The 72089-nt window shown below is 41.6% G+C and overlaps 1 protein-coding gene across 1 annotated transcript; it reads left to right on the top strand.

Annotated features, from left to right (window-relative positions):
- Positions 1 to 21255: 21255 nt before the first annotated feature.
- YES1 (YES proto-oncogene 1, Src family tyrosine kinase) lies at positions 21256 to 71326 on the top strand. Its single transcript, XM_077352655.1, has 12 exons — positions 21256 to 21882; positions 42523 to 42795; positions 49861 to 49960; positions 51596 to 51694; positions 54910 to 55013; positions 55102 to 55251; positions 57150 to 57305; positions 57794 to 57973; positions 59492 to 59568; positions 60463 to 60616; positions 64409 to 64540; positions 67947 to 71326. Exons 2-12 carry the CDS (start codon positions 42531 to 42533, stop codon positions 68153 to 68155), a joined length of 1626 nt encoding a protein of 541 aa, XP_077208770.1. The 5' UTR covers positions 21256 to 21882; positions 42523 to 42530; the 3' UTR covers positions 68156 to 71326.
- The last annotated feature ends 763 nt before the right edge of the window (positions 71327 to 72089 follow it).

Genomic DNA, 72089 nt, shown 5'->3' with positions numbered 1-72089 from the left:
TTAAAGGTGCTACTGGACTCTGATTTTATTATAATCTCCTTAAGTAATAATAAACTTGAGTGCCATTATCCATGCTAGCCAAGACTCTGGCAGCAACTGCTTGCCTTCTAGTCCAGACAGAATTAGCATAAGACTTCCACACTTATGGGACTCAAGGGAATTGGGGGTCAAAGATAACATCTGCATGCAACCCACAGTTCAATAGTAGTACCTCTATGTTCCTAGCTCAGTTGCTTCACAGATTGTTTCATACGCAGGTATAGAAAATTGACAGATTTGCCGGAGTGTAAGCCATCCTGAACATATGCATTATCTCCAATATTGAAAGGGACAATCATAACCACTTGCTTCTTTTAGCTGTTTCTGTTGCTTAATAGTATTGAACAGGTAATTAGAATATCAAAAATCATTACTGTAACATGCATTAGTTAATTGAGCAGAATTCTTTGGACATATCTGCTAGTTTAAAACTCTCCCTTCCCATAAAAGATACAACAAAACACCCCACTGTTATTCCTTTTTTAATTTAAAGGTGGTTCTATGGAATAGGAAATGTGAAATCCCACATTTTGTAACCTGAAAATCTACCAATTCATTTCAAAATTTTTAATTAAAAAAAAGAAGAAAGCTGTGGAGCAGACATTATTCTCAGGGGAAGCATAATATCTGCTCAATTTATCTTTTCCACAAGCAATCTATGCAAATAATCCTCATCTACTTTTAGGTAATGACATTTGGATATAAAAGAATGGATTTCCTGTGGGAAGGCTTCAATATCAGATGCGGTATTCAGTTTTGGAAAATAGCAATTGATCTGTGGGGGTCAAACCTATAGAAATCTTATTTGACCTTACCAGAAATTAGTCACTCAGCAATCCCTTCTTAAAATGAAATGTCAATAACCAAGGGACTTTTGGGTATGTGCATAATATAATATTGCTCCCTCTTTGCAGAGCTCAGGTCTGACATTTCTCTCTCTCTCTTTCTTTGGATTTATAGGCAAGCAGTGCTGGTAATAATACTAGTGAGAATTGCATTACAACAGGAACAAAGTGTACTGAGCCTTTGCAACCAGCACATGCACAAAAGTGAAGTGTGTCCTCCTCTGACTAATTAGTAATTTCCATTTATCTGGGGTGTATTCAGAGAAGAGGGAGAGGAAAGGAACAACTGAGATCAGAGATTGTAGGATAAAATATGAGCAGCATTACAGGCTGGTTCCAGAGAGTGTGGCCATCCATACTCCAAGACCAACCCAATGGCCCAGAAGAGCCTCCATGGTCACTTTGTTCAGAGCAACAGAAGGGCAAAGCAGGACTTCAATCTTACTGTGAAATGCTGTCAATGGCACTGTAACATATTGTTTAAATATGTGGATAGTAACTAGAGGGACACCTTCTGCCACCACTACCCATCCCTGGGTGAGGCTGACAGTGCATTAAAAACCGCCCATTCGATGGGGGGCAAACCACATGTCAAGCTGCTCTACGTATTATTTATTTAAGGTATTCCTATGCTGCATATTAAACACTTGCCTGAGGCAGTTACTCCCGCAGCATGTAGCCACTGCCATACAGAAGCCATTCCAAGTGGCCTCACACTGCTCCTTAACATGTGCACAGATTCTAAGAGCAGCTCATAAATGTATTAAACATCTGATGAACTGGGGCACTGCTCCTGTACAAAATGTCTCCTCATAATATCTGTAAAATTCAGCATTTATCCTTTTAAAATACATGGGAACATGATCATTCTCACTTTCCGTTCAAGAGATGCATATGTATTTTGTAATCAAGCTAGAATGATACATGTTCAGTTATATTGTAGAATATCCCAATTGTGAGCAGTTGATATGAAAAGCTGTTTACAGCTCACTTTCAAATATTGCCAGATTTGACAGATATGCATGCAAGCAAGCATACAGATAGTTCTAGTGTTTTTTCTAATGCAAAATGCTCCAATGTGTGGGCCAGTCCATGGATATCCAGATCCATGGATCAGGCCCACAATGACAGAAAAGAGATTTTTCTCAACTTTTCTCCAACTCAGGAACACCCGGAGTTTGCAGAAAAATCTAAAAACATTTTGAAAACACACATGTAAGTCCCACCTAAAACAAAAGTGTTGTCTACTCATGTTCAGACAAAGCACCTACCTCCTCCAGCAGCAGTAGTTGTGGGAGCATCCGTGACTGGGAGAGAGAGACTGTGGTAGGCCCAACAATTAAGCTGGGAGCTGCAGCTGGCCTGAACACCAACTGATGGGGGGCAATGACAGCAGCAACTGGGAAGGGTGAAGCCACAGGCCTGGCACTGGTGGGCTGGAGCCACACCAGGCCTGATGCCAGTGAGGGAGAGGCAAGAGCCATGGCAACCCCAGTGATGAATGGAAAAGAAGAAGGCATGGCATGCCTACCAGTGGTGAGGGTGTTAGACCACCCCTCTTTTGTTTACTGGCCCACTTTGAGAACTACTACTATGGGCCTTTCATGGAGGCAGAAACACTGGGAAGACTGCAGACCACTGGTTCCTAATAATGGAACAGTTCTACTCAGTGGCAGTAAACAAAATGTTTCCTCCCACTTGCCATCTCACTTGATCTCTGCCATTGACAAGGTCGCTCCTAGGCGTCCTCTTTGCCCCCGCCTCAAACTGGCTCCCTGATATACGAGGGAGCTAAGGTAGGTAAGATGGCTAGAGCAGGTATGGAGGAAGACTCGCAACGAAGCGGCAAGAACATCCTATTGCACACGAGTTTTATGCCGCCTCTGTTGGGTCCGTGAGCTCTCAGCCAACCCATTTATTTAGGGTAGTTTGATCCTTGACAATCATCAAAGACGGGTGCCAAAATAGGAGTCAACTGACACTTGCCTGTGAGGCATTAGCAAGCTATTTTGTGGATAAAGTCCTGTCTCTCTGCCAGGACCTTCCTGTCACCTTTAATAGAGGGGATTGGCATCCAAAGGGGGATATGTTCGATAGCTTCAGATGGCTCTCGGGAACCAAAGTGGATGAGTTGCTGGGGTCAGTGAGGGTGACCGCCTGCCTGCTTGATCTCTGTCTGTCCTGGTTGCTCAAAATGATTGACCCTCCAGAGGCTCTTGTCAATCTCTCCCTGTCTACTGTGGAGAGTTCCCAGAGGTGCTGAAGGAGGCGGTGGCTCACCCGCTACTGAAAAAAAACAACACTGGAAGCAGGGGACCTGGCCAATTACTGGTCAGTTTCATATCTGCCCAAGAATGGGCAAGGTGGTTGAAAGGGCCATGGTGAGCCAGCTCCTAGCATACTTGGAGGAAGCTTCAGTGCTTGACCTATACCAGTCTGGCTTCCATCATGGCCATGGGGTGGAAACAGTGTTGGTTGCCTTGGTGGATGATCTCCAGTGCCAGCTGGATCAGGGAGGTTCAGCCATCCTCATGATGATTAATTCTGTTTTGGGAAACCCATGCTTGACGTGATCGACCATTAACTGTTGGCTCACCCCTTTGCTGGATTCAGGGGACAGCCCTTCAGTGGCTGTGCTCCTTTCTCTGGGACCAGACAAAGAGGGTGAATGTGGAGGAGGAACAATTGCACCCCTACTGACTCCCTTGTGGGGTCCCAAAGGGGGTGGTACTCTCTCACACACTATTTAACATCTTTATGCACCCTCTGGTTCAGCTGGTCCAGAGTTATGGGCTGACACCCAGCTCAATCTCCTCATGGACGGACACCCGGACTCACCCCCAAATCCATTTGCCAGATGTTTGGAAACCATTGCTGGATGGTTAGAGCAGCGTCACCTGAAACTCATCCCCTTCAAGATGGAGGTCCTATGGCTGAGCCATGAAGTATGCTTACTCACCTTTACTGAGGTGCAGATTGACATCTCACCCTCAGCAAGGAATATGGGGTTTTTCTGGATGCCCCCCCTTTCTATGGAGGTCCAGGTCACAGGTGTAGCACACAGTGTTTTTCCATCTTTGCCAGGTAAAACTATTAGCACCCGATCTGTCCACAGACCGTCTGGCCACAGTGATGGTCACCTCTACACTGAATTTCTGTAGCTCACTCTATGCTGGCCTGCCCTTGTACTTGACCTGAAAACTCCAGCTGGTGCAGAATGTGTCTGCTAGGGTCTTAACTTGGATACCTTGGAGGGCCCATATCCAGCCTATGCTGATGTAGCTGCATTGGTTATCAGTCTTGGCCCAGATCGTTCAAGATTTTGGTGTTAACTTTCAAGGCCATCCACTGCTTGGGCCCTACCTATTTGAGGGACTGCTTGTCTCCTTATGCTTGTGTCTGCTGGGCATATCGCTCTGTAGCTAACCTACTGAAGGTCCCTGGCCCCAAGGTAGTTTGCCTAGATTTGACCCAGACCAGGCCTTTGAGGTCCTGCCCCCCACCTGGTGAAACAAGCTACCAGAAAAGCTGAGGGCCCTGTCAGAGCTTTCACAGTTCCACAGGGCCTGCAAGACAGAGCTTCTGCCAGGTCTTTGGGTAAGGCCAGGGTTTGTTATTATGGAGTTTTAAGGAGGCTTTATGGTTTTATTTGTAAGCTACCATGAGTCCTTGAGAGGTGGTGGGGTAGAAATCTAATAAAAAAAATAAATAAATAAAATGATTTTATGTGTTTTGCTTTTGCTGTGACAGTGCAGCATCTATGTTCTTTGTACAGCAGTCTATTCTTATTGAAATATTTCCTAGGGAAATCAGTTTCCAGACAACCTATGAGACAATCAAAGTCTCAGCACCTTTTTACAGTTTAATTCCCTGACTCATAATGAATCATCTCTGGGGCCCAGGAAGCATGGAATTATTATTCTGACCACAAGATGGCTCCTGGAAACTGTGGAAGTGGCAAACAAAACCTGGCTGGGAAATATGCAAAATTGGAATTCATCACCGGTCTTTGTAGAAAGCTATTTATATTCCCAGCCACCTGAATTCCTGGTTTAGCTCAATTTATTTTGCTTTTGTCTTACCTCTATACCAGCCTTTCTCAAGTTTTTTTTCCTGTTGAGAAACCCCTGAAAAATTCTTCAGGCTTCTAGAAACCCCTGAGGTGGCATGATTGTGCAGAATATGGTTGGGAAACATAGCTGTGTACATGCCCACCCAGAGCCCCTCCCCTCCCCATCCCCTCCAGGCTCATCACTGGCCATTTTGGGAGGAGAGGGCAGGTCCACATGACCAATGGTCATATCACCTGATAAATGTTTAACAAATTTTTAAAATATATGAAAAATTAATTAACTCCCACTCTTTTGGGAAACTCTTCCAGGGTCATCAAGAAAACCCAAGGTTTCACAAGACCCTGATTGAGAAAGCCTGTTCTAGATGGTAGCAAAGATGTTAGCAAATTGTGAAATAATTCCAGATTGCTACACTGTTAGTCTGTAGCAGCAAAATGAAACCAGAATCCAGTGGTGCTTTGGAGACCAGCAATTCATATATATCAGAGCTCGTTTGGTTGGATGTATGAAACGGACATTCATTAGATTGATGTGTACACACAACAGCCCAGCAGACAGGGGAGAGATGTGGCGCAGAGAAGTTGATTAGAAGAAAATCCAATCAAAAGAGTAATCAATTCACTTCAGACCAAGTGACAGCCACTCCCGACATAAAATCTAATGCCAGTTATGATTATATAAAGGCAGTCACAGAAGCATATATTAAATAATTAACTCTTGTAAGGGGTGGGATTTGCAATATGTGAACACTTGGGCAGTAAATATTGAACCTATTAATGGAGGAATGTGATTTGACAGGTTGCACATACTGACTGGGCCGGTTCTTTGTGCCCAAGCCACCCACACAGCTTCTTGGGATGGTACAATGAGGAAAGAGTTAGCAACATGCTGGTGCTTGGAAGAAGTGCCAATGGCAAAAGGAGTGAGTGATCTTCCCTTCCTGGGCATCCTGCCTTGTGTATTTTTGGTAGTCAATTAGAGGTGCCAGGCCAAAGTTCCTGAGGCATACCCATCTAGATTTGGTTCTGTATATGTGTGGTTAACTTCCTAATAATCCTGTTTAACTCTTTCTGGTATTCTTTTGTGGGGTCTAATGCTGAGGCTTCTGCAGTACCACACTTTGCAAGCCATTATCCTTTGACCTGACAAAGGCATACCATAAGGATCTAAACACAATTTTGCATCCCTCATTACCTTTAATTCAGCCACTAATGAGACCCAAGTTGGGCTCTGAGGTTTGGAAGCATTAAAGGGGCTTGTCTTGCTTCTAGCTGTAGGTACACAAGAAGATGTGCAGGCCATAGTGTGTTCACATAGTTCACTGCCTGTGCCACTACCAGTCAGCTCCGGATTGGCATTGTACAGTGATGTCAGCACCACCAGCAGTAGAAGGAACCATATAGTATGGTTTTTGAGTCCAGTAAACAGTGAGAAGGGTGATACTAGATGAAAGGGGCTTGGAAACCACAAAAGTCTTGAAACTTGTATGGAGTTTTGTTTTTCAGAGATAATTTTCAGTTTGCCACCCAGCATGCCTCAATTCCCAAGATGGCAGGTCGTTTTGGACTACAGCTGCCTCCAGACTGTTAAAGATAGGTGTGTGGTTCACAGAAATCATTGTTTGTAAAAGATTCCAGTCCTTCCAGAGTGCTAATGCATTTTATGTTGATTGTAAAGCAATGATAAATGTCAGGTTGACAGAAGATTCTAAATTGGGCTGTCCTGCTGCACACAGAATGTGACTTAATGCATTTCGATCTCCAAGTGCCTTCAGCATTGTAATATATATTCTGAGCATATTATCCTAGCTGCAGTAGGAATAGATTAGCAACTGCTACAGTCATAGCAGTCATTACTAATATGTTTTTTATTTAAGTTTCATCTTTTAGATCACATTTTAAAAAGCACAGGTGGGCAATTTTCTGTTCTTGGCCACAGGATGAAAGCACATGAATTCAAAAGGCTGGGGGCTTTCAGACATTTTTGCAGACATTCATCATATTCTAATTATAAATGTTTAATGTCCATGTGTCTTTCCTCATGAACCACAAAGGTTCCTTTGGCTTTCACATCATGCTCTATTTAAAACATCACAGAGTATATTAAAAGAAGTTTCTTACAGTCCTCCTAAATTGACCAAAGAACAGCTAATGTAAATACAAGTTGGTCACACTAATACATAGGATTTGAAAGTGGTTGGCTTGAAAAGAAGAAGGTGCCAGCTGGCTAGCAACTGGAGGAGTGATGCCAGAGGGACTATAAGAGGAAGAAATGTAGAAACAAAAAGAATTTTTTTAAAGCACATCAGCAAAGTTCAGTAAAATGAACTGAAATAAACCTTATTTCAGACAATAAATCCTTATCTCCGATACAATCTCATACCATTTGAAAGCCACTTCACCAGCCACACTGAGGTCAGTCCTCCCACCCTGCACCTGCTGCCATTCCCCCTTCATTGGTGTACAAGCACTTCCTTTCTGCCACAGACTTGTGTTCACTGGTGAGGGTGAAAACAATCTGCATGTGTTCACTCTTTTTCATTCCTTAGCTGTGTCGTTATGATTGCCATGATTTTTCTGATGAACTTATTTCAAACAGAATATTGCCTCCTTGCCTCAGCCGTCCCTTAGGGAAACATGGGAGAAAGCTACCCAGCAATTGCTGCCCACTTCCAAAGGACAATTAAGCACAACCACTTTGCATGTCTACATGGCTAACACTTTGGCCACATCTAGCTTACTGAGGCAGAAGCCCTGCAACACAAGCAGACAATGCAGCTGCAGCTCCTCCACCCACCTGATCTTGCACCAATGATTCAGCTCATGGCCTCAGTGCAATGGGCACTTGAAACTGGGTGGTTTTACCAGCAACAAAGGAGAAGTAACTACAACATGGCCTTGAACCTACCCAGGCAATTCATGCTCCCTCCTCATATGTCATGATGCTCAGCAATGGAGAAGATCGAAGATGTGCCCCTCCCAACCCAGAATGGGTCCCCTTTGCCATCAGTTCAGGAGAGAACATCGTCCCTTGGTGAAAGTTTGATGACTGTGGCAAAGTCTGAACGAGGTTTATTTCTAAGGCTGATTCTCTGCCATCAACCCCCTTCTTTGTCACATAACCGGCATTTTCTTTCCCCTTGTTGTTTTGCATTTCATTTTTTTTTATAAACAGCATAAGTCTAACAATGATCTGGGACTATTGTTAATCTTGGTTTGCTGCAGGGAAAAAACAGCTGCTCTGGCTGCTCTTTGAGAAGCCTCTTCACAAACTCTGAAAAGGGGAGAGGGGAGGGAAAGACTGGCAGTGAAGGAGGGGGTTGGCATAAGAATAGTTTTCCATTTTCTCTAGTGGCCAATAACACAACAGAATATCAACTAGAGCTTGGCAATATGAAAAGGGATTTTTGTGGCTGCTCATGTCAGTTACAAAAATAATTTTGTTAGTTTCCAGTTAAAAAAAAAAACTCAGCCTGCATTCCTTTGGGTTTCCTTTCATTCAAGGAACTAAACCATGGGGGTTTAAATGAATGATATTTACTTGATGCTACTGCTCAGCTGCAATAGTGTAATTGTGTAAATTTTAAAAACCTTTGGACACCCCCCAACAAATGTCACAAGTGACATTTCTACCACAATTAAGAACAACTGTTGTTGTTGTTGTAGCTGCAGAATAAATACACTGCAGAATAAATACACTGGTTCATTTGGCAGGCACAGAAATCCAAAGTCAAGCTTAAAGGCTTGATTGCTCAGATTTCCTGCAATAAGCTGTGTATGCATAATAGGCCTTGGTTGTATGTTCTAAACTTTACATGTCAATGAAATTTAGAAATCCATGCTTCAATGTTTAAGCGGAAACTGAAAACAAAGCCCTTGACGAATAGCAGAAATGCTTACTTGTTGGCAGCAAATTATCTGGTGTTTGTGTGAATACAAAGTTACCTCCGTTTTATTCTCTGTTCATCTCATTCATCCTACACTTGATTCCAACTGACATTTTCTTCTCCAAGTTAAATGAAATATTTTGTTTAATTTTAATTTTCAAAAACTTCTTGTGTGCCATTTCCAAAGCAGAGTAGAAGAAGGTGATTTTGTCTCTTCCCTCAGTTCTCTGGGCTGGGACAGCACCTAACAAGTTGAGCCAGCCATATAAGAAGAAAATAGATAAAGGAGATGCTCACTAAGAAAGAAGGGAAAATCCTGTGTGAGAGGAGGGAAGAGGGCAAGATCATCATACACCCAGATAAATTTTTATCCATATGACAATATTGGCATCATCTTTCTTTTCCAGGATCTTCAAAAAGACAATGGGATTATATTTTTAATAAAATCAAGTTCTTGGACAAAAGAAGGAGGAGGAGGAGGAGGAGGGTTGGTTCTTATATGTTGCTTTTTTCTACCCAAAGGAGTCTCAAAGCGGCTTACATTCTCCTTCCTTTTCCTCTCCCCCCAACAGACACCCTGTGAGGGAGGCGAGGCCGAGAGAACCCTGATATTACTGCTCAGTCAGAACAGCTTTCTCTTTCTATTCCAAAATTGCACACATACACACTTTACCTTGCTGAACTCAGTGCATTGCTGCCAGCTGCCTGCCATCGAGTATTCATTGCCATACAAAACAGACTATAAAATTCCAACATAACCACAAGGGTTGCCAGATTTGGGCTGGAAATTACCAGGAGACTTTGGGGGTGAAGCCAGCAATTGGCAGGATTTGGGGAGTGGAAGGATATCAGTGGAGTATGCTACAGACTCCACCATGCAAGGAAGCCATTTCTTCCAGGGAAACTGTTCTGTGTCATCTGGAGAGGAGGTAGAATTCCAAGGGATATCCAGGTACTACCTGGGGACTAGCAACCCTAATAGAAGCCATTTCCAATTTTACCTATTGTTATATTTAGTAAATGGATTGTTTTAAAGATATTTAAGAAGAGAGGTGCTTCAGTACAGATTTAGTTAATTTCTAACTATTAAAATGCATATTCCTACTAACTAGCTCATATTGTCAAAAAAATGTATGGATGAAGACTATGTCATCCGCTGCCACTCTATGATCTAATTAAACATAAAACACTCACCTATTATTGTCTGGATACTTACTCTGAGTCACAAGCTTCCTTTTAAAAGTGATTAATGAGTCCTAATAGTTGCTGTAAATTAATAATGTCATAACTATGCACACATGATTGAAAAGAAAGCTAAAATGATCGGTGGATTTACTGTTCAATTATGAGGTTGCTGTCATCATGTTCTCAGAAAAACTCAGTTTCCTCATTTGGAATGTCCTAAGAAATAAGTTAGGAACACAATTTACAAAAAACATGTTGAGTCATTCTCTAACATGCAAATCTCCTGAGAAATATATATCTACTAGTATCAAGGTCCATTGCAACAATGAGCTGGAGAAGTCTGGAACAATGTTCTTCCCTGAAGAGGCCAGCAGGCAGAAGGCAAGGCAGTGGGTGGACTCGAAGAGGCAGCCAGCTGTAGTGCTGCCCCTGTGCTGCCCCGGGTTCATTGGGGGGGGGGGAGTCCATATCTAAGGATGGAAAAGCAGATGGTGGGTTCCCACACTGTTAGCAGAGCTGGGACACAGTCATGGCATGTCAGTACTCCTTCTAAGGGGCCCTGCTGCCCATGCCTGTCTCTGCTGGCTGTGGCCCAGCTGGAAGGGCACCACCGCCCAAGCTGGCCTTCTTGACGTCAATAGAAAGGCAAGCCACTTTCCACAGTAACCAGCAAGAAGTGATAAGAAAGTGGTGTATAGGCAAAAATAAATGTGTTAACTAATGTTCCTGGTGTGATGCTTTTATTTAAATTCAACCAAACAAGAATTCTTATTCCAAAATGTTAATCCCAAACCAGGGTCCGGATTAAGAATATCAGTTTTCAAGGTAAAAGACCTTTTCTTCAGTGGCTATTCCCTCTCTTCTCATGTATCAACAATATTCCTAAGTGAGAAATCACCTCTTAGTATAATCTGTCCAAATGGCTCATACATTTTCCTAGGGATCTGTATTCTGGGGGACGTTACTGAGCAGAAGTAACCCAAGCCACTGCCTATCATTGTGGAAACCATGAATGGGCAGCCTCTGAAATCTGGACCTACTCAATAAACTCAAGAGAGGATAGTTTGAGGATAATGATGGGGACCCATCAAGAAGTGATCTCTTTCAATACAGTTGCCTCACTCTATTTCCTAGTAATCTTGAGAATGCTGTGGCTTACTCTTCACGAGCCCATCATCATTTGGGGCCAATTATTTGTGTCTTTCTAATTTCCACACTGCTGGGAGCTTTGTGCCATCCAGGCATCTATGACTTGTTGCACCTGAGATCCTGATGGACCTACCAGGAATCCCTAAGAACCTGTGGACCTCTCTGACCTGCTGCAGAAGTACCAGGACTGTGCTGATGTCTTCAGTCCCAGAGAAGCAGACATGTTCCCTCTACACCAACCCTGCAATTGTGCCATCAATCCGATCCCTGGAGCTTCTATTCCAGTGGGGTGACTATATTCTCAGAGCCAAAAATGGCTGCCTTGAGAATATTCACTGACAAAGAATATAACAACCATCCCCAGTAGGATGACTAGAGACCACCTTATAACAAAAGCCTACTGATCAACAAATGTGTTGTATATGTGAGGCAGCAGAGGGCTGAGCTTGGGGTCTGGAGCAGGATCCAAGCAGCCCCGAAGGACGGCCAATGAATTGGAAAAAAATAAGTCTCTGCTGATCCAATCAAGGCTCAGCTAAGGACGTGTCCACCTCTGCCATGTGTATATATTGGGGGCAAGTCCCCAGTCAGCGTGGTTACTTTCAACCTGGAATCACTATAAGAAATAATAAAGAGCTGTAATGCACGACTGTGCCTCACTTATTCCCTATCGAACCCACTATATAACAAAACGTACCTGCCTGCCTCCAGCTACCATCCTAAACATATCAAACAATCCGTTGTATACATTCAGGCTCTATGTTACAACCACATCTGCTCCAATCCCACAGATAGAGATTCCCACCTGAAGGATCTACAACAAACCTTTTGGGAACTAAAGCATCCAGCCAGTGAGGTCAAGAAACAGATAAACAAAGCCAGAAGGATACCAAACGAAAACCTGTTGGAAGACAGGCCCAAAAGAGACAATAGCAGAACACCACTAGTGGTTACATATAGCTCTCAATTCAAGACAGTACAGCGCATCATCAGTGACTTACAACCTCTACTGGATAATGACAGTTCTCTTTCCCAAGTACTGGGGGGAGGGGGGGGTAAACCTTTCCTTGCACACAGCCAACCTCCCAATCTCAAACAATTCATCCACAACAATGCAGCATCTAATGTGAACAAGGACACTGTTAACAGCTTGTAACAAACCCAGATTCCAACTTTACTGCCACATTCACTCCAATGACACAGTCACTGGACCTAATAACATCACCTTCACCATCAAAGGCTTATTCATTTGCTCATCTTCTAACATTGTTTATGCCATTAAATGCCAACAAGGCCCCTCTGTTCTCTACATAGGACAAACAGGTAAAACCCTCCGCCAAAGAATTAATCGACACAAGTCTGACATCAAAAATCACAGGACTGAAAAACCGATAGGGGAATACTTCAACCTTCCAGGGCATTCAATAAGGGACCTCAAAGTAGCTGTTTTATTACAAAGGAACTTCCAGAACAGAATAGAAAGGGAGACTGCAGAAATGGAAGTTATTACAACACTCAAAAAAATGGCATACCCTGGACTTAATAAGGACACTATGCATGCTAACTTCATCTCGTTCAACACTTATATCCACATTCCTTACAATCTTCTCTTCTTTTTAAGTTATTTTATTTGGGACAATGTGACTGCAATGTGATGTTAGAACTATGTAATGTAATTTTATTTATTTATTTTTATTATATTTATATACCGCCCTCCCCTGAAACTCAGCGTGGTTTACATAGAACGTAGAAACAATACAAGGAATTTAACTCCCTGGTCTCAGGACAATACAGTTGCCAGCACAGCTTGTCACTTGCAGGGGTGTTTCCACACTTGGGTGGAGATGGAAGGGGCCAACAACAACTGGGAAAGTGTCAGCCATCAATTATTAACATGGACAGTTTTATTTCTCCAATGTTTTTGTGAACTGCAACTGAACTCAAAAGGACTGATTGGCTGTTTTGGCAAAGAATTATCATCTGGCATCATATGGCTTAATTGGGATATTGTGACATGGTTTACTAATTTGCCATAATTTGCTTGTGCCTTTTATCTCCACAGTTATGATGGTTGCTCATTTAGTCAGAGGAAGATTGCATGCACTTGAAAGCTCACGCCTTGAATAAATCTTTGTTGGTCTTAAAAGTGCTGCTGGACTCTGATTTTGTTATCCCCAGTAGGTGGCAGCCATTTCCCCCTGACCCCAGAACACTTTGTTTGGCTCCACAGAGCAACCTGTTTCACCGTTAGACCTCCAAGGGCCATACAAGCTGGTCTGAATCCAGCAAGGGGATGAATGGAAACAGTGCTCTGTACTGGCTGTGAGCATTTCCAGTAGATAGTATAAACAATTTTTTTTTTAGTGTGTTTGTGTTTCAAAAAATCAACTAACGGGGAACTACATTCAGTTAGGATCCTAAGCAGCTGCCTTCAGGACAAAATCTCCACTTCATTATTTCTACTTCCATTCAGTAGATGGTGCTATATCTTCACTAGTTAAAGAGCTCAACAGTTCTCTTAAATTCAATTATGTGATTTTTAACTCCAATCTTCTCTTTTAAACAATTTTTTTCAACTTTAAAAAGGGATTTTTTGTTGTTCACCTGATGTTGCAAACACTGAGTTTTAAACAATTCTGACACACTGAGTCAAACCCTTGTATATACCCATTGAATGTATATGTACTTCTGTGCAAAGATTCTTGTGCTATATGACAGAAGTCCTAACAGAATAATCATCATTAAGATATAGAAAGAGGAGTTTTATGGCATATAAGAGAAAGGAATTCTTGTGTCTTTCCTTTGATTTGTCCTTCTTGGAAAGAATCCTAACAAACTTCTCTGCTGATGGATTTTTTCCCACTAGTGTCAGAAAGGTTCTAAAATGCAAGGAGATCTTAGTAAAAGGACACCCAGGGCAGCTGCCCTGAACCCCAGATTGGGCAGGCACCCAACTTCCCACAGTTTTACCTGTCACCAAATGAAGGGGGAAAGAAGAGCCTTCAGGGCTTGGGCAGATAGGCAGCAGCCATCCACCTTGGTGATGATGCACATCCTTGACCCCTCCAGGACTTGAGCAGAAAGGCAGCTCCACACCAAGGGAGCATTTTTTGCCTAATTATATTTTCACATGATTATCAAAAACAACAGCACTTTCAGTGAATATATTGAATTTATTAATCACAACTTTGTGGAGGACTCATTTTGCCACTGATGAAAGCACTGAAAACGGAGAATAATCTAAAGACCATTTTGGCAGAGTCCAGGTGGAAATAAAGAGATAACAGAGACTTTTATACTTTGATTAAGCCACTGGACAGATTATTTTTTCCTTTGTTTTTTTTTTTTTTGGGATCGGATCATCCACTTTCTTCTTACAGTGCTTGGTGAGTTCCATAACAGCTGCCTGCAGCCTTTCCAGGCCCTGGGGGGATGGGGAGGCCATCTGAAGAGTTCTTCCACTCCACACACACACACACCCCTCAATCTAGCGCCCGTTGAATTCCTGAATGCAACAGGCTTTTCTTTACAAGGTTGTTTCTCTTCTTAATAAAACTATTTTATTCTTTTAAGCAGTCTGTGCTCTACTCTTTTGCATTTTAACTCTGCTAACCGATAATGGTGGTGGGGGGGTTATTTTATGGTTCTATGTTTTTATGCTGGTCAATGATTGTAAATAAACAAAGACACAACTGCCTAGCTCCAGATAGCTTTTGAACGCTCCAGACTTTATTGAACAGAAGCCGGTTAACAGTAATGAGGTTTAACAAACAGGGTTGCAAACTCCAGCACTGCCCCTGTGCCTTAGCAAGCTGCTCTGGGAAGCTATATGGAATAGGGCAAGCCCATTGGATCATAGCATTACTGTCACTGGGGCAGACATGCCAGATGGATGGCTGTCTGAGCATCCTGAATAATGCAGGAGGCAGGCTAGAACTGGTGAGATGGCAGACCCAGAGCAGACCGGCAGGATCCACATCAGTCATCACAGCCAGTCCACACACCATGCACCAGGAGTGTCATTATCCTCCGTCTCCTCCCCATTGAATCACCACCTGCCCAGATTTCAAACTGAGACAAAGGCAGTGATGGACAGCACAGCAGGTGAGGCTTCTATAGCCATGCCTGCGGACAGCAACAGGGTCTACAGTTCTCCCACTACCATGGAGGGAGGTTTCCTGCAACTTCCCACAATATATTTTGAAATGTTTGATCTTGGCCAGTCTCTGGTACCGGAAGACAGCCAGGTTAAGAAGAAGGGGTAGAGTTAAGTACCTCTTGCCTCTGTGCCCATTTTGTTTAAAACCAGACCACTGCACACGCATGCACGCGCACACGCACACACACCTCATTTGAAAAGGCCAGGAAACATTCACCTGCCAATTCACAGCTCCATCAACTCTATACAACTAAAACATTTAATTGCTTTTATGGGAACTTATATCCTCTGTCTTAAATTTAGCAGGAAAGATCTCTTGAGTCCTTCCCTGGGTGACAGACTTCTGAGAACGTCATCTTAATTGTGTGGAAAATAAATTACAGTTACAAAGTGTCTCCCATTGAAACCTACAGAAACAAAGGCTCTGAACAGATGTAATAAGAAAATAAATGTAAAATATTATGGAACAAATGTCTCCCAATAAAATTAGTCTTTGTGTGGAAGAGGTCACAATAACCTTCTTAGAAATCATAGTTTCTTCTCTGTGAAGAAAATTAAAACTGCTTGATTTAGATTATTTCTTGTATATAGCTCAGGAGACTAGCTGCAGTAACTAGGACTCCACAAAGTGACAGATGGTCTGAGGAGCAGCTCTCAAAGGATCTGCAGCTGACTTTGTACTCCTGATGAAGCTGAGGCTATATTATTAGAATGTTTAAAACAATAACCAGCCACTGCTTTGTCTAATCCTGCTGCTATCCAGACACTGGCTTTTGCTCAAGTTTTACAATAATTCAATCATATTTAAAATTACTCTGATTCTAAAACATATTCATTTGGAAGTTTTTCTCACTAATTTCCATAGAAGCTATTTGAAAATTAATATGTTTAGGATGACAGCTTTATGATGATGCACAAGATATCATATATGACCTCCAAATCCCTCCTGGGGTCTCACAAAGAATGGCAATATATATATATATATATTTACAAACTTCAATTTGTTTTATGTATATAGGAATCACCCAGATTTATAGAAACTCCTACCTTTTCCTGATTTCATAATCATAATGGAATTGATCTATAAGAAAGTGATTACTCATCATTTTAACAAGGAGGAAATAGAGGATAGCAGGCTGATAGCTGCCAGTTCTTGCTTGGACAATTCTTGGAGATATGAGGGTGGTGCCTGGGGAGGGTGGAGTTTAGGGAGGGGGGGAGCACAACAGGGATTCAGTCTTCCCTCCCAGCCTGCCATTCCCTCCAAGGGAACTGACCTCTCTATTCTAGAACTAGTTATAATTCCAGGCTCCACCAGAAGCCAGCTAAACCTAGGTGGGTCTATTGTATTGCAGGGACTTCTAGGGAAGGTCAGAATGCATTTTTGTGTGTATATATCACAAACACACATAGGCTCTCTGAGAGAAAACACTAAGCCATCTGCTGTATGCAGGTGAGGCCACATTCTGCCCATGTACCAGAGGGCATTTTAAGCGCTCCTTTAATTTCACCTATAGAAGTCAATGGCATTTTAGTGTCAACAGAAAGGGGTAGCGCAAGTGTTTCACGGGTCAGGTCTGAACTTCATACCAGTTAACACAGTCAAAGCTGTCTTTTGCTTTTTAAACTGTGCCTAGAACAGGATTCTCCTCTAGGCTGTTCAGAGCTGCAGTTGTATATATCTAAGAAGTTTTAAGCAAAGCACTGGTATTAGATAATGGCTGCAACAAAGCCAAAAGTTGTGTTCCATTTAAACTTCTGTGATTTACGGTGCAATCCAGTAGACTATAGTAACTGTTTAGGATTGCATTGTTCATAAAAGGCTTGTAAGTTGGTCTACTGAAAACCCTTCCATAACTAATTTGCTAGAAGATTTTAGCTCTATATAGAATTCTTTTACTTTGATATACTATGGGATAAACTCTGTTTTCAGTTTGAACTCAAAATAGCTCAATTTTCTTCCATTAACATGATACTGATTTACTGCAAATACTTGATATTAATGAGAATTCTTCAACATAGTAATGGTGTTTCTTTTTTCTTCTTCTTCTATATGCTGTGTTTCTGGGGGGAAAAAACTCCATTTACTTTACCAGGACTATAGGAATATGTACAATTTCCAGAACCAATTTCTGTAATTTAAACAGAATTTTGGAGCACGTGTTTCAAATTTAACATATGCCAGACTAACAACAGATGCATTAGTGCTCTAAGAATCAGTGTGAGGCACTCATTACGCATCCCGCTGCCCTTGAAACAAAAAGAACAAAGAAGTAGTTATTTTAAGTAACCATAAGCAATGCTCACGTGCCAACAAATGGAGACAGGATATAAAGAGATAAAGATTACAGAACAACAGCACCATTTGCTTTATATATCGTAATCCGGTTTGTCTGCTGTGCTTGTTTGTGACACAAATGCGAAAGCTAGTTGTCTAACATAAACATACAAAAAATCCCACAGCCCATTAACATACATTTCAATGGTGAACAAGGTGTCACTGCTCAAAAATATTTTCTTTTTTAATTCACTAGAAGCCAAATTTAAAATGAACATTTTGAATGGCTGTGTGCCTGATTTGCCATATGAGTGAAGGCTGAAGCAGATAAGACATTCTGGAGCAGATGCTGCCTGTGCTTAAGAAAGGACGTCTATTCTGTTTTCAGGGAAGATTATTAGAAATATATATTATGAAGTATTTTCGATAGCAGTCATTCTTCTAGCTTAATAACTCAATTTTAAATGCAAATGCAACAATGGAACAAATCCAGTAAAAGCATCTCAAAATATCAAGTGGTATCATGCAGGTGGTTGGAGGGTTGGACTAGAATTCCAAAGCCCTAGAATCAAGTCCCCACTCTGCTATGGGAGCTTGTTGGGTGACACTGGGCCAGTTCCTTACTCTCATCTAAGCCTACCTCAAAGTGTTGTTGCAAGGATGAAATGGAGGAAAGAAGAACAAAGTAAGCTGCTTTGGGTCCCCGTTGGGGACAAAGGCAGGCTTTAAATTAAACAAAAAATAGTGAATGATCATCCAAGTTCAAAAGAAAGGGAGGAGAGGTAAAAATGTTGGTGATGGTAAGAGTCCCAGTGTGCAGGTAGAAAGGTGCCATGGAGGAGGCCTTATGCAAATGTCATGACATTATAAGATGCAAAGAGTGAAACAATCATATCAGGTTGTACCAAAGGTTACTGGGGAACGCAAAATACTGACTGGTCAAAGTGCTGAACCACAATTGGGAAGAAAAAGGTTTGAATCCCCACTCTACATTGAAGCTTGCTAGGTGACCTGGGGCAGTCAAATCTCTCAGAGGAACTTACTTCATAGGGTCATAGTGACCTATAGAGGAAGGGAGATCAATCAATATTTATTTACGGTCATTCAGACCAAAATTAAAATACAAGCAATTAAAAACTAAGACAATTTAAAAAGAGAAAAAACAGTAATAATACTATAAAATTTAAAAGATCTGACAACATCAAAACTTTAAGATGTTACATTCAATATTTAAAACACAGTTTAAGTTGCCAGTGACAAATGGCTCTTTGTACTTTTGAAATCAGGTCAGAGAGGACATCAATGCATGGCCCCTCTGAGTTTCTTGGATAAGCAGCAGAATAAAAATGTATTAAATAAACCAAACCCAGCTATTATTTGGATAAAGATAATAAACATTTTTCCAGTTAAAAGCTGTAGGCTACAAGGGCTCTTCAGAAGCAGCAGGAGCTCAATGTCACCCACAGCAGGAGAAGCAGAACTAGCATTTCTGAAAGAAAATGAAGATTTCTTGCCTGTTTTAGCTGAACAAACACATAAATTCTCAAGAATTTTCAGTTCCTAATCCTTCTCTACCCAAAATAAGAGCTTTCTTGATCACCACTATTACATATTCAAAGCTTCCATCTCAAACTTAGGAGGGAAGCTCTAGAAACTGATGGGTCAGGTAGCCACTGATCCTAAACAAAGGTCATACAGAAATCAAAGTGTAGATTGGCTGTTTCTTTCTGTAGCTAATCAAATTCATATTCTCCAACTGAAATAAACTCTAAAAGGTGATTTACAAGATCACTTAACGTAAAATTGCTATTCCCAAAACATTTTAATCAAAATTATGTTCATAATCAATACAACAAATAGTCCCAAGGCATCCAAGCACGAGGGAGTGTATAGAAGTCACATGATAAAATAAATAAAGTATTTATGGCAATAAACTGAAATAGTTTATCCACATTCAACACTGAGCTTCTTTAATCTACAGTAAAATACACACACACATTTCCTCACTTACAGAAGCAACACCACTAAACAGCCTGCGTAAAGAACATGAGGTGATGAGGGACCATAAGAAAACAAGCAAGAAGTCAAGGAACTAAGAAGAGTAACTTAAACTGAAGGACGGGAAAGTGCAAAGAGGCTCTGGCAACCTGCTAATATTGGGGTTCGCTAATATTGGGGTTCTGAATAAAACACTTCAAAAGTAGTTTGAATGTGTATGTCTAGTAATGGCTGGCTTGCTCTTAAGTTGATGCTGTTTGGGAAGATTCAAGATTTTAACTCAGCAGTCCAAAATGTCCATAACTGAGTTAAACAAACCTATTTAGCTTTTTAACCGTGACTGTGACCTTTTGATTTACAACTATGTATATACTTTAAAATAATCATCTTTTACATTCTTTAAACTTAAAATAAAGTAAGCCATTACAATGTTTGTTTCAAAATGTGCTTCACTGTCATTCTTATGTCACCGTAGTTCCATGCTAACAATGTGGTAAATCACCTTGCTGAGTTCAGCATTTGTGATGCTAATACACCTTGTAAGTATAACTCCAGCCATTTAAAAAATGGTCACAAGTGGCTGCATAGCTGCATATACAATTTCAACTAATCTGTGCTTCACAGTGGTGTTGGAGGAGAGTTGTAAGGATACCATGGATCGCCCAAAAGATTAAATCAGGGCTGAACTCTCTCTAGAAGCCAAAATGACCAAACTGGAGTTATTGTATTTTGTCATATTATGAGAAGAGTCACTGGAAAAGACAATACTGCTAAGAAACACTGAAGGCAGAAGGAAAAGAGAAAGGCCCAGGAAGCCTTGGCCCTCAGTTTGCCAGACCCAACCAAGACTGTTAATGATAGGACATTTTGGTGCTCATCAATTGACAGGGTCACCATAAGTCAAAAGCTCACAGTGCTATTTCTTGCAGTAGCACCACAATGACCTCAGGCAGAATTTGGCCATGAATTAGGGATCATTTGAGGGTGTTGGGGGTTTATTTTTTTTTTTTTTTGCATTGTTGGATAAACAGTACCCAGTACAAAGGTTTCATGCAATCCTTTTTTTTTGTTGTTGTTGTCATATATTGGGTGACCTTATTTTGAACCACTGCTAGTTCTCACACCCTTTCGCAGCACACAGAAGAGATGGCTGGCATTCCAGAACCTACAGAGATCATTCCAAGATGCAGAACTGGAGTAGTTGGTGGATACTTTGAAATCTGTTCAGTTCCACTGTTCCACAAGCATTTTAATCCAGTTTGATTGAATGTGAAAACTTTTTCGTTTCCAAAACTCAAACTCCATGCTTTCAACGCCCGACCCACGCAACGACCCTGAGCCCTTTGAGTGGAAGCAAACTTTGCCGAAAGAAACAGGACTCCCTGCCGAGTTCAGCGCGATTAAGACCCGACGGGCTAGTGTGCTGTTTCCTCTCCTCCGTTTCGCATATGCGTATGAATAAGAGGGCAGGGGTTTGGCAAAATGGGAGGAAGAGAATTGGCTACATTCAGAGCCCACAGGCATTCAGTGTGCTGCCCAGGTGAACGCTGGACGAGCGGTGGCAAGAGCTGCGCGGGATCCCCGCGCGGCGCCCTCCGTGCCGTCAGTCCCCCGCCGTTTCTCGCCCAGCGCCCCTTCTCCTCCAAAGTGGAGCTCGCCTCCTCCTCTTCGCGGCGCTCCGAGCCAGGGACCTCCCTCCTCGGCGGACAGGTGACTCTCGGAGGCCGGCGCCGCTCGTGGCTTGCGGGCTGGTGCAGAAGCGGCCGAGACGGGATCCGGCGCCGCGCCGGGAGAGCCCGAGCTCCTTCTCCGCGGCAACAGCTGCTGCCCGCCCGCCCGCCTGCCTGCCGCCCCCTCCTGCGCCTGCCTCCGCCTCCGCCCGCTGCGCGGCTCCTTTCCGGGTCTCCGGCGGCCGCCATGTTAGGTCGGGACGGTGAACTCGGGCTCGGCTGAGGGGACCCAGCGCCCGTGGGAGTGCGAGCGCCCCTCTTCCCGGCTCCTCCCCCTCCGGGCCGCGGTGGGGACGGGCCTCTGGAGGCGGCGGAGGAGGAGGCGGCGGCGCTCGCTCGCTCGCTCTTGGCCCCAGGACTGCCGGCCGGGCTCATGGGGCGGGCGCGGAGGGGCTGAGCGCGCCGGGCTGCCTGCGACGTGGTCTCTCGGCGGCCCCCTTCGGAGCAGGCGGCGGGCGTGGCGGGCGGGCCGGCTGCTCGGCGCTTGAGGCGGAAGCGAGGGCGCCCTCCGCAGAAGGCGAGGGGCCCGGCCGAAAGCAGGTGAGAGTCCCGGCCGCTTCCCCCCGCGCCCTTCCCCTCCTGCCGCCCCTAGCCGGCGAGACGGCGCCCGGAGAGCGCTAGGCCCCGCTCCCCCTCCGGCTCCTGCCTGCCTGCCTGCTGCTGGGGCCCGGGGCAGCCCCGGTCGTGCGGCGTGGGGCCTCCCCCGGCAGCCCTCCGCGCCTATTTGCTCGCACTTGGAGAAACTTTTCACTGCAACTCCCCCCTCCCGTTCAGCCACTAGTTTTTGTCGGGATTTTTTCCCCCTGGAGCGAGTTTGAGTGAGAGCGCTCGCGCACAGCGTGGGAACACTTCCAGGGATTTCCTGCCGGGTTTCCTCTTTGCAAGGCATTTTCAGGGGGCGGCTGCCACCCCCACCCCACTTTCTCCGCCCCAGTGCAGAAGCCGCAGCCTGATAGGCCGTGAGTTTTCCGACGGCTCGCTCCTTGAAGCCTGATAACAACTGTTCGGGACAGAAGGGCTTCTGCCCCCTCGCTCCCGTCCTTTGATTGACGACCCCAAGTTCCATAGTTAGGCTTTGATGGTTGGGCTAGGAAGGAGGAAAGGTGATTTAAGCCTCCAGCACTCATTTTCATGTCCATCTTTTCGGCGGTCCCTATTTATAACTCCCTTGTAATTGTAATTCGTTTGTAAGGATAGTCTGTCTCTCCCTCCCCCTCCCCTTATGATTTAAGCATATGTTCCTAGTTATTTTAGACAGAAGATATGTTGGTGCTTTTTGAATGTTGACTTGGTTTTGTGTGCCTTATCATAACGTTAATTGTATATAGAACCATTTATATCTGCAAATGTATCACCATGATTAGAAGTTCAAATTCATACATAGAAGGAAATTGAAAATTTATTTTTACAATGCACTGTGGACATTGTACATATGTACATTATTTGCCAGTGTGCAGTAATAAGAGACAAGGTTCTGATAAGGCAATCCTACAAACACAGTCCTGGGGTAAACCACATTAGATAGACTAGGATTAGGTTCAGAATAGACATTCTGGGGATGGGGGTGTTGTGAATAGGATCTGCTCAGAGACCTACTTCGTCTGTAGAAATTACTTTCAGGTCAGTGTTTTCAGGACTGCACTATGGGACCATTCTTGGCAATGAGCTTAGAAGGCTTAACTCTGTTTAGGATGACACTGTGAACCATATTAACAATGATTTAGGTTAAGTATCTGTCTAATAAAAACAAAGGTTCTATAGTGATTTGATTTCAAATTAGACTTTGAAACATACTGCATGAAAAGGTATTAATAACTGTTTTGAAGCTTTCAAGGCTTTTCTTTTTAAAATGTTGCCAGACTGCTATCTAGTAAACTTCTTCTAGTAAACCATCTGATGTGACAGTTAGCAGGTCTCCAGAGTCTCAGTTCTTTGATATCACCTGCTGCTTTATCCTTTATATTAAAATAAAATTTTCCTTTGTTTCAAAGACCTAGTGAATAAAAACTGAAATTGTGTGTATCTAGAACCTGATCCAGTGCATGTTTGTTCAGAAGTAGGTACTAATGAATTTCAATGAATTTACGCCTAGGTGATCGTGTTGAGTTGCAGTCTTGGACTGTTGAACTGTTACAATAATTCAAAATAGGTTTGATAGTTAAAAAGATTTTGCAGGCTAAGATTGTGCTGAAACTAGATTGATTGGATTTCTGTACCACCCCTACCCACAAATGGGCTCGGAACAGTTTACAGCAGTGTTCCCAAACCCCTGGGCCTTGGACCAGTACTGGGCCGTGAAGTCCTCGGTACTGTGCTGTGGCGGGGGGGGGGGAGGCACATATGCCGGCGTGCCAATGGGTGCACCTCCCTCCCCTCCGCGGAGCAGTGCTCACTGCGCCGGGAACGATCAACCGCTTCAGCGGCTGATTGCTCCCGGTACAGCAAGCGCTGGGGGGGGGAGGTGTGGGCGCCAGTGCCGGCAGGCGCAAACGTGCAGGCATGGCAGCTCCAAGCCTGCACGTTTGCGTCCGCCGGTGCCTCCCTCTCCCCCCCCCCAGTCCCCATCCCGAAAAAGTTTGGGGACAACTAATTTACAGTAAAACAGTTAGAACCCAGTCCCCTCCCCACATCTTCTTCAACAACCACCACTAGTTACTCAGGCAGGAGGTGAGCTAAACAAGATGGTCTGGAGGGAGAGGAGGAAAAGGAGGGAGACCCATATAATTTAGACCGCCCTGGCCTCAAACGCCTGGAAGAAGAGTGCTTTTTTACAGGCTTTGTAGAATTCAGACAGTTCTGTCAGGGCTCAAATCTCAGCTAGGGCCAACCTCTTTGGGGGTCAGGGATTACCAACAAGTTGGTATTGACAGAGTGAAGAATTCTCTGGGGTAAGTAGTGAGAGAGGCAGTCTCTCAGATATGAAGGGTCCAGGTTACTCTGGGCTTTGAAGGTCAATACCAACACTTTGAACCTGATCGGGAACTCTGCTGGGAGGACAGGTCTGATATGGGCCATTCCATAAGGCCCCTTCCAGCTGTATTTTGCACCAGCTATAATCTTGGGATGAGGGCTAAATGCAATCCTACATAGACCAAGTTGTAGTAATCTATCCTGAAGGTGACCTTTGCACCCCAACCCATACCTCCAAACCATCTGTGCAAGAGGGCATATATAGATGTTAAATAAGATCGAAGAGAGAATTGCACCCTATGGGCAGTGGACAGTGGCACAACTGTTCTTCCCTGATGGCTGTTTTCAAAGCTTTTCATTTTAAAAGGTGACTAAGCTACTTTCAAGAGCCTCTTGTGGCGCAGAGTGGTAAGGCAGCTGCCTGAAAGCTTTGCTCATGAGGTTGGGAGTTCGATCCCAGCAGCCGGCTCAAGGTTGACTCAGCCTTCCATCCTTCCGAGGTCGGTAAAATGAGGACCCAGCTTGCTGGGGGGTAAACGGTAATGACTGGGGAAGGCACTGGCAAACCACCCCGTATTGAGTCTGCCATGAAAACGCTAGAGGGCGTCACCCCAAGGGTCAGACATGACTCGGTGCTTGCACAGGGGATACCTTTACCTTTTAAGCTACTTTCACATGCATTTCTTACTAATTCCCCAAATTTAGGAAGATTTTAGCTTTGCAAGACAAACTGCTGTGCAGTGTTAGGACCTGTGGGCTGGGCAAAACCTGGAGCACATGTGGAAGTGCTTGTATGAGTCTGATGGTTATACTGTTGAGAACATTGCAATTCCACAGAACAAGCAAAAGGATTTGGATTTTGGATTTTTTGATCACTCTGGATGGCATTCATCTGAGAATTTGTAAGGAACTCAGAAATGAACTTTAGTAAAATATGATCCTGAGCTCCTAAGACTGGCCTCCTTATAGGAGTGAAGAACAAAACATGAGTCCAAAGGTACTTTTAAGACCAACAAAGTTTTATCAATATAGGAGTGAAGTTTACCAACTCAACAAAAATTGAGTCTAATAGCACTTTTAAGACCCACAAAGATTTATTAAAGGTGTGAGCTTTCGAGTGCATGCACTCTTCCTCAGACTAAATGTTGTGCTACTTTAGACCAACTTCAGACCAACACTTGAATTTAACCAAGTTAGGTTGATTTTTTAAAAGATTAGGATATGCCAGAAAAGTGCAGACCTGGAAGCTTACATCTTCTGTTTTAGATAATGTGGAAGAAAGCATTATTAAAGGTTTGTTAAATGTATGGAAGAACAAACCTTATTGTGGAAGACTTAGTATGGCTTCTGTGAAGTTATATGTCAACAGCGTTTTCGTGTTTGGTCCTTTAAAGAGAGTTGAGTAAACTTCGCATAGGCCTTGACAAACTTTCTTTGGATCTAGGAGCCAGCCCCAAAATTTTGTGCCAGGCCTATCCATAATAATTGCAGTGCTTTCTTTGTCACCTTTATGACTTACCAGTGACTGCAATTTACAAACATTTTCATTACTTTTCAGCTACATATACTATCTGGTGGTCATACACGGCCTTACCAAAATCCACTTCCCATTTTTAAGATATTTTGAGAAATCTCAGTGGAGCCATCAAGACATGCATGAAAAGAATTATTGGCTTGGATTAATGCTATATACCAATAGATTTTCTTCCCCCCTGAAAAATAGACAGGGAGTGTCTAGTATCTGTTTGAAATTAATTTATTTATGCATGTATTAGTGTATATTTATTCTGCCCTTCTTCCAAGGAGCTCAGACAGCATATATGATAAAGCTCTATTTTTTTCAACAGGTCTGGAGCATATAAAGTTTCATTCAGAAGGCTAAAGGATACATTTTGCATGCACAAAAGTTATCCCATTTAACCCTGAAAGAATGTTTTAGTGCTCCAAATCAAATAATTAAACATCAGTAAAGCTAACTCATACCAAAATAAGTATTACATATAAGAAGATCTTCAAATCCGCAAACAAGATTAAATTAAAATTCACTTGTTGCTTTAAAATAAAATCTACCTATATTGTGCCTGTACAATTCTTAAAAAGTCATTTGGTGAAAGTTCTTTATCTATAGATGCTGTCCTCTTAAACCAATGGTTCTCAACCTTCTGAATGCCGTGACCCTTTAATACAGTTCCTCATGTTGTGGTGACCCCCAACCATAAAAATATGTAAGTGTTCTTTCACAGAAATTAAACCGAAGCTGACCAATGGCATGAAGATCCATTGTTCATGATAGTATATAAATTGTTTTTTCCCCGGGGTTTCTCAGTTCAGTTCTGCCTCTTGTCCCACCATGCCTACCTGGCTCTTTTCTGCTGCTCTAGACAGATGAACATTCTATCTCGATCTACCCCACAAGACTGTTGTGTGGATGGCACCCTCCAGCCAAGCTGCTTGCCTTGCCGTGACCCCTGTGAAAGGGTCATTCGACCCCCAAAGGGGTCCCAACCCCCAGGTTTAGAACCACTGTCTTAAAAAAGAGGTGTGGAATTTTTTTTCCAAACCAAAAGGGAATCTGTAAAAAAATAAGCTTACGTAGTCTTTGTTGCATTACAAAGAATCATTCCAGGGGGCCGTTTTGATATCTGGCATAGAAATCGTATTTTACCCTTTTCTCATTCTTTTCTCCACATTCCTCCAAGTAACATCTCTTGATGTAGCTAGCTCACACTCCTTTTGAGCTGCTTTCCTGCATTACTAGCTGCCTGTTACTTGCCATGCGCCCTATTTACATCTGGGCAAGTTGCTGACATGGGTGGGTGGAAGCATTGAAAATCTGGCGGTAGGTGCAGTATTGGTGATACAGGTGCTATGAGGGAATCTGAAGGCATCGTAGAGACCTGGTACCTCGATTTTTTGACCCCTCACTTATCAGCCATGATATAAAGACAGATCTTTGTATGGATGCAAAAACTTTGTTTAGTCCTTTTGCTTTCTGCCAATTATTGATCCATACAAAGATCTTATGACTGATAAGTGAGGAGTCAAAAAATCCAGGTACCAGGTCTCTATGGTGCGTTCAGATTTTAACAGAGGACTTTATGTATTTGTAAAGTGAATATTAACCATGACAGCTATATGAAACATTCAAGTTAGATATAATATTTTTCAATACTAGTTGCTGGGGAAGGATAGAAATGGCGGAGCTGGCATAACCGGAATTTGTTCAAACATTTAACTAAGAAACAGAGATTACAGTTTTACATCATAGTTTAAGAATTGAAATAAACATTGTTTTTGTTCCATGCATTATTTGTACAACTGAATGGTCCTTTGACTGGGTAAAACAACTCGCCAACCAATTTATCTAGCTTGCAGATTTCTATCCTATGACAAATTTGAAGTGGGTAGTAGTTTACAAAAGCTTAATGCTTTGAAAATGTTTAAAATTAGTTTTAGAGTTGATTCTTAAAAAGAGAATAAATCAATAATCAATTTTAAATAATATTCATAGATCAGAGCATTAAGAAATGAACATAATAACAGATAAGAGTATTAATTAACGAATCCACAAACAGGAGGGGAAAACAACCCAGCTATGAAAAAGACAAACATTTTAGTGGTCATATTAGATTCTTGTCTAACTTCTAGGCTTATTCATCTTAGATTAACATATGTTTTTAGAAACAGTTTTAAACAGCCTTTTCAATCTGATCCTAACCATATTTATTAAGAAATATGCCCATTCTAGTGTCTCTGCTTGGAAATATTTGAAACAGTGCAGTTAGAATAGTACACAATCGTATCGTATGCCCCAATTTCACAATATATTTATATTTAACTAGCTCATTTTAAATATATGTATAATATATAGGGCTTGTGAAATACTGGTTCTGGGGGTATTTTGTCTCAATGATGTACATTTAGTACTGAAATAAATGCTTCTAGTTGACTACAATTCTTTGCTAATGTTGTCAGGGAAACACAGCCTCTACTTATTACTCATTGTCTCTGAGAACAGTGATGATATTTATACTGCTGTTTTTGGAGGTTTACTGGCAGCTAGTTACTAAGAACATAAGAACATAAGAGAAGCTATGATGGATCAGGCTAGTGGCCCATCCAGTCCAGTGTTACACAGTGGCCAAACCCCAGGTGCCATCAGGAATTTCACCAGTAGGGCTAGATTTTTAGAATTCCATGGGAATAATAACCTAGACCATCAAATGCTGGGATATGCAAACTAAGTATTAGAACAGGGCACATTTCCATCTATGAATTGGAGAGAGCAGAAACCAAAGCAAGACAGAGTGGTAATTAATATTTTGAGCTCACCTTCACCTGAACTAGCATAGTGTGCTGGTGTAGTACTTCTTCCACCTTGGCCTAGAAAGGCAATCTCTGTCAAACAGCATGTCTTCCAGGATACAACAGAAGTGAAGATCTCCAAATGTCCATTGAGCTCATATCTCTATGATAGAATTGTGGGTCCAGGTGAGCTCCAGTTTATTCCTTCAGGTTTTTATCCCTTTCTCCAATCCTCTTAGGAGGAAGTTCAAACTCATCTACCTGGATATAGGTTTATGGCCAATCATCAACTATCCTGAGATTGACCAGTTAGGGGATAGGGCAGTCTTTAGCATGAGAGGTGGGTTATTGCCTGGATGGTTTCTTTGTTTTTACAATGGCAGCAGAGAAGTTCTTCTTACTGGCTATGTTCAGCTGCTTTGAAACCTGGCACTGTGTAATGACAATGATGGGTTGAAGAGCAGAATGATAAAGGCTGTATAATGTATGTGTGCATGAAACTGCTTGTTTCCTTTCAGATTGGGATGTCTTGAGTTCATACAAGTTCACACAAAAGAAAAGTTTAAAATAACATTTCTTTTTTTATTTTTATACCATGCCTCCTTGCATGTGGGATCAGGGCAGTTTTTCCAACAATAATAAAATCACAGTCTAAAACACAATTTAAAAACCAGTCCCCTTCCCCAATCTGCCCAAATATCCTCCACTGACTACTTGGAGATAGTATAACTTGTGGTATAAATGGGGGGACAGGAGTCAAGGAGGTGCAGACCTGTCTATTTACAGTTTACCATGGACTGAGCCATATGCCTGGTGGAAGAGTGCCGTTTTGCAAGCCTTGTGGAACTTTGACAGGTCCACCAGGGGCCGAATTTCAACTGGCAACTTGTTCCACCAGGTTGGAGCCCTGGCAAACCTCTTTAGGGCCAGGGATTACCAAAAGATTGGTGTTGGCAAAGCACAGTGCTCTCTAGAGAACATATTGGTGCAGACAGTCCCTCAGATACATAGGAATCAGATGGTGTAGGGTTCCTTCAGAACTCCACTGGCAGCCAGTGCAGCTGTTGGAGGGCAGGTTGGATATGTACCCTCCATGGAGTCCCCATAAGGACCCGCACAGCTGCATTCTGTACCAACTGAAATTTCCAGATCAGGCCAAGCCAATGGGAGCCCCTCATAGTTACAGTAATCCATCTTGCAGGTGACCATTTCTTGGATCACTGTGGTTAGGTCTCCCAGGGCTAGATAGGGTGTTAGTAGGTTCACCTGGCAAGCTGTTTTAATGACCTGCACCTTCATTGATAAGGAGGCATCAAAGTTTATCCCCAAGCTCTTGATTGTGCATGAAACTATTAGTTGCACTCTATTCATGCAGAAGAGGCACACTTCTTGTTCTGGTCCTTTCTTCCCCAGCCCCCTCTTTGTGACGGGTTGAGTTTCAGGCGGCTCTGACGGAGGTGCCCAGCCACAGCTTCGAGACAACTGGCACACAAATCTGGGGATGACAATTAAAACTTCAAACCATTATATCAGATTCCCGTTCAACATTCCATAACTAAGTAGTTTAATCAAACCATGTGGTTTTTTTTTTTTTTTTGTAATATCTGGCTTGTATCCAAAGGTGCCCTTGCATGACCAAAAGTCTTAACAGAATCTTTTGGGTAACATGGTCCTACGGCAGAAAGTGGAAGATGGAAAACTTTCATTGTATGGTTTCACTTGCTGGTTTTAGATCCAATACTTTATGATTGCAAGGGAACTTTTACAAACATGTTTGAAGCCAGTAAAATAATAATAACATCCTTTTCACAAGAATCACTTCAAGCAAATGATAGATTCAAGTGGGTAGCTGTGTTGGGCTGTAGCAGCACAACAAAAATTGAGTCCAGTAGCACTTTTATGACCAGGAAATATTTATTCAAGGCGTGAACTTTCAAGTGCATGTACTCTTCCTCAGACTAAATGGAGGATCATAAGCATACAGATATAAGGCAAAATTAAATTGTGGCAAATTAGTAAACCATTTCATAATATCCAAATTAAACCGTATTATGCCATATGATAATTCTTTGCTAAAACAGCTAATCAGTCCTTTTGAATTCAGTTGTAGTTTACAAATTGAGAAATAAAACTGTCCATTTTAGTAATTAATGGTAGACACTTTCCTAGTTGTGAAAAGAAATAATTAAAACAGACTATTAAACAAATTAAATATCTGTAAACAGAATTTTAAGCTAATTAATAAAAGTATGGTTCAAATTAGGGGTATGCAAAAAAAACCCAGTATTTTTCTGGTTCAGGTATATTTAATCCCCAAAATATGGATATTTGTAGATATTCTTGGTATTTGAATTTGTTAAATATTCCTATTTTTCTTTTTGTCCCATTATATCCTAGGGGGAAAATTGTTGTCAATAGTCCCCATTGGGTATAATGGATAATCAAACTAGGAGTATCTGGAGCTCCAGAGGGGCTGTTTTTTTGAGGTAGAGGCACCAAATTTGCAGCCTACTGCTAGTGCCTTTGCCTACCCCAAGTTTCAAAAAGACTGGTGCCCCCATCCTTTATTGATTCCAGTGGAAGAGAAAGAGGTGTTTAAAGGGAACGTGGTTCCTTTAAATGCCTTCTGCAAGTAGCTCATTCACTCCAAAGGCATTTAAAGGGCTCACAATCCCTTTAAGCCAGTGTACTATAATAGTTAATAGGCTTCTAATCTGGAGAGCCAGGTTAGATTCCCCACTCCTCCACATGCAGCCAACCTTGGCAAGTCACAGTCCTGTTAGAGCTGTTCTTGCAGTGCAGTTCTGTCAGAACTCTCTCAACCCCACCTACTTCACAGGGGAAAGTGGTCTAAAGTTGCTTTGAGACTCCTTGAGTAATGAAAAGCAGAACCAATTCTTCTAAATGCCTTGTTCTTAAAGTCTATATGGTTTTATTTGAAATTCATATCTGACTTTTGAACTTCAGCCTGACAGGATGACGTCCCCAAGATGAGATAAGAAAACGTTGGGAGTTACAGCACGTTCTCCTAACTGGGAGAGCTTGGTGTCTGGCAGGCAGTACCCAGGGCAGGCCAGTCTTGAGGTGTGAAAATGCCATGAATAGTGCATGTGAGTGGCTGACTCGTTTGCTCACACAAGTGTCTTGGCTCAGCTTTGTTCTGTTTGTGTTCCGCTGCAAGCCTTATGTAGTGGTTAAGAGCAGCAGCTTCTAACCTGACGAGTCGAGTTTAATTCCCCACTCCTCCACATGCAGCCAGCTGCTTGACCTTGAGCTAGTTACAGTCCTTTTAGAGCTGTTGTCACAGAGAAGTTCTATCAGAACTCTCTCAGCCCCACCTACCTGACAGGGTGTCTGTTGTGGGGAGAGGAAGGGAAGGTGATTGTAGGCAGCTTTGAGACTCCTTCAGGTAGTGAAAGCAGGGTATTAAAAAAACAACTTTTCTTCTGCAATTGGCCAACTAGCACTTGTCTGTTGTTAATTATTTATTAATTGTATTTCTATACCGCTGCTCTCAGCATTTGCCAGCTCGTGGCGGTTCACAACATATCATAAAAACAACAATAAAACATCCTTAGTTAAAAGTTCCCCTAAAGGACTAACAACATTTAAACAATAATAATGATTAAATGGCGGTACAAATTTATAGAAATTCCCTCCAACATTCCTAATAGTTGGCGACATTACTTCCACTGGTACCAGATGCCTTTGGAGTCCAGCCCTGGATTATTAAAGGAGGGGTACACTACATTCCCGAACCGTTGTGAAATTCTTAATTAGCTCTTTTTGACTTTTTCTTGAATTTTAAAACTCTTTTTTATTATTTTACTGTCTTGTAACATTGTTAATAGGTTTTCGTTGATTCAATGAGTATTGTATAATTTACTTTTTAATGCAAACATGCACCATCTGATTGTTTTTTGCCCAGCATTAATGATAGAAATATACACAATTTGTATACAAATCATATTGTAGAGAATTAGCTCTTAGTTGGTGTTGTAAATATAACTTGTGCAGTTTGATAAAAGGAAAAGAAAGGGATCCACTGGAAATATTTAATTGGTAATTACATTTGCAGCTAAACAAAAACTTGTTTTGTTGTTAAACTGTAGGTTATGTCAAAGGGTCATGGAACTTTCATCCTCTCCCAGAAACCTTTTTTATTTTGTGTTCTCTTCAGCTAGCTTCATCTATTGAGAGAACCACTTTGAGTTTTAAAAAAGCTTCCTGAAATTTCTTTGTGACTGAAACTCATTGTAAGTCAATCTAGTCTTCTCCATGCAAGCCAACTGCTCCTTAATGGAGCTATTCAACTTGGTGAAAAGGACTCATGCTTTAAGGAGACAGCTAGCTAGCCGATCAAGTGCCAAATTGATTTAACTTTGCTCAACTGTAAAAGAATTTGCAAAAAGACACTGTTGGCTAATGTTGGCATAAAATTCCAGCTGTCTGAAAACTGTTCTAAACTGTACAGTTATAATCATTTGCAGTATACTATTTTGTTGTGTGTTTTAAAGTGTTTTTTAAACTAATCATTCATTTTCTTTCACTAACTGTTCCTGTACTGAAGTTAACAAATTATAGAATCATAGAATAATAGAGTTTGAAGGGACATCCTAGGTCATCTAGTCTAACCCCCTGCACAATGCAGGATACTCACATCCCAGTCTTTCATCCACTGTAACCTGCCATGGCTATCCAGCCACTGATTAAAAATTTCTAAAGATGGAGAACCCACCACTTCCCAAGGAAGCCTGTTCCACTGAGAAACTGCTCTAATTGTCAGGAACGTCTTCCGTAAGTTTAGACGGAATTTCTTTTTGAATTAATTTCATCCCATTGGTTCTGGTCTGTCCCTCCGGGGCAAGAGAGAACAACTTGGCTCCATCCTCTGCATGACAGCCTTTTAAATACTTGATGGTTATCAAATCCCTTCTTAGTCGTCTCTTCTCCAGACTAAACAGACTAAGCTCCCCCAGTCTTTCTTCATATGTCTTGGTCTCCAAACCCCATACCATCTTCGTTGCCCTCCTCTGGACACGCTCCAGTTTGTCTACATCCCTCTTCAACTGTGGTGCCCAAAACTGAACACAGTACTCCAAGTGAGGCCGAACCAGAGCTGAGTACAGCGATACCATCACCTCCTGTGATCTGAACACGATACTCCGTTTATATTTTAGCCAGGACATATTCCCACTTTTACATACTGCTAAATTCTACTAGGAGTGCAGTGATGCTTGTGTTGTTGAAATCACAAGGACTCTAAACAGGTCTTAAGCATGTCTACAGTTCTTGTGCATTCTACTCACAGACACTATGTCTGCTTGGTCTGTCAGCATAAACAGTCCTTCTCTTCCCTTAAATTTTTGTATAAGCAAAAGGCCATCTCATCCCCTGCTTTCAGTTCATGGGATAGAGGTGACAGGTCATTGAGTGATGCTACCAAGTGTTCCAGAACACAAGATATCTGGCAGTGTATTTCAGTATCTACTGTATTTGCCGGCGTATAAGACGACCACCCAACATTTCCACTCAAAATATAGAGTTTGTTATATACCCAGCCCGCCCCTGCATCTCCCTGTGACTGGCACTAGTGCGCATGTGCGAGCTCTGTGTAGACAAGGGGCGGGCCAGAGTGCCACTGCTTCCCGCCGAGCAGAAGAGGCCAGTCACGCCGAAAAGGCTGGCACCCCTGTCTTGCTGCTGATGCTCACCGCAGCCACGCTGATGACCCGCCGTGGCAGTGCTGGTTACCGCACGATACTGGATGGTATGTAGAATGAAGGGGGGTGGGCATTGGGAGGCCACTATGGGCACCAGGCGGGCATTGGGACGCCATTATGGGCACCGGGCGAGCATCGGGAGGCCACTATGGGCAGCTATGTCTACCCCAACTGGTGCACTCGGTGTATAGGATGACCCCCCCACTTGGAGGCATGTTTTTCAGGGGGGGAAAGTAGTCTTATACGCCAGCAAATACAGTAGTCACTATGTTCCCCAGGTCCAGACACAGAAGATAAAAAAAAGAAAGGAGGCAAAGAGGGATGATATTGTGGTGTTCCAAGGGGCTGCTATTGGGTCAGTGAAGGATGCAGAAATGATTCATAAAGTAATGAAACAGGAGATAAGGATGATCCCGCAGCTGGTGGCGAATGTTGAGTCTCCTAGCTATATCTTCTAATGAACTATTCCTGCCAGTGTGGTTAAAGTGTAGAATTAGGATCTGGGAAACGCAAGTTCAGATTCCCACTATGCAGTGGAAGCTTGCAGGGTGATCTTGGCCATTCACACACTCTTAGCCTAACCTATCTCATACATTTGTTGCATGGATAAAATGGAGGAGAGGAGAATGATGTAAGTTGCACTGGGTCTCCATTGGGAAAAAATGGACAGACCAGGAGATTGTTTTATTTATTACTAGTAATCAAGCCTGCTGTAAGAAAAATACAGCGGGCGCTAGGTAAGGGAGCCCCCGGCAGTCGCGCTGTGTGCAATTGCTGGGGGCTCCCCTGGCCGGCGGCCTGACACGTCAGGCCGCCGGCAAGGAAGCAACTGCGAGCTGCGCTCCGCTTCGCGCCTGCCGATTGGCCCGGCCGATGGTCTGTCCGGAGGAAGGGGCCAATCGGCACCCTTCCTCATCCCGGACAGAGCCCGCCCTAACTCCTCCCACTAAGCCCTTACGGCTTTATTTAGTCCGCGGTGCCCGCGCCGCCGCAGGCTGTGTTAAGATAGGCCTTCGAAGGGCAGCGGGCCAGCTGCGGGTCGGGCCAAGCAGGGAGGGAAATCCTCTCCCAGCGGGTGTGCTCCTCGGGCAGCGTGGATTCACTGGGGAAGGGTTCATGTGGTGGCTGGGAGGTGGAGGACTACCGCCAGAGGGAGGGGGCTTGAGGGGCTCTTGGTGCATTGCAGACGTGGCATGAGCCCTTTGCGGGCCAACCTGGGCTGGGTGAGAAGCGCAGCCGCCAGGAGGGGGCTTTCCCTCCCCACTTGGGCATCGCAGACCAAGGAGGGAGGGAAAGCTCCCCCACCTGCCGCCAGCCATGGTCCTTGGGTGCTGCGGGTTGGCCCGCGAAGATCTCTCGCCGCGTCTCTGACGTGGTAAGAGCCCTTAGCAGGCCAAGTGGCAGCGGAAAGGCCCTCCCGCCAGGCACTGACCTCTGGAGGCGGCAGTTGGTCAGCGCTGGCAGTTGATGGCCGGGCTGACCGTCGGGAAAGGGGGCGAGCTGGTGAAGTGCCCTCCTGGCCGGGAAGGAACGTTCTGGCCAGGAGGCTGGGTGAGCAGCTTGCAGTCGGTTCCTGGAGGCAGGCGCTTTAGTGGCCAGGTGAATCCGGACGGGCTGGACCAGGTGTTCCGGTGTCCGGGACTGGCCGGACACCACCCGGACAGGGCTGGCCAGATGCCCGGACAGGGTTGCTCAGATGGCTCTTTCATAATTATAAAGAGCAACTTATGGTACGGATAGGTTAATGGTAACAGAAAACCAAGTGATTTGTTTTTTTATGGTATTTTATTTGGATCATGGTCATATGGGGTCCCAAGTGGAATCGTTGTCTGGGGACCCGTGGGAGATCTCAGCAGCCCTGGGGTCAGCAGTCTATCAACTGGGACATACTGCATCATTGCTTTTACATGTGCCCAGACTGAGAGGCTGGCACAAGAGGTTACCAGCTTCATGTACTTATGATCAGAAGTTATTGCCATTCCTTCTTTATAATCTGGCAGAGCTGCCTCTGTGGCCAGCACTATCTGGTCTCTTCTTGATAGGTTGACACTGAATTTGACTGGGCATTCGAACCAAGAGGGTTGCCTACCTATATGACCTCCTTTTTGAATACGATCATCATCAAATACTTTCATGTACTTAAATGAAATACTTTCATTGACAACAAAGCAGACAACAAACACAAAATCATAAAATCACAGTTACGTTTTTTGCATGTCTAGAAGACTGCTCTCTGATGAACAGGTAAAACCCTGAACAGACATGCAGGTGGCTACATACCGAAAACCCCTTATCAAATGGTAGAACTCAAAAGGACAAAGGTAGTGTAGAAGATTTATTGGGGCCAAAGTACTATAATAATTCAGTTGACAGCATTTTAAGCTGTAATTGAAAGTAAGGTTAGATCATTCTGTAAGAACTGATACTGTGTGTCTTGTTCCCAGCATTAGCTGCTTGGTCTGACACTTTTTCTTTAATAGTAGCTTTTTGCAGGCTAGAATCATAATCCTTGAGAATTGATCTTTGCTTATTAAAAATGATCTAATGAATATGCCATTGTCTTAAGGACTAGCTGAAATACTACTTGCTAACTCTGGGACTGCCAGTAAAATTCTGAAGCATGCTACACTTGGACCTTGATTTAAAATCTGTTCTCTGCTACACATTTCCTGGGTGGCCTTGAACAGGTTGCTGCATGCCATTATCTATTCATCTGTAAAATAAAAATATTAATGACCTACCTCATAGACTTCATTCTTATGTCTTGCTTGTATTTTTTCCAAAGATTGGTTGGAAGAGAAGTGCTTGCACAGAACTCAAAACTTTATAGCAATTGTAGATTGTGCAGGAGTACTGATCCTTTTTGCTCTTTCCTAGAGTTCCTCTGAAGTTCAATTAAATATAGGTTTTTTTGTGCCTCTTGTTCTGTCTGTCCCCCCCCCCCTAAAAAAATTAGTGGTAATTGAGGCATGTATTAGCATCCAAGATGATTACACTGAAAGCTTGTGTGGATGTCTTCCGTGTCCACTGTCATGTGTGAGAAATAAGTATTTCTATATGCATACAATGAGCCTCTTGTGGCGCAGAGTGGTAAGACAGCCGTCTGAAAGCTTTGCCCATGAGGCTGGGAGTTCGATCCCAGCAGCCGGCTCAAAGTTGACTCAGCCTTCCATCCTTCCGAGGTCGGTAAAATGAGTACCCAGCTTGCTGGGGGGTAAACGGTAATGACTGGGGAAGGCACTGGCAAACCACCCCGTATTGAGTCTGCCATGAAAACGCTAGAGGGCGTCACCCCAAGGGTCAGACATGACTCGGTGCTTGCACAGGGAATACCTTTACCTTTAACTTATATGCATACAGGCTTACATGTTTAGGTTTAATTTATCTGTGAAAATGATATTATTCCACTATAGTACTAAAGGCTATGTATACTTTTAATCTGTCTGAATTAGATAAGGATTTTAGTATTTTTTTTAGCCTAAAGCTTATTTTACATGAATCTGTAAATGAATGAATGAATGAATGAATGAATGAATGAATGAATGAATGAATAAATAAATAAATAAATAAATAAATAAATAAATAGGATTCCCAACAATGGCTGCTTTGATCCAACTCATGGTTGTATCCTCAAACTATAGAACTGAATATACATTCAAACTGAATATACATCCAAACAGTATTATTTTCTTATACACACCCACACCTTAAAGAGCACTCAGTCCCAGTTTATGCAAGTAGATTGCATTTTCAAGAAAATATATCATAACAATTGGATTCTATCAACCAGCTGGCATTCAGAGAATGGTCTATAAACCATTCTTTTGCAAAAATGTTTTTGTTATGTAGCGAGTTGGGGCAATTTCTTTTGAAACATCAGTCTATTAGCAAAGAATGAATATGCATTCTCTACTCGGTCTATGTCAGATTCCTGGGCAGCACAGGGATCTGTCAAAGTAATTGATGGACTGAGAAATGTCGAACAGGTTAACAAAATTTGAAGAAAATAAATACATTCACTGATTACCTAAGTATGTTACCATTAATTAATTTTCAGACAAAAGTCTGGCCAGTCTTTTTAGCAAGATGAAAAATCATTGTTAGGGTCCCCTAGTTTATTACTTTATGGTCTTAAACAATAATTTCTTTAATTATATACAAATCCCACCCAGTGTCCAATTGCTTAGGTGCATCTCTGAAATCCCTAGGAATTTGACATAGATAGGTCAGGGCTATAAAATTCACTCTTGCCAACAGTTGCTTTTTAATCTGTATCAGCCTAATCCACAGCCAATCATTGTGTTCTGGAAAATAAAACCCACAGTTTCTTGAAACATCAAGATAGATTTTGCAGAAGTCTGCTTCTCAGTTCCTTCAAGGTATGGTACAGTTTATGAAAGTCAGCCCTCTGCTGTTGGACACACCCATCTACTACGTGACATTTTAGATACCGATTTAAATGTGTTCACCAGACTGTATTATATGCTTCTTTAGCCTGGCACCTCAAATGTGTAATATTAGGGATCAGGCAGATATTCATTGGCAGCTTCATAAGAAGAAGAAAACTAGTTTTTAATACCCTGCTATTCATTCCTAAATAAATTCAAAAGGAGTTTTTATTTTTTTAATGGTAATAATTTAAAAAATGGAAAAAATCATGCATCTGCTTCTAAAATTTATATGTGATTATAGATAGATGCATGTGGGTAGCTATATTGATCTGAAGCAGCAGAACAGAGTTGGAGCCCAGTAGCACCTTTAAAACACAGTTTTATTCAAAGTATAAACTTTTGTGCGCAAGCACGTGACTTCAGATAACACATGTGATTAATTCATCCAGACATAAGTGGCTTTCATAAAAAGTTTGTCTGGGAGATTATTACAGTTAAAACATATAATGTTTTACATGTTCTAAGAACTTCATATATATGTTACCTTAGTTATAGTAATTTAAGATATCAGATTAATATTTACTATATAAAGAAGCTAGGCATCAGAAACCCTAATATTGGCAGTACTGGAATCCATCCATCCATCCATCCATCCATTACATTTCTATCCTACCACTTTCTGCAGACTTATGGTGGGTTGCATAAAACAGATAAAATCCCCAATAAAACAAACATAAGAATGTGGCATAGTCCCCATCTATTCTCCCCCATCTTCAACCAATCACCACAGAGTGGGGGCTCACATGATGCTGCAGCATTGGCCAGAGGAGGGACCCCAGTTGTTCCTGACCCCGGCCTCAGCCAGGCAGAAGAGCTCCGTTTTGCAGACTCTGCAAAATATATCACATATATCTTTTTTTTAAAATCTGTTGTGCTGAAGGCCTTACTAAAGTGGCATATTATCTGTATATTAAATCATATCTTTTAATATCAATCTTGGAATAGGTAGCAAGATCAGTGTGCACACGGTCGCACAGGAAACATTCCTGTATTAGATTCTCGTGTGTACATCATTTGTCAGTGCGGCCTGTAGAATCAGGTTCATTACATTATTGATAAGTATAAAAATTCAACAAAATCCAGATATTTGCTGAGTAACAAGGATATATGAAATTGAAATATTTGTTATTAAAATAGAATTTTCATAGAACATTACTAGTTAAAGTTGATTTGTGTCATTGCTTTATCTGTTGTATACACATAATTTGTTTCCTAGATGTACACACCTCTTTCATTTTTCACATTTGTGTTACCAGTTATACATAACCCAAACAATAACAGACTATTAGTACACCAGAGTAGTTATATAAACTTTATTATGGCTCATTGTAAAGACTGTTTATAGAGGAGAATTCTTCAATTTCATAGATTGGTCAGAGTGAAGTCAGAAAATGTGATGGCCTGCTGCTGTTTTAAATATACAAACAATAGTCAAGGCTAACCTGCCTTAGTTGGAGATAATCAGTCTCCTTTTCTGGAACTTGGGACTGCAGAGCAAGTCTCTCTATTGATAACATAACCAAATTTACTCCGAGTTTGGACCAGTGAACTCACAGCATCACACAATAAAGCAAAATAAGCTTTAATAGAATGAAAATAAAGAAAAAGATTTTAAAACAATATAGTTGCAGTCAAAATATAGTTACAGTGAATATGTATGATTCCAGTGATATGCTCAAGCACACAAAAATAATAAAGTTAACTTCCTAAATACACTTACTGAGTAGGGTTTCTGCAGTCAAGGTCTTAATTTCTTAAAGCTTCAGTCCAAAATAAGCTGCAAAATCTATAATAGATATTGAAATAAGAATAAAGCCTAGCAAGATAGATCAGGGGCAGTCAACCTGTGGTCCTCCGGATGTCCATGGACTACAAATCCCTTGAGCCCCTGCCAGCATTTGCTGGCAGGGGCTCATGGGAATTGTAGTCCATGAACATCTGGAGGACCACTGGTTGAGTACCCCTGAGATAGATGACTATATTATGTAGAAAACTTGGACTAAGGATCTCCTGACTGTTTTCAACCAATTACCATGCTGTCTCCAAGGAGTCATCTAGAACAGTGGTCCCCAACCTTTCTGAGGCTGGGGACCGGCAGGGCATCGAGCCACGCCCGTGCATCGGGCCGCGTCCGCGCATTGCACATGCGTGAATGCGCCATGCGCATGCGCAATACGCGGGCGCGGCCCGCACAGGCGCAGCCCGGCCCTGATTCCCTCTCTCCGCCCTCCCGCAGTAAGAAGCTTCCTGGGCCGCAAGCTTGCGGCCTGGGAAGTTTTTTACTGCGGGGGGGGCGGGGAGAGGTAGCCGCGGCCCGGCGCCATGGCCTTCGCGGCCCGGCACCGGGCTGCGGCCCGCAGGTTGGGGATCACTGATCTAGAAAACGAGCAAACTCCTATTTGTATCCAGATGAAATCAGTAAGCTAATTAGTGGGACTGATGGATAACCATAGTTGGTCTGGGGGGGGGGGCAGGGTTTACCAACACCTGTTGTTGGCTGTACAGGGCAGAGAGAAAAAAACTAGGGTGTTCTCTGCTCCCTAGAAGAACATTTTGGGCTACAGCAGGTTGAGAGAGGCAAGGAAGATGCATCCTCTTCCTTTTGACAGAAAATTGCACTAGGATTTAACCCAATATTTTAAAGCAGGGGTAGTCAACCTGTGGTCCTCCAGATGTTCATGGACTACAATTCCCATGAGTTTGCTGGCAGGGGCTCATGTGAATTGTAGTCCATGAAGATCTGGAGGACCACAGGTTGATTACCCCTGTTTTAAAGCACAGTACTTGATCACAGTACTCTTGTGGCGCAGAGTGGTAAGGCAGCCGCCTGAAAGCTTTGCTCATGAGGTTGGGAGTTCGATCCCAGCAGCCGGCTCAAGGTTGACTCAGCCTTCCATCCTTCCGAGTTCGGTAAAATGAGTACCCAGCTTGCTGCTGGGGGGTAAACGGTAATGACTGGGGAAGGCACTGGCAAACCACCCCGTATTGAGTCTGCCATGAAAACGCTAGAGGGCGTCACCCCAAGGGTCAGACATGACTCGGTGCTTGCACAGGGGATACCTTTACCTTTACCTTTACTTGATCAATACAAATTTGATCATTTTTAGCAGCAACAGTATGCATCAATTTGCAGCCATTTATAAGTGAAACACAATAACTAACTCCTGTAATAGATTATGTACCAATAGTGGTTTATAGTTGTTCAGCAAAGGGTTTCTAGTAATACATCCTAGCATATCGTGTTATAAACAGTAACAAAGGTTAATGTGGTCTGCAAGACTAAACTCTTGTGAATGCTACATTTTAAAATGGCACTTATGTCTGATAAATTGAAAACATAATTGTTAAGCCTTTTATAATGGACTCTATTCTGTGCTGTTTTTTTCAGCATATTGTCTTCAATTCATAAATGGACTTGATTGGAATCTATTGGGTTGTTTTCTCATTAGTATCCATGAATAATCTAAACTGCAACATTCACTACTGGATAGACATTTCTGCTTGGAAGTCTCTTGAATTAATTAGTGAATGACTATTAAGATTTTACCAATTCAATTGTAAAGATTTTTTTGTTATTCTTTAAAAGTTGTGATGCATTTGACCTGCTGAATGCACTTATTATAATTCAATAGACAGGATTTTGAAAGTCTGAAAGGAGGCTTGAAAGTAAGTTTTATCTGATTAAAATATTGTATCAGTTTATTCCAAATACATATTTAATGACTGGAGAAATTATACTGTACTTAAACACTGACCAAAACTGATACCTGCCTCTTGTTGTTTTTTTTCAGAAAAGACCATGGGGTGCATTAAAAGTAAGGAAGATAAAAGTCCTGCTATGAAATATCGAACTGAGAATACACCAGAACCCACTGCCCCCCATGTCAGCCATTATGGATCAGATTCAGTTCAAGCAAGCCAGTCACCTTCAATAAAGGGATCATCAGTTAATTTTAACAGCCATTCTGTGACACCTTTTGGCGGGCCATCTGGTATGACGCCTTTTGGAGGAGCATCTTCCTCATTTTCATCTGTGCCATGTCCATATCCTGGTGGTTTAATAGGTGAGCTTCATTTCAAATAAAAATGTTACTTAATTTGTTAATGACTTTGTACTTCAAATCTTGTAATGACAGGAAAAAATGATTGAGAGCATGTTTTGAAAATAGAATATCTAGTGTTGCTTTTCAAATAACGATGAAGAAAAAAGTGGACTGTACCCAGAAATGTGTCACAAGTCAAAAAGGGAAGTGGTAAGACATTTATTTTACAAAGTACCTACTTGTTTTGCCATGTAGGCTTTGTCAGGGGAAATCAGAACATTCACCTGGTACTGTAACTATCCACAGCAAATCACCTGGCATTTTTCTCTTTTGCTTTTCAAATAACAAAAATTATTTACAATTTATTTACAATTAGGGAAATTCATTATCAGCAAATATATAACTTTAGTACATTCTAATTGGTTTGTCTGTAAAAATGTTTTTACAAATGCACAACTTAACTATTTCATATGCAATTTCAAAATTTTAAATATTGGGGGCAGGCAGAAGAATTCATAGAATAATAGAGTTGGAAGGTACCTCCTGGGTCATCTAGTCCAACCCCCTGCACCATGCAGAACCCTATTGCACATCCACTGTAACTTGCCATCCCCTTGAACCTTCACAGAATCAGAATCAGACTCTGTCCCTTCTCCCCTGAAATTAGTCCAGGAAAGCCCAACCCCATCAGATCTCAGAAGCTAAGCAGGGCCAACCTTGGCTAGTATTTGGATGAGAGGCCTTCAGGGATTTGGATTGTAATTCCTCCAAGGAACACTAGAGATCATGATATGGCGTCCGGAAATGGTAAACCACCTCCTAATGTCTCTTGCCTGGCTGTCAGACAATACTCAGATCTCCCAGCTACACTACACTACCATGCCACATTATCAATAATAAGAGTAGTAGTTCCAGATGGAGATAGTGGTAGGGTGGATGGGAGCCACCTCAGTGTAGCATGCTGAGTTCTGTTGGAAAGGAGGGGTGGAATCTGACTGCTTTCAGCAGAACAACGCTTGGTTAGGAGCACTGTCTTCTAATCTAATGGGCCAAGTTTGATTCCCTGCTCCTCCAAATGCAGCCAGCTGGGTGACCTCAGGCTCACCACAGCACTAATAAAGCTTTTCTGACTGAGCATTAATCTCAGGGTTCTCTCAGCCCCACCTACCTCACAGGGTGTTTGTTGTGGGGAGAAGAAAGGGAAGGTAATTGTAAGCTGATTTGAGACTCCTTTGGGTAGAGAAAAGTGGCATATAAGAGCCAACACTTCTTCTTCATCATCATTATCATCATCATCATCAGTATTTTTCATCATACCCAGTACAGAAGATGCCAAAAGTGTGATTCAGAGAACCATCAGTTTCAAGGTGGAAATAGTGTTGATTTTTCCCTTTTGTCCAAGGAGACCATGGTTCTAGGACCTTCTAAAATTGTCCATGAAGAAGCTCTGGCATCTTCTGGTCTCTTCAATGGGAATATCTTACATCCTCAATGTTTGGAGGTTGAGTGGTCACAGCGCAATGTAATGAGTTCTTTATATTGATTGTTCTGTTGTATAAATGTTGATGTTGATTGGAGCTACTTTTACCGCTTCTGAACAATGGGTTCAGAGAGAGAGAAGCCCCTCCTACTAGGAATCACATAAAGATCAGCAACCTTGCCCCTCTAGAAGGAAGATTCACAATAAGTGAGACAAACCTTCCGTTTACTAGAAAAATACAGAGGGAGATTGTCTAATCCTTCTCCCTGAAAATAAAATCTCTAGTGGATTCCAGAATAACTAAGGAATGTTCAATGTTCCCAGAAGGTTTGGCACATATGTGCTCCAAGATATACTAATTAGCTGAAAATAGGACATTTTTGTATACAGCTGTCAGCATTTACACACAATGATGCCCCCATTCCAGCACAGAGAAAACAAAGCCAGTAAGGATTTGGACATTCCATTAACATACCTCCACGGAACAGTCTGCCATCAGGTATTTGCATTCTCTGTCTGTGAGATATGTATGTGTTTAAATAGTTACAGCAGTGGTTCTCAACTTTTCTCATGTTGTGGTGACCCCCAACCATAAAATTATGCAAGTGTTGTTTCACATAAATGAAGCCCAAACTGACCAATGGCGTGAAGATGCATTGTTCTTGATTGTATATAAACTGGTGGGCGCCTTCAGGAGGAGTGGCAACAGTGGTGGCGCCCCCCCCTCCCTGGCCAAGCTGCTCGCCCTGCCACGACCCCTGTGAAAGGGTCATTCGACCCCCAAAGGGGTCCTGACCCCCAGGTTGAGCACCACTGGGTTACAGCATATGCATTTTTGTGGAACTTAATACATATTTTCAGTGTTTCTCATTGAACATAAACTTTTTTCTTTTAGTGATGTCATTCATTTGAAGGTATAACTGATGTTTTATAGCATAGCTACAGGCATAAAAATGTGTTCATTTCCTAAAATTTATTTATTGGATTTGTATCCTGCCACTCTCGACCGGTTCTTGATGAGTTGCAGAACAATCCAGACAATAAAACCCCATAAAATACCCATGAAAACCCCAATAATTACATTTATAACAACCCAAGATGGCAAATCAACCCAAAACAACCCTCCTAACAGGAAGGCCCTTACAAGGGCGGCATGGGGGAAAACCAAACTTTCTGGCGCAAAGTACCAAGGGGGACCCCTAACCTTTGTTCTAACTCTGGCCCCGATCATAAACTGGTGAAAGAGCTCTGTTTTACAGGCCCTACGGAAAGCTGAAAGCTCTCCAAGGTCCTGCAGCTCCTCCGGGAGTTCATTCCCATCAAGTTGGGGCCAGGACCAAAAAGACCCTGGCCCTAGTCGAAGCCAGGTAACGCTTCCTGGGGCATGAATGACCAATAAGTTAGTACCTGCTGAGCATCGATCCCTTCATGGGACGTAGGGCAAAAGGCAGTCCATCAGATATGCAGGTCTCAGACCGCGAAGGGTCTTAAAGGTCAACACCAAGACCTCAAACCTAATCCTGGCTACAACTGGTAACCAATGCAACTGCCTCAGCACAGGCTGGATATGGACCCTCCAAGATGTTCCTGTGACGAACCTAGCATAGTGATCCCCAAACTGGGCCTTGGACCACATGTGGTCCTTCGACTAATTGGAGGTGGGCCCCGAAGGACGCCTTCTCCCCCCCCCCCCGGCCCTTTACAACACACTTCGGGTGTCATTGTCTCCCATTCAATGACTATTCCAGAAAGACGAAAACACTGCAGGAGCTCTAAGAAGCCTATTTGGATGAACAGAGAACTTCAAGAGGAACTAAGAAAGAAAAGGAAAATGTTCAGGAAATGGAGGGAAGGACAGAGCTCTAAAGAAGAGTACCTACAGGTTACTAGGCACTGTAGATCAATCATCAGAAAGGCCAAAGCTGAGAGTGAGCTAAGATTGGCCAGGGAAGCCCATTGTAACAAGAAAAGATTTTTCAGTTATGTGAGGAGCAAACGTAAAGTCAAGGAGGCAATAGGCCCAGTGTTGGGTGCAGATGGACAAACTCTAACGAAAGATGCAGAGAAAGCAGAAAGGCTTAGTGCCTATTTTACATCAGTTTTTTCCCACAGGTCAAAGTGTTTAGGCACATATAGAGATGGCTGTAGCCAAAGGATAGTGTCTGGGTGGCAGGTTAACATGGATAGAGAGGTTGTCGAGAGGCATTTAGCTGCACTGGATGAGTTCAAATCCCCTGGTCCAGATGAAATGCACCCGAGAGTACTCAAAGAACTTTCCAGAGAACTTGCACAGCCCTTGTCCATCATCTTCGGAACCTCTTTAAGGACTGGAGATGTCCCGGAGGACTGGAAAAGAGCAAACGTTATTCCGATCTTCAAAAAAGGGAGGAAGGATGACCCAGGAAACTACAGACCAGTGAGTCTGACCTCTGTTGTGGGGAAGATAATGGAGCAGATATTAAAGGGAGCAATCTGCAAACATCTGGAGGACAATTTGGTGATCCAAGGAAGTCAGCATGGATTTGTCTCCAACAGGTCCTGCCAGACCAACCTAGTTTCCTTTTTTGACCAAGTAACAGGTTTGCTGGATCGGGGAAATTCGGTTGATGTCATTTACTTGGATTTTAGTAAAGCTTTTGACAAGGTTCCCCATGATGTTCTGATGGATAAGTTGAAGGACTGCAATCTGGATTTTCAGATAGTCAGGTGGATAGGGAATTGGTTGGAGAACCGCACTCAAAGAGTTGTTGTCAATGGTGTTTCATCAGACTGGAGAGAGGTGAGTAGCGGGGTACCTCAGGGCTCGGTGCTCGGCCCGGTACTTTTTAACATATTTATTAATGATCTAGATGAGGGGGTGGAGGGACTACTCATCAAGTTTGCAGATGACACCAAATTGGGAGGACTGGCAAATACTCCAGAAGATAGAGACAGAGTTCAACGAGATCTGAACACAATGGAAAAATGGGCAAATGAGAACAAGATGCAATTTAATAAAGATAAGTGTAAAGTTCTGCATCTGGGTCAGAAAAATGAAAAGCATGCCTACTGGATGGGGGATACGCTTCTAGGTAGCACTGTGTGTGAACGTGACCTTGGGGTACTTGTGGATTGTAAACTAAACATGAGCAGGCAGTGTGATGCAGCAGTAAAAAAGGCAAATGCCATTTTGGGCTGTATCAACAGAGGCATCACATCAAAATCACAAGATGTCATAGTCCCATTGTATACGGCACTGGTCAGACCACACCTGGAGTACTGTGTGCAGTTCTGGAGGCCTCACTTCAAGAAGGACGTAGATAAAATTGAAAGGGTACAGAGGAGAGCGACGAAGATGATCTGGGGCCAAGGGACCAAGCCCTATGAAGATAGGTTGAGGGACTTGGGAATGTTCAGCCTGGAGAAAAGGAGGTTGAGAGGGGACATGATAGCCTTCTTTAAGTATTTGAAAGGTTGTCACTTGGAGGAGGGCAGGATGCTGTTTCTGCTGGCTGCAGAGGAGAGGACACGCAGTAATGGGTTTAAACTTCAAGTACAACGATATAGGCTAGATATCAGGAAAAAGTTTTTCACAGTCAGAGTAGTTCAGCAGTGGAATAGGCTGCCTAAGGAGGTGGTGAGCTCCCCCTCACTGGAAGTCTTCAAGCAAAGGTTGGATACACACTTTTCTTGGATGCTTTAGGATGCTCTGGGCTGATCCTGCGTTGAGCAGGGGGTTGGACTAGATGGCCTGTATGGCCCCTTCCAACTCTATGATTCTATGATCACTCCCAGATGGGACTATCTCGTTGCAGAGAAACAAGCTCAGGGTTCCCATTGATTTGTCATTGTCATGAGTTAAAATTTCCGTGAAAATAAAATGTTCCTTATGTTCATTGTTGTAGCGTGTCTGTATCTTATTTTGAAGGGATGTTTAAACATTACCATAGCGATCAGAGAGTGTTAGGGCAGTGGTTGAGAGTAGAGGAGTAAACTACCCCCCACCGGGCCTCAGTAAAAGGCGTTGAGTGGTCCCCGGTGATAAAAAGGTTGGGGACCACTGCCCTAGCAGCTACATTCTACACCAGCTGTAATTTCCGGATCAGGGCCAATGGCAGGCCTGCGTAGAGCGAGTTACAGGAATCAATTCTGGAGATGACAGTTGCATGGATTACTGTGGCTAGGTGTTCAGGGGAAAGACAGGACACTTGTAGTTGTGCCTGGCAAAGATGAAAAAAGGCCTGGCCAGCTACCTTCTCAACCTGTGCCTCCATAGATAGGGAGGCATCCAAGGTCACCCCCAAATTCCTGGCTTGAGGCGCTATGTAAATTGCATCCCTCCCAGGTGGGGCTAACACACTGCCTCATCCGACCCGTTCCTCCCCAGCCACAGGACCTCCATCTTGGAGGGGTCTTAACATCTTGGAGGGGTTGAGTTTCAGGAGACCCTATTCAAGCCACCCAGCATATCTGCAGCATAGATTGAACTTCAGAATATTACTAACATGCATAAACTGCCTTCCTAAACAGGATTAGGATTACACCCTTCTAAACCCACTGACTTCAAAGGACTGCAAATGGTATAACTCAGCTTATGAGTGCACTGATATTCTTGCACTGATTTTCTTGCAGAAAAATTGAGAAGAGTTGGTTTGTTTCTCCAGGATTTTGTTTTGTTTTGGTTTTGGCGGTTTACAGCAATCATCTTCTGCTGAACTGATGTTTCTAGTTTGAACTCTTTCCTAAAATGAATTGAGTTAGTTTTATAGCCAAAGATGGACCTTCTGCATTATGTGCAATATTTAAAAATGTTTGTCTGGCAACTCTTATGCTGAAACAGTGAATTTTATAGTGACCACCTGTAGCAAAATCAATTAATACGTGTGTTAGAATCCATTTTTACACACACAGCACTATTGCTTTTATGCATCATAACTAAAAGTTATAATTTACATTGTTTTTCTTTTGCAGCAGTTGGGATGGGAGGGAAGGGGGAGGGAAACTAAATAATTGCTGAGATCCAAAGAGCTACTACTGTCACTGCCATGGCATGCTAAAAGCTCAAATGGATTTTTCCTTTGAAAGCCAGATCCATAGCTAGATCTCATGTTTTAACATATTTTTGTGAACCATACTGTTGCATCAAACAGTTTTTGATTACTATTGTCACACCACACAAAAATAGTTTCTTGAAAGCTTTAATTGTAGGGGGGTGGGTTGTAATATTTGAAATGCATTAGGATATCGGAACATGCATAGTAAACCTGCATCTAAGACACTTTTTAATTGAAATGTTATAGGAATATACTAACCTTGTGTTTTCAGCCATGTCTTGATATCAACCCATGATAGAAATTTGTATTTAGTGCAAAGGAAAATCAGGCAATATTTTAGTTTGGAAATATTTATAAAAAATTCTATTCAAGAAGAAAACCAAAAAGTATGCATGATAAAAATTTTTAATTTTAAATTTAGATCTGGAAACTAGATTGTACCAGTTCTGGGGAAAACATGTAGATTGGTTTCAGAGAAAATGAATTGCCTTTTTTGTAATTCATGTGTATTTGATTTGTATATCTGATACATTTAAGATACTATATAATTGTCAGATCTTTGCTTTTCTTAAGGTGGTGTTACTGTTTTCGTGGCCTTATATGATTATGAAGCCAGAACAACAGATGACCTTTCATTCAAAAAGGGTGAACGGTTCCAAATAATAAACAACACGTAAGTCTTCTTGCCCAGCTGTGGGCCTAAACTAGTTAGATCCTTCTGTATGCAGTATGTGTGAGATGCTCTTTCAGGTGTGGAATGGAATTGGGTAAGCAGCATAGTGACCAAGTTCAAGGTTGATAACAGATTCTTCAGAATGGTAAAGACCAAGGCTGATTTTTGATACACTCCAGGACGATTTATCTACCTTGGGTGAGTGGGAAGTAGCATGGTAAATGAAGTTCATTGTAATCAAATGTAAAGTTATTCATGGGAACAAAGAAATCTTGATTTTTAATGTATGCTGTTGCAATCTAAACTGGTTGAGACTGGGAGAGAAAGATACCTTGGAATTGTAGTTGATAGTAGGGATGGGCACAATCTGAAAAATTTCAGTTCATGGGGGTCCCAATCTGAACCCTGAACTGAACAAAAATATCCTGAACCAGCCAGTTCAAGTCCCTCTCTCCTTTCTTGGAACAGGAGGGTAGCGAAACCGACGGATTAAATGACTCAGAGCCATTTGAACCTAACAACTTGGGCAATTCCCTCTTTGCATCCCAGGGAGAGAAGCGAAATGGACCACTTAAATGATGGCAAGCCATTTCACCAATCAGTTTTGCTTCCCCCAGTTTGAAAGCAGGGGGGAATAAAATTGGTCAGTGAAATGTCTGCCAGTTTAACAGTAAAACAGGAGAATGTAAAACTGATTAGTCTTATGGCACACCGACACTTCAGCAGTTTATTTCACTTCCCTCATTAGGAAGTGAGAAAGAGCAAAATAGATGTTTTAAATGGTTCATACCATGCTGCTTAGTTGTTAGGTTTAAATGGCTGAAACAACCAAACTGGCTGAAGTCTGGGAAATGTTTGAGGGAGGCACCTTCCCTGAACATAAGTTCAGGGGCTAAAAACCAGGCCAGGTTCAGGTTTGTGCCCGTCCCTAGTTTTTTATTTTATATTTATTTGTTTGTTTATTAGATTTATATACCACCCTCCCTTGAGGCTCAGGGTGGTTTACATGGAACATAAGGATAAGTACAGTGTAATTCAATAACTTCAAGTGCAATTCCAATAACATTTTCATATAACAGTTCTGATATTAATGATGACAACATTAACCAGTTAACTATGACCCCATAGATTGATCGGTTGGCTCACTTCATGAGGGGGAAGGTTCTTGGGGCCCAGTAGATGTTGTTGATTCAGTCAGCCTTGGTTTCCTTGCTCCTGTGGTTGGCCCTACAGGGCAACTGAATGGATGTTGTGTAAAACAGTATATTGATCTTTGTCAGACCACTGGTCTTATCCAACATGGCTTTTCTTAGATTATGTTCTTGCAGCTCTCTATTATTGGGATGCCGTCCAAGAGATTGGCAGGAAAGAGATTGGCAGGAAGCTCCTGTAGTTGGAGTATTGCATGCAGGGCAGGATAGGAACAATGGAATTAGGACCCTGTGTTTTTATTGGGAGTTAGAGTAACTTCAGAATTATTAGAGTAATCCTTAATATTCTTCCCAATGTAAATGGTATCCAGCTAGGGCTGAAGAGAGTATGGACATTCATTTACAAATGCCTATTTAGTGGTTACAAAATTATTCTTTTGTAATACATTTGCTCATGTTCAATGTAACTGTTCTTGTTTTCCAGAGAAGGCGATTGGTGGGAAGCAAGGTCTATTGCAACAGGAAAGAGTGGCTACATCCCAAGCAATTATGTTGCTCCTGCAGATTCCATTCAAGCAGAAGAGTAAGGCGTATTTCTCTTTTTTTCAGCAATTCTACCCATAACTTTCCAGTAGATTCAAAGTGGGGAGGGGGGGATTAGATACTCTTGGTGTCTGTAACATAAAAATGGAATTCACATGATCTCCAAAGGGATATTGATCATATTTAAACAAATGTTCAGTGCTATAATTGGCTTTTAGAAATATTTTACATGATATTTAGGAGAAACTCATTCCAAATATGGTGTTTGCTGCTGCAACCCTTATCAGCTAATCATAGGCTTCAGATATTGGCTAGAGCTAAAGCATTCATTTACACTGTCTTTCAGTGTTCTATTTTGAGGTAACAAAGGGTTGCATTGTTCTAACATTCTAAGTATAGTAGTGCTGACTGATGTTTGAACTGCTTTTAGATCTAAAAGGCCAACTGTAAAAATACTGGTAATTTTAATGCTACTTTCGAGCAAAGGGTTTTCCATACATTCTGACCCCTATCACATCACCACTCTAAACTGGATGCGATCAGCCAGGTTCCAAATAAAGTGATGCAGGAATGTCAGTTTTGTATGATGAATTTCACTCCACTAATGAACCTCTGAAGTGATCTGACAATTTCAAACAGTGCCATGCTTTTCCCCCTGGGATGTGGGGGTGATCTGGCTGCAACGACTGTCACCCCATTGATCACCAGGGTTGATTCAGCTAATCTGGCTGGCTAGGCAAGTGTCCCCTACCTCCCTCACTACTGCATATGCATCCCTTCCAAAGCTGTGTCGTCAGTGGAGGAGGACAACCATCCCAGATAGAAGGAATGTACCATTCCTCGGGTATACGATAGCTTTTCCCTCTGTCCTTTTTCACTATATAATCTTCCTTGAACTCAAAAAAAATATTTCAGTGGTTCCAAGGCATCTCAATAGTGCCGCTGTAGCACTGAAATGCTATATTGGTTTCGCACTATAGTGCTCCACTTAGAATATTTTTTTTTTTAAGTTTGAGGAAGATTGTACTCCAAAAAAGGATAGGGGAAAAAGTGTGGCACTATTGGAAATGCTGTAGACATTTTAAACATCACACTGCAGCAATTTGGAAACATAAAGAAGAGGTAAAAATAGAAGAAAGCAGTTTCCTTCAAGAACAATTCAAGCATGCTTTGCTAACTGGATGCAAGCAGCTTTGTATGAAAAAAAGTAAATAAAATCCATTAGCATCCTGTTGCTAAAATTGCTGTGTCTGAAATAACACAAGAAATCCATTAGCAACCAGCTACCAAAATGGATTACAAAAACTGTCTGAAAGGGGCCTCTGATTATATAGCTGGCAACATGGTTACTCCTGTTCCTATCTATGCTTCTGAATGCAATATACCATCTCTGGCCTCCAGTCAGAGCTAATGCTACTTAAGTACTTACAATGAACCAAGCTCAGGGCTAGATCTATACTTCAAAGATCATCAAGCACTGCTTTGCAGACATTTTCTTGGATTGCTTAGGTCATGTGCTCTAGATCCTGCATTGATCATGTTAGTAATTCCAATATATACATGTTCCACATTGCCCCAGGCAAGAAGGGCCCTGCAAGAAGATACCCAACTTCTAAGTGTCTGCCTTTATCAGTTAATGTAACAGATTACTGCTACAGTAATTTGAAAATTTATGTATAATTTATGTATAATTGTTAGCTGTTGTGCAAACCACATCTGAAGCTGAAACTTAGCAAGCATGCTACATATGCTTCTGTCTGTGCTTTAGAGCTACATATGCAGCTAGGACACTAGGAAATATCTTGTGATTTGGACACTGTCATATTGTTGGATTTGTTTTTCCCGTCAGTTCAGTCAATGTCTGGCAGCTGCTTTCCACAGAGTTTATTCTTATTTTGCACATTAAAAAAATTAATTCATTTGAATCTACTGGGTCAGTTTTCAGAATATTTCATTAGCTGAAGGTCACTTTGCAGCAGCATATTTTGTAAGCACACAAGGAAGTATGGTATGTCGGAACCTTAGTGCTATGAGTGCAATGTCTTCTTGACATTGAAGAATAATCTGCAGTGTAGGCATTGCTTGGGAGCTTTTCATTACATTTAACAGTGACTTTTGAGCTTCTGAATTTGTTTTAAGGGTAGCTGGATCATGGAGCATATATGTGGCTACTAGTACTTGTAGATTATTAAAGTAATTCCACGTTAATTTATTGTGTATGAAAATGTATAACAATTGTCGATGACTTTCAGAATATCAAGCCCTTTTCTTTATCTTGCAGTGTGTTTTGCTGTGTCTATTTTTTTTTACTCCAGTCAGCTTTTCTACTGTTGAAAGGGGAGAAAGGGGTCTCTTTTGACCAACAGAAAGAATACAAATGAGATCATAGGACCTGAATGGGCAAAAGCCATGTGGGATGGATGTTGCTGCAAGGAAAGGAATGCTCTCAGATTGAGTGAAGAAACTGGCTGAATCCAACCCAGCTGGCTGGATCTTTGTATTGCTGCATTTTTGAAATGTGGAAAGCATAGAATCATAGAATAATAGAGTTGGAAGGGACCTCATGGGTCATCTAGTCCAACCCCCTGCTCTATGCAGGACACTCACATCCCAATCGCTCATCTACTATAACATGCCACCCCTTTGCCTTCACAGAATCAGCCTCTCCATCAGATGGCTATCCAGCTTCTGTTTAAAATTTTCCAAAGATAGAGAACCTACCACTTCCCGAGGAAGCCTGTTCCACTAAGAAACCGCTCTAAGTGTCAGGAACTTCTTCTGGATGTTTAGATGGAATTTCTTTTGAATTAATTTCATCCCATTCATTCTGGTCTGTCCCTCTGGGGCAAGAGAGAACAATTCTGCTCCATTCTCCATATGGCAGCCTTTTAAATACTTGAAGATGGTTCTCAGATCCCCTCTCAGTCATCTCCTCTCTAGGCTAAACAGACCAAGCTCCCCCCAATATGGGTCCCTAAATGTGGTATGTGGCTGATGTGCAGGGAAAACAAAACTGCAATGTCTATGGGCCCACAGAGCAGGTTGCATTTTGGCCTGCACTAAAGTAGGATTGGTTCCAGATACATTTAAAAGTGATGGAGATCTAGTAGAGATAATGTTTTACATGAAAGAGTCTTGCAACATGAAAAGTTCTATCAGATCTGTTTTATGCAAAGTCGCATATCTGGATCTGCTTTGTAACAGAATATATTTGTGCTATCATATAGCAACATAATTTTTATTTGAATATTCTAGATGGTATTTTGGTAAGATGGGCAGGAAAGATGCAGAGAGATTACTTTTGAATCCTGGGAATCAACGTGGTATTTTCTTAGTTCGAGAAAGTGAAACTACAAAAGGTATGTTTAGGCTTTTTTTACATCACAATACCAGAATCATTAGAAATATGTTGGCAGAAGTAAAATTATAAACTATGCCTTTTTCTAGGTGCTTATTCCCTCTCTATACGTGACTGGGATGAGGTTAGAGGCGATAATGTGAAACACTACAAAATTAGAAAACTTGATAATGGTGGATATTACATAACTACTAGAGCACAATTTGAATCTTTGCAAAAGCTGGTCAAACACTATACAGGTAAGTGTTATTTCCTAAATTGTATCCAGTTATAACCCTGTATCAAATTTGCTGTTTTGGGTAAAGGTAATCGAGTGTGCAGGGGCTGAACAACTCCATGCTTTCCTAGATGAAACCTTTGCACTTGATCCTTTTCAGTCTGGTTTCATGACTGAGACAGCACTTCCTGCTGGTAGATAACCTCCAGCTTAATTTGGACCAAGGTGGTTACGTGCTGCTGATTTTATTAGATCCGTTGGTAGTCCATTTGGTCCTGGTCAAACATCTAGCTTCACTGGTGATGGTTTTCCTCATTCTTTCTGGGATGCTCTCAGGGTGTTGTCATTGGGGGCAAAAGATCTTCCATGTGAGCACTAGACTGTGATGTTCACACACAACATTGGGGAAACCCTGTGAAAGACCACAGTCTAGTGCTCACATGAAAGATGCGCCATCTAGTGGAGCTCCTCAGGAGATTTGAAGTTGAGTGCCATCAGTATGCTGATGACATTCAGCTCTTCCTCCTGCTGCATAAGCTACCAGGGACAGCTCTATCAGCTTTGAGCCAGTGCCTGGATGTCATGGCCAGATCACTGCTGTTTGAAACTGAACCCATCAGACACAGAAGTCATGTGGCTGGGATGAAGGGATTACAGCTCAAGGCTGTTGACTGGGCCCATCTGTCACCAATGAACTCCTTGAAGAGCTTGGGTGTATGGCTTGATGCTTTGCTTTCTCTAGACAGACAGGAGTCCAAAGTGGCAAGGTCTGTGTTTTTCTGTTTTTGCCAGGCCCATCAGCTAGTTACCTATCTGTGTTGGTCGGATCTGGCCACAGTGATTTATGCCACAGTCACCTCCAAACTAGGCTGTTCCAGTTGGCTGTATGCAGGACTCTTTGAAGACACTTCAGAAGCTTCATGTTATCCAGATTGTAGCTGCTAGGCTTTTGACTAGTGCACTATGGTAAACACACATACAACCAATATTTAGGCAACGGCACTGGTTGCCAGTTGGTTTCTTGATTAAATTCAAAGTGCTGGTCTTAACATCTAAATTGTTAAATGGTCTGAAGGACAATCATAACTGAAGGACAACTCTCCTGCTACAATCTCCTACATTGCCTGCATTCTTCCATCATGTGATGTCTCACCTCCCTTCTACCAGAGCAAGGGCCTTCTCTGTGGTGACCCTGCATGTGGGATGCTTTATCAGAGGACAAGAATGCTGTGCAGGACCTTGTTAGCTTCCACAGGGCTTGCAAGGCAGAGTTTTCCAACCAGACTTAGTCATTGCAAATGTCTTGGAATTCTTGTTCCCATTGAATGCAGCTGTGTTTTATATAGTTTTATATCATCTTGTGGTGCAGAGTGGTAAGGCAGCCGTCTGAAAGCTTTGCCCATAAGGCTGGGAGTTCAATCCCAGCAGCTGGCTCAAGGTTGACTCAGCCTTCCATCCTTCTGAGGTCGGTAAAATGAGTACCCAGCTTGCTGGGGGGTAAACGGTCATGACTGGGGAAGGCACTGGCAAACCACCCCGTATTGAGTCTGCCATGAAAACGCTAGAGGGCGTCACCCCAAGGGTCAGACATGACTCGGTGCTTGCACAGGGGATACCTTTACCTTTACCTTATCATGTAGTTGATTTAATTGTATTATATATTTATTATTAACTGCTTTTAATATTTATTGAAGCCCCCCCTCCCGAGCCTTGCTTATTGAGACAGTGATGGTATACATTTGACATTCATATATTGCAGGAAAATGAAAATAGAATGTATCTGTTCCTAAACTTGTATCTTTTTAAAAGATTATGAAACACACTTTTAGTTGGCATGAGAAGCTGGGTAGCTAATTTCCGCTTGCTTTAATATTTGAGAATATGTAAAGATGAATTAAAACACTGTTTTCCAAATCCCAGAGCACGCTGATGGCCTGTGTCATAAGTTAACAACTGTGTGTCCAACTGTGAAACCACAGACGCAAGGTTTAGCAAAAGATGCTTGGGAAATTCCTAGAGAATCCTTACGGCTAGAAGTTAAGCTGGGGCAAGGATGCTTTGGTGAAGTATGGATGGGTAAGTGTAACCAAATGAAGAGCTCAGAATTCACATTCCAGTACATACATGCATGGGATCTGGGATCTGCCCCTGACATTTCTAGTTAATAAAGGAGCAGGACTGGGAAGGACATCTGTTTATGGCTGGAAGACCTGCTGCCAGTCAGAATGGACTCCATACACAAATATTTGTAGACTCACATGACATAGAAACGATTGTTTTAATACTTCAGATTTTAAAGGAGGGGAGAATTTTACATGCCAATAGGTATGCCTTCTAATTAAGTTCCTATATTGTTTATTATATGCCTTGCCTTTCATAGTTTGTTGTTGGTTACAATTTTTCTCATTCTGTAATCTTAGACCTGCATTGTTCACTGGCTGTCTTGTGCTGTTTGATTGCACTGTTTCATATGTTGTAATCCACCTTAAGTCTCTATGAAAAAGGAGGACTGTAAAAAAGGAAATAAATATAGTAGCTAATGATGTAATGCAATGTTTCTCAAGGAACATGGAATGGAACCACAAAAGTAGCAATCAAAACACTGAAGCCTGGTACAATGATGCCAGAAGCTTTCTTACAAGAAGCTCAGATCATGAAGAAATTAAGACATGATAAACTTGTTCCACTTTATGCAGTTGTATCTGAGGAGCCAATCTACATAGTCACTGAATTCATGACAAAAGGTACTGCTTCCTTATTGTGTGGAAATCAGAGATATGCTAAAAGTTTAATGCTTTCTGTGTCATGTTTATTTAGTTTGTGATTGCAAATGCAGGTATGGATTATGCACATGCAATCCTAAGTATAGTTATATCCCTCTGCATTGATTGACATCAAGAGATGTAGAAGGGTATAACTCTGAATGGATTCTAGAAGGTACCTATATGAATTTTGCTGCAGGTAATTTGCTGTTAAGAATCTCATCTCATTTTTTTCATTCAAGCTTTCATTCAGTTTTACAAATTCTGTTTGTAATTCATTGGAGAAAATATACAGGAACCATTTGGCAGTTTCATATTACAGTGATATGGCAGCAGTGGAGTCTGGAAAGGCAGCTAAAGAAATGCTATGTCTACATTATTTAATACTACTGTTTGAAATGATAGTCAATGTTTGGTGGTATATGAAGGAGCTTGGAATATGCCTCAAGCTTGTGTGCTGTCCAGTCCTGTGATATGCTATGATTTCACTCCTTCCCTCCCTTCCTATTTGGAATCAAATGGTTGTTTTTAATGAAATCTGAACTAGCAACTTACAGATTGTGCTTGCCATCCAAGCAAATAGCGAATCATGATCCGTAGCAAGAACAAGAGAGAAGAAATGCATGAGCCACAGGTTGCTCTGAGCTTCACATACCACCACTATGGTTTAGAATTAACTTTGAGCTGAACTTGTATGTAAGCTTGAGATAGAGTGTATAAAAAAGAACTTGAAATCTAATGCATTTAGCTATATGGTGTCATACATTCCTTTATTTTCCTTGCTTATTAAGGATGTAATAAGCATATTTGCATATAGCATAGTAATCTTATATTTTAACAGTCTGCATCCCCTGTATCTGTGCAATACTACATTCCCAACCATATAAAAAAGCTGTAGAATCTTTATTTTGACAACTGTTAAAATGTAGCTCTTGTAAAATATTAAAGTGAAAGACTGAATAGCATTATACTGCTTTGTAAGTATGTCTAGCTTTATCTACACTTTTCATATTGATTCTATTTGAATTTTGGTTTTGAATGTGCTTATGGCAACATTTGTGTAACAATTACCGTATTTCCTGGCGTATAAGATGACTGGGCGTATAAGACGACCCCCCAACATTTCCACTCAAAATACAGTACTATGGGCCACTACGGGCAGCTATGTCTATCCCAGCTGAAGTGCACCCGGCGTATAGGACGACCCCCCCCCCCCACTTGGAGGCATGTTTTTCAGGGGGGGAAAGTAGTCTTATACACCAGCATATACTGTATTTTGGAGAGGAGGGCTGTGCAAATTTGTGTTAAATTGTTATTGAGTTTAAATTAAAGGAATATTATTTATGTTTTTGAAAGGAATAGTATTTATTATGAGAGATTTTGAAGTGGGAGGAACATTTCTGAGTGCAGTCCTCTGTATGATATTCCTTTTAATATAATGTTATTGATGTTAAACATTTCTAGTTAAATCTAAATCATGGCATTAATGTCTTTCTGCAGGTAGCTTACTAGATTTCCTAAAAGAAGGAGAAGGGAAATATTTAAAGCTTCCACAATTGGTGGACATGGCTGCTCAGGTACTTATTATAAACAGTCCTGCCATATAATGTTGGAATTGGGTAATATGTAGGCACAGCTGAAAATAACCTTCTAATTTGTGTGCAAGTTTTCATACTGATGGCTGCTTATGTTTGAGCAAAATATACTACTAGCCATGAAGCCCACTGCAGGGGTAAATGTGGGCGCTAGCGGCCTCTCTGGGAGTGCGGTGGCATGGGCAGCGAGGCAGGTTGGCGGAGGGGCAACCTACCAGGGAGGTGGCGGCAGTCAGTGAGCGGCGGCAGTGGCTCCCATGATTGCGCTGTGTGCAGTCTGTGATAGTCAGGCATTTGGCGGTGGCGGTGGCCCCCAGTGGGTGGCACCGCTGCCTGGTTGGAGTAGCGTGACGTCTTCGGGCCATGTATAGGATCTGAGCAAGTGCAGTCTACAGGCCTGATCATCGGCAGCACCTCAATGGCGTGGTGGGCTTGTCGGGCCAGCCAAGGGCAGGGCCCCATCGCTGGGTCAGCCAGCAGGGAGTGGACGGTGACGGAGGGCGGGAGCTCTAGGGGCCGGCCCAATCAGGGTGCGGCCAGCTTCACTGATGGTCCATTTCAGATCTCAAACATCCCGGACAGCTCCACTCCCAGGCCAGTTTGGCAAATATTAAGAGGAAAAATGGAGAAGGATTAAATCTAAAGACTGAAACATCCAGTGTCAGGGTTTTTTTTGTTTTTGTTTTCAAGGTGTGACATGTAGCTAAGCAACAGAACCAAAGCAGTCCTAAACAGGGTTATCCCCTTTTATATCCATTGAAGTCAGTGGACCTAGAAGGATGTGAATCTGCTTAGGATAGCACTGTTATAATTACTTAACTGTTTGGTGAGCTGAGCTCTGTTTTGGTGATAAACTTTCTTTTTCTCAAAAAAAAGATTGCAGATGGCATGGCCTACATTGAAAGAATGAATTACATCCATAGGGACCTTCGAGCAGCTAACATCCTTGTGGGAGACAACCTCGTGTGCAAAATTGCAGACTTTGGTTTAGCAAGGTTAATAGAGGACAATGAGTATACTGCCAGACAAGGTAAGTCTGATATACTTATTGTCCTAGCTAACAGAACTTTAATATTTAGTACTCCATCTGAATTTGACATCAAAATAAAGAAATGCTAATTTGTTTCTGATATATTAATTCATTTAAAAGGATATATGTTAACATTCATTATTTAATTCACTGCAGTTATAAATAATAGACTGAAAATCATTCTACAAAAGTGTTTGTTACCTTGGCAAGATTTGGGACTTAAATGACATATGTGATGGGTCTTTAAAGAGTTAATATTCAGAGTTTCAGTATTGCTCTGAAAATCAGATTTCTGAGACTTAAATGGAGCCCCTACAAACTCTTTACAAGTATTGTATCAACTTTGTGCTCTTGATGTTAGAGTTTGAAGCTACTTTTACCCAGATCTTATCAGATATGATTTATTGTATGAACTGAATCACCTAAATTGGGGGTTGCCGGGCCGCGAAGGCCACGGTACCGGGCAGCCGCGCCTGCCCTCCCCCCCCCTCACCCACAGCGAGAAGGAAGGGAAGAAGCAGGTGCAGCCGGCGGCACGCCAGCGACACAAACACGCATGTGCGCAGTTTCCACGCATGCGCGTTAGCGCCCCTGGTGGCAAAAACGCGCATGCTCAGCAATTGCATGTGCGCATTTGCGCAGCACCCGGGCCATAGGCTCTCCCCTCGCCTTGGAGGAGGTCCCTGACCTGAGAAAAGTTGGGGACCGCTAACGTAAATCATTCATTGTTTCAGAAATTCTTGATTGTTTTTTCCTAATGCATCATCTGACAATAAGGGTAAATCTTTATCCTTTAAAAAATGATATTGTTCTTGAATAACTCCCTGGAAGTTTAGCTGTGGATTTTCCGGACTATGTGATTTTAATCCCTGCTGTTTTGCCAGTAACTGTGGCTGACATCTTTGGAGATAGGACATAGTAAAATGGGAATTTCTCCATGCCAGAGTTAAGCCTCTGAAGATTCCAGCCACACTTACTGGCAAAAGTAAAGTTACCAGATCACTGCCACACAGCCCGGAAAACCCACTACAGCCAGTTAGCTTTGCCCATGAAAGCCTTTGACAGTTCATTTGGAGGTTCCTTTATTAGGCCTGTTCAAACACCCCAGTGCACCGTGATCACGTACTTAGGGTTTCCTTACAGAACAATAACCTGAATGGAAGGGCAACTCTACTGATAGGGAAATAGCATCTCATATTCTTATTTGGGACTTGTATGAAATAAGAATTAAAGAATAACTGAAACTGAAGAGAGACGAATCTATATAAGTCCAATTTGGATATTTTTCACTTTCCATGGAGGCACAGGTCAAGAAGGTAGGCGCCAGGCGTTTTTCTATCTTCGCCAGGCTATGAGCGCCCTATCTGTCCCCCGAGCACCTGGCCATAGTGATCCATGTGACGGTCACCTCCAGGATTGATTTCTGTAACTCGCTCTACGCTGGCCTGCCCTTGTCTCTGACCCAGAAATTGGTGCAGAATGCAGCTGCTAGGGTCCTCACAGGAACATTTTGGAGGGCCCATATCCAGCCTGTGCTGAGGCAGCTGCACTGGTTGCCAGTTGCGTCCCAGATCAGGTTGAAGGTTTTGGTATTAACCTTAAAGGCCTTACGTGGCCTGGGACCCACATATCTGCAAGACCGCCTGTCACTTTATGCCCCCCGCAGGGCCTTGCGCTCTGCGGGTTCCAACTTATTGGTCATTCCTGGCCCCAGGGAGGCTCACCTGGACTCGACTAGAGCCAGAGCCTTTTCAGTCCTGGCCCCTACCTGGTGAAATGAACTCCCGGAGAAGCTATGGGCCCTGCGGAAGCTTCTGGCTTTCTGCAGGGCCCTGAAAATGGAGCTCTTCCACCAGGCTTACGGTTGAGGCCAGGGCGAAGAGAAGATTTATGAGCCTCCCCAAAGGAGGAAGAGTACACCATATGTCATCCTCTCCCCTGATTTCCCAGCGAGGTGGGCGGGTTGGTTGCCGCCAATTGTTGGTAGTTTTCTAACTGCTGGTTTTAAGGGAATATAAGGGTTTTTAGGGGATTGTATTGATTTATTTTATCTTGTAACCCGCCATGAGCTGGCTTTGCTGAGAGTGGCGGGTAATTAATAATAATAATAACAACAATAACAACAACAATAATAATACATATCTCTGCTGGACAGAACCTAGTGCCATTGCTCAGTACTACTGCCCAGTAGAACCCAGTACCATTGTGGCAATACCAGGTCAACAGGACTGATGTGAAACATCAAATCATACTGCAGTGGAGGAGTTGCAAGCCCAGAAGAATCAGCACAATGTACTAGCGCCCAGCAGAAACCAGTGCCACTGTGAGAATGCAAGCAAAAGGAGGACTGGTGTCAAACCAGTTACAGTGTGCATAATGCACAGTTCCACTGGCATTGCAAGTTTTAAAAGGGCAGATTTTGCATACACTGTGCAATAAATAGGAAAGGAACACAGGAAGGTGGTAAAGGGGAAGGGGGACCTGTTGAAGCTGACAGAATTGGTTTGAATTCTCCAAGGGTGGAGAATCCCCCCCATAGGTTTGAAGTTTGATAAACATTTTGATTAAGTGGATTCTGTCTGGAAATGTATGCAGTTTAGTTGAACCGTAAATTCCTCTAATAGTAAAAACCGAAATAAGGAAATAAGGGCATGTCAGTAGAACAACCCCATTACATCAGAGCATAAGCCTATATGATACCCTATACTTGCATTTTGAAAAATTATTAATCTCCAAACTCAGAACAAAAGAGCAATAATTGAAGAAGGTTCATGAAAACGGGTGAATCCAGTACCCGAGATCCCGTTCTGATTGCTCAAGACATTTATGATTATAGAAATTGGTTACCTAAGATGTTTATGATTATAGAAATAAACAAACACTTGAATTTTGGGACTGATTTATTTGAGAATTTATGGACATATAGCTTTTGAAATTCCTTATTTTGGAAATGTATAGTCATGTACCAGCAAGAACAGGTTGAATGTTTATGGAAATGTTGTGCTGGTTGTCCTGCCACAAACTTCATGTTGCAAACCACAAACCAGCTGAAGGTCATCATGAACTTTAGTTCAGAAGCCAGTTTGTGCCCATCCCTAGTCAGGAGACCTTCCTGAAGTATATTCCATGAGGCACAAGAGGCTGCAGTATCAAGGGGGAATCAGTAGGAATTGTCCTTCCATCTTGTGCAATCCAACCAAGTTCTGTGACCTCAGGCTCTACCTGTGCAAGAGTGATGAAGTACAATTCGTGAGTCATCTTTCTTATTACAACATAGCATAGTGTTAAAGATGTTCTCTCAGTGCTCAGTAGGAGTTTTTCAGGAAATATGGGACTGCCAGGGAAACAGAGCTCATGAACAGGTTTGATTGATTGATTATAAATATAATAACATTATAAATACAATCTTAAAACTAACAGACATTTATTTGATCAGTAATGCGAAAAGATACTGTTGTTGACCTTGAAACATATTAGCATTATAGATAAATGTTAGAAAATATGCTCAAAGAAATTCACAGGTGGTCATAACAAACTATGTTGACATTTTTTGTTTAGATTTAGGTATCAGGCAGTAAAAATTATGCATCTTATGTATCTTTGTCAAAACAAATTAAGTTCTAACCGAATCTGTTAATAAAGATAGCAGATTACTTCTTACATTAATATAGACATTATATGGGAAGGAGATCTTAAAAGCCACATTTTCTTTATGAGCATGGGAAGCATTCTTATGACATTAAAAAAGTGAATATATGATATTTTAAAAGGTTTCTCTTATCTCCATTTTAGGAGCCAAATTCCCAATTAAATGGACAGCACCTGAGGCTGCACTATATGGTCGGTTTACAATTAAATCTGACGTTTGGTCATTTGGAATTTTGTTAACAGAGCTTGTAACAAAGGGCCGTGTGCCATACCCAGGTAAAGTAACATGCTTGTGCTGTTATAATCAGTTATCATTATATAGTATTATCAGTGTACATGCTATGACCACATGTATTCTGTTAAAAAACTTATTTTAAAAAGTCAAGAATTAATTCCTACAGTTGTAAGTCAACCATTTTTAAATGGTTTCAATTCTAGATGATATTGGGCATTGATTTTCTCAGTTTATTGCTGAACTAAAAATGCCAAAAATTGCTTTTGGCAGTCAGACTAATATTAGCTGCTTCTACACTGGGGCCTTTTTATCTCCCTTGCTTTTCTATTCCTAGCTCTTATGATGAGTTCACCCTAAAAGTTGGTGTACCCTGAGTACGACAGAAGGCTGTCCTGCTCCTGAAGGGGAAAACTGCCACTTGCAGCCTATGGGAGTGCTACTCCATCATCCAGTCACCTTTGAGAAGGGAGATGGAATGTTGTAGGGAAACACTGCAAGAGTTCAGTTCAGTTCAGTTCTGCTTCAGGGAGAGACCAGTGAGAGCTCAGGAAAAGAGCAGATAGAATGAAGGGTAGTTCTGCTTAATGGTGTGGCCAAGTGGTATGGCTCTACTTCTGACAGAGAATAAAGTACTCGATTGTTAGCCCCATATTTGGCAATGAGCAGATCTTGTGCCATTTAGGTTGACTCTTGGGAAAAGGCAGGCTGGGGTGGGTGTTAGGATTTATTTTAGTATTGAATGCAGCCTTTCTCAACCTTTTTATCATTGATAAACTCCTGAAACATTCTTCCGGCTTCAAAAAAACCACAGAAGTGGTGTAATCATGCAGAATAAGATTGGAGAACATAGCTGTGTCCATGCCTACCCAGGGCCCTTCCCTTTCCCACCACATCCAGGCCCATCATTGGCTATTATGGGAGGGGGGGGAGCAGGTTGACATGATCATATACAGTCATATCACCGATTAATGTTTATCAATTTAAAAAAATTACTCCCACCCATTCGGGAAACCATTCTAGGGCTCTAAAGAAACCCCAGGGTTTCACAAAACCTTGGTTGAGAAAGCCTTGGTCTAATGGGTAAATGCCTGTTGATGCTTGAAAGATATTAAAGAAAATTGAAACCACTCTCTAAATGTGCCTTAGCTAAGTATCTCTTTCGTCTGTCTGGTGTTTTGTGCTGCTGATAGGATCATGGAAACCAATCTGTAAATAAATAAATCTTCTTTGTGGTTAATATACAATTCATGCCTCAATGACCCCCATATTCTACTTGTGCACCACAAAACTTACTTCACAGTAGTGAACCTAAAGCCTATACACTTTAGAACACCTTGGAACTGAGGAGAAGGTTTATCATTTAAAATAAACCTGGTTTCTCCAATCATAGGTGTGGGTCCCTTCAGTTGATGGAAGTGGCCTGTCATAGACCCTTTGTCCCCCCAAAAGAGAAAATCAATATCTCCTAATGCCTTCACTGAAACACACAAGAAACAGCCTGTTTAGAGCACAACCATGATGACTGGTGGTGTCAAAGGGATATTAATATGGACTCTGATTTCTGGTCTATTTTAAATCTCGATTGATTTAGAAAATGTATAAACTTCCCCCCCCCAGACACCTGCTGGAGGCAGCTTATAACCAAAGGAATAAAGCAAAACTATTGAAAGAGCCTCTTGTGGCGCAGAGTGGTAAGCAGCACAAATGCTATCTGAAGCTCTGACCATGAGGCTGGGAGTTCGATCTCAGCAGCCAGCTCAAGGTTGACTCAGCCTTCCATCCTTCCGAGGTCGGTAAAATGAGTACCCAGCTTGCTGGGGGGTAAAACGGTAATGACTGGGGAAGGCACTGGCAAACCACCCTGTATTGAGTCTGCCATGAAAACGCTGGAGGGCGTCACCCCAAGGGTCAGGCATGACTTGGTACTTGCACAAGGGATACCTTTATCTTTACTTTATTGAAAGAAACCTGGACGTAACTGCATAAATACACATTGATCAGCCTAAAACAGTGTAGATAGAAGGATATTTGGACAGATGCAGACCATAAAACATTAGCTAAAAGCCTGGGTACACACATGTTTTAGCCTGATGCCTACATGAAAGAGTCATGCAGCAGGCCATTCAAAAGACAAGGTGCTGTCACTAAAACATACTTGTCCCTGGTTGCCTTACCTCAGAAGGTGGGGTGACAGAGAACAGGGCTTCAGACAGGGATCTTAATTGTGGAGCTGGGCAAAATGGGTGAAGGCAGTCCTTCAAGCACTTTGGCTCCAAGCCATTTACAGCCCTAAAGAAGCAGCACTTTTGTGTTTAGAAACAGATGGATAACCAGTGCAGATCTTTCAGCACAATGACAAAATGGTCTTTATATCCAGTCCCTGACAATAACCATGCTGCTGCATTTTCAACTAACTGAAATTTCCACACAAAAGCAGGGATTATAGGGATGCCAGGGATTAATAGCCAGAATCAGAATTGTTGTGAGCCTATTTTACTTACATTTGAATGACATCAGGTATTTTCTTTATGGAGATGCAACACAGAAAAGTGCTAACTAAATAGGAGTCAAATCTCTTTACTTATCCATTGAGCCTTTGAGGAAGGACTGCGTGGAATAAATGGAATAAATAATTCTTACATTTCTTATGGAAAAGTGTATCTTTGACTAATCGCAGAAACACCATGAATAAAAAAGGAAATATATTGTATAAATACCTATTACAGATTGTTTTGGGGTAAATTGGTCACATGGTTAGGAAGATCAAACTCTTAAAAAAAAATTTTCAAATGTAAAGCCAAAGTAAACTAGGTAAGGGTCCTCAATCTTTGTTTTGCCCAACAAAAATAGACCTTAAATAAAAGAGACCAAGCCATTCAGGAATTCATTTACAGGCAAGTATTGGATTGAAATTATTTTATAAATCATACATTTTATAATGTTGTAGAATAACTTTTCATGATTATATAGCACAAATATATAAATTATGTATGTTTATCAAGATATAAGACTTCCACACACTTTGCACGTAGCTGATTGTCATTTGCATTAGTGATCATTGCCTAGTGATGATGAATAGGGAGTTAATTTCCCCAGCAATATACTTTCTAAGCTGGTGTTTTGAGGGCGGATGCAAAATCTCTCTTCCATTCATACAATAGAAGAGGGTGCTTTTTGCTGATTTCCCTGAAGCTGTTTCTGAGAGAACAGTGGGAGACAGCATTCTATTCACATCTATTGAAATCAGTACATAGTCCTTCCTGTTTTTCTAATTTTTGTGTTTTAGAATATCAGAATATTTTTACATACTGCAACACTTAAGAAGTGAGCAAACTACACACAGACATTATTTTAGATATATTTCTCATTGGTACCCTTAGTGCTAGAACAACACTTCTTTAAAAAGCTCTTTCAAGTTATTGGATATGTGTTTTTTTGTAATTTTAGGTATGGTGAACCGAGAAGTTTTAGAACAAGTGGAGCGTGGCTACAGAATGCCTTGTCCTCAAGGATGTCCAGAATCTCTTCATGAGTTAATGAAACTATGTTGGAAAAAAGATCCTGATGAAAGACCAACATTTGAATATATTCAGTCTTTCTTAGAAGATTATTTTACAGCTACAGAACCACAGTATCAGCCTGGAGACAATTTATAAACCAATAGCCTACATATAGTGCACAAATTTGCCAAATGTAAATTATTTTTCTAAAATTTCTTGCTGATTTGAAGGACTCAGAAGAAAATTAATAGCTATCATTTGCATGCTTGATGGCTCGAAAACTGGAATTCCATAATACAGGTGCACAAAACCACTTTTAAAAGTGTTATTCCCAAATATACCAAATAATGTGATATTTATCTCCCTTATTGTTTCAGGGTCCAAAGAAAATTCTTTTAAAAAATGTGTGGTTCAATTAGCATTACTATAACAGTTTATGGGAGCAGAGCTGCTAGTCTCCTTTTCATCTTCTGACACTTCTTTCATAGTACTAAACACAACAACAGCAATTATAGAATCCTCTGAATGGAAATGGTCAAAGGATAATAAAGTCTATGGGACCAAACAATTCAATTCCAGTTTTATAGAAAATTCCTGTGATTAAATTAAAAAGTATAGTCCTGATTTGGGAGTTATGTTACATGAATTTAATTAAGGTAGGGGAAATGGGATTTAAAAAAAATAAAGAGGAGCAGACAGTTTATGGTAAATGTAATTAAATACTAGACTTCAGTAGTGAAACTGAATAGCATAATGCACTCTGTTAATTCTTTATGTTAATGTAACTGGAAAGTAGCATATGGGCGTTATTTTTTTTCTGCATAGCTTAATTAAGAATGATGAAGTAACTAAAACTATAGTTATGTTAATGGAGTGTAATGTTCAAACTTGAAACCACAAAATGCAATCAGAGAGGAAGTATGAATCTATAATCTCTTGAGATGTGTTCTTTCAAAGAGAAATTTCTAGTGAATCATACCCTAATTTTGTGTTTGGTTTTTGTGTGTGTTTATTTTTGAGAAGAAGAAACAGATCTGGGTAAGAGAAAAATGTGGCTGATTCTCACAAGTGCTTCCAAGGTTAAATGTCACTAGTTCAGGGCTTTGTATGGTTGCACATTTTTTACAGAGATGTCATATGTGTGTACACACATAACAACAAAGTATGGGGGGAAAGTTAAATGCTAATTCAGCATCTTTAGTACTAACGCTGGTAAACCATTAGTGGGCAAGCACTACATTTTAGCTTTCAAACACTACATTTAGGCACCAACTAAAAAAGAGATGGAATGGAGCAGCAGGGGCTATACATGCATAGCCTGCCCCTATTTTAAAAAAGCTTGAAATCCTGCCAATACATTGCTGGGAGAGTAAAAGCTAAAAAGGGGCAAAGTCCATCTCTCTGTCAAATAGCAGTAGGCAGGATTTTGGCTGTAACCAAAGCGCTTTACAAGGACATCTCTAATTGCATTTTTGGTTCCCCATTAATTTAGTGATATGTAATATGCTAGCTTTCTTCCACATTCATTGTTTCCAGTTATATTGGGGCACAGAACTGTGTTCTATAACCTCTGACATATCAAGCAATAAAATCCCATTGACATTGTTTGGATTTACCAGTTATACTCTAAATATTGTTTGTTATGCATTACAAAGCTTTCTGTGAAAATTATCATTATCAGACAAATCATTCAGATTATGTTCTGGTATAACAAATGTAAGCGTTTGAATAAAATTATGCAGGGTTGCTTTGTCTTTTGTTATATATCCCTATCAGATTTTGAAAGGGCTTTATATAGAAAACAATGTATTGTGGGATTGTAATTTTTTAAAAATATGTTAAGGCTGGGTAGTTAAAATTATGTTTTCGTAATAGTGCAAAACAAAATGACCAGAATACTATTTGATATTGATTGGATTTTAAGATAAATTGAACAATTTATTGAAATGAAATTTGTATAGTAAGGAAATAGAGCTAAATGAGCTGATTTATGAAAAATGATTATATATTTTTAAAAGTCTGCAGAATTAGCAGCCATAGCCATTATTTTTGTCTTTGTAATGTTTAATCTCAAAACTTCCCTGACAAATAATAATTCAGTATCAACACAAATACTTTTTATACATAATAGTACGTTTTAACATGTAATTATTTGTATAAAACATAGTGTTAAATTTGTTTTTCAGAAATGAATTAAAATGTAACCTTTAAAAACTTGTTTAAAAACAAAAAACCTCATTGACTTCCAAGTTGCTTTGTTTTTAGATTAACAGTGGTAACATCTCAGAGCACTGTTTTCCATTATAGTGATATTTTAATTCAGTGTTTTTTTTAATAGATTCTACGTACAGGTTGAAAATGTCATGGTTTAGATCTGAAGGTGTGGGAATTTCTTCAGAGAAAACTTGGTCAGTCCTATCACTCTGAGCCACTAAATATATTCCCCCAGCCTGCATCAGTAATTAAAAAACAGTAATTACTATGCTACATCTATGCATTTGGGACACTACATTAGCAACAGTCGTTATGTACTTATTCATGGATATATGAGTTTACACATATTTTCATATCCAGTTGTAATGTGGATACTCCCTGTTTCAGTATCCCACTGAACAGATCAGAGAGAGGTCTGTCTTGACAGTATTCATCCTCCCCAGCAGAGGGGAAGTTGAGTGGATTTGTTAACGTAACAGTGTCCGCGCAGTTAATTGTATGTAGATTTTGGGTTTCAATCTCAATTGAAAAGAATGGATGTTACCATTTTATTATGTAGCTTCCATTCATTACCCTGTAACTTGTAATGCATAAGTTCCTGATGGTGCCATTGGGTACAACCTGTCAGCCTCTACATCCATGTCCTACTTTCGTTCTTATTTGGTTTGATTGATGAACTGTGTCCAATGTCTTCTACCACAACTCTTATACATCAATGTTCTACAGCTAGCTCCAGCATCTCCAATGTATAGAAGTGCCATTGTATATTAAGACTGTAGTACTGCTAGAATACAGTTTTCTAAATCTCAGAAATCATAATGCAAACTTTTTAAACCTATTTTCAACTACTATGTTTGTTGTATTTTCTACACTTCCTTTACCATAATCAATGTTTATCATTTAAGAATGATTTTGACATTTTAATGAAAACAATTGTGTAATATTTCTGATCAAAACTGTACACCAACCCTTGCCCATTAGTTTTGTCAAACCTATGTTGTGTGATAACTTTTCACATTTTGTTCCATTTTCCTGTCATGCTGTGTTCACAAGCTTAAGTATTTTTAATATTTTATTACTTTTGCATAATTAAACTTCCCAAAAATATAATAATATGGCTACTGTTTACAAAAAAAGTTATAACCTGTGTTAAGAATTTAAGCTGAACTCAAATTATTCTATTCAGCAAGGACCAATGGTTCGAATTTTATTTTCTGTTTATTTGGTGACAGAGTTTCAAGTGGCCAAGAAGGTTAAGGTGGCTTGCTTCTTTGAAATAGGAAGTAAATTATACTTTTTTGTTTGTTTCATTAAGGTAATTAAAAGTGGTATTACCTATTAATTTACTATATTAAAAAAGTATTTTATAAAGCTATAAAATTTAAATGCAATCATTATGTCTTTTTTAGGTGAAATTATTCTAGCAAACATGTTGACAGATTGTTCAATTCAGAGATAGCACTTTTTGTTAGCATAGTGAAAAAAAATGTAAAAACAAAATATGGTATTTGTTCACTGTTAATAAGTAGGATCGCCTGAAGTCATCTGATATTTGCCACTAGATGGGTGGGTGCTGATCTAATTATTCTCACTAATTTCTCAAGCCTTCCCAAAAACTTCCAAAAAGGAGATGGTGGATGAAGTGGTACTGGTGTGAACAAAAAGCTATGTAGCCTATGTTGAGTTGCACTGAAACACTGAATGAGCAGCACTTAGGTAGCAATAGAACTTGTACCGGTAGGACCATTACTGACAGGAAAGGAAATTGTTTTGTACAGTGCCCATAACTATACCCCCCTGGACTGTGTCTCCAGCCTCATTGTTCTGAAGGTCTTGAGGGGTTGCTTGGGAAGATGGTCTATATCGCAAGCATCCT

Source organism: Paroedura picta, chromosome 9 (assembly GCF_049243985.1).
Source record: "Paroedura picta isolate Pp20150507F chromosome 9, Ppicta_v3.0, whole genome shotgun sequence".
In the NCBI taxonomy this organism is placed as follows: Eukaryota; Metazoa; Chordata; class Lepidosauria; order Squamata; family Gekkonidae; genus Paroedura; species Paroedura picta.
This window is presented reverse-complemented; position numbering and strand designations above follow the sequence as displayed.

Coding starts and splice junctions, on each gene's coding strand:
- YES1 (XM_077352655.1), top strand. CDS start 42,531: ATGGGGTGCATTAAAAGTAAGGAAGATAAAAGTCCTGCTATGAAATAT. Junction 49,961..51,595: donor TTCCAAATAATAAACAACAC/GTAAGTCTTCTT, acceptor CTTGTTTTCCAG/AGAAGGCGATTGGTGGGAAG. Junction 55,252..57,149: donor GCTGGTCAAACACTATACAG/GTAAGTGTTATT, acceptor TCCAAATCCCAG/AGCACGCTGATGGCCTGTGT.